Genomic DNA, 72,089 nt, shown 5'->3' on the forward strand with positions numbered 1-72,089 from the left:
GGAGATAAGACCACTATAAAGTGTGTGAGTATAACTATCCTTAAGCCTACACTTCCGTTGTTTAACATAAAGGAGTGAAGCCTCTGTTCCCTGTTGGTTCAACATCCGAAAAGATTTGACCAAAATGTCACATCAAATCACCAAAAATCATGTCTCATCACCAAAAAGATGTGACTCTGTACCAAAGGATTTTAACTGAGCCTACCTGAGTTGCCTGCCCTACTTATAAAAGAAGACATAGAAGGAAAAGGAGAAGAAGAAGAAGAAAAAGAGGTAGAGGAAGAGGAAGAAGAGGAAAAAGAATAAAAAAAAATCATAGAAGCATCATTTAGTGAAAGAGGCTCACTTTTTTCTTTTTTTTGAGCCTGATAGAATGGAATCTGGATTTTAACTCTTTCTAGTGTGATGACTTTAGACAATCCCTCTCAATCATCCTCATCTGTATAATGAGGAGAAGGAGACTCACCTCATTGAGTTGTGCACAGACTGAGATGAGGCACAAACAATGCCTAGCACATAGTAGGTATTCAAGGTAATTAGTCCCATCTCTTTTCTCTTTATTTCTTGTAATTTCCTTGTTTTTATTCAAGACCGTGGACTTCTTTTGAGATGGAATTTGTTTTCTATGTTTGAATGTGGAAGATAAAGATATTAAAACAAAAACAGTACCATCTGGTGTACCTCAACTCCCTTCTCTTGCGTGACAGCCTCTTGAAAATCATTCTAAGCCATCCATAAAATCCAGATTGACTGGTAAAATTGAATTCCTACACTATAACTAGTATATTTACCCCTTTACAATCTCTAAGGTGATTCTAAAGGAAAGATGCTTTAATATTCAAGAAAGTATTTCCAAATTAGTTGAAAGCTAATGATACATTATGATCATGGGGCATGGTGGTTTTTGCCCTTGTGAATGACAGTTGATGGAATATCAGCAAGTAGAACTGAGCAAATTTGATGCTGGTGATAAAACACAATTGTACCAACAACAGCTGTGTCATCTTTCAAGAGAGTAGCGGTTGAAAATGAGAAAAGAATTGTGCAAACTGGAAGGCTCAGAAGTACTCAAAAGGTTTGGTAAGTTAGTTTTTGAGCCAATAAGACCTGTAAAATACTATCAACTATGCTTGTGTTCAAGGTAATAAGATGTGTATATATTTTTCGAGGAAAAGGTAATAGCTTAAGCTAATCCAGGGAAAACTCTATAAGGGCCCTAAGAACAGAACCCCTTATTGAAGAACTCAGGGCTGATTAAGACCCTAATGTGTCTCATCCAAGGGTTTATCATTAGAAGTACCAGAATATCTAGAGGCATTTATACCTTTATTACAGTCTTCACAAAACAAAAACTTGGAGCACATTGCTTAAAAGAATGTTGGTAGTAGATTTCACAATTAGTCGATACTCTTAAGGTGAGGTTCATATGATTTCTAACTACTGATTATTGCCTTGCTTCTTAGAGTAAGTGGGAAAAACATGGTAAAAACTGTTTTAAAAATTCCACCCAAGAACAAACATGTGATGTATGAAAATAGTTCTTTGTTATACTGACAATATAACTTCACATAACAAGTATGTCAAGGTAAAGCCAAGAGGAGAATACACTGAACAGGTCACAGAGGGTTCTTTTGAGCAAAAACATTTGAATTTCTTCAGCTGGTACACCCAAAGAGAAACCTATACAAAACATAACTCATCTTTTTCTGAACAGAGTTGACAATTTTGGTGGAAACTGTTTTTGAATAAAAGGAGATTCATTAGACCGGCAGAAAACCTTTTGACGTTTTTTCACTTACACAAAGAATTGCATAGGGCATCCAGCACATTGAGTTTGGTCAGCAACTCAATTAGTCCTCTGGCAACTAATTTGTGTTGTATCCCCCACATGGCGATGCTTTGAAAAGAATTATCTTATTTTCTAGTCATTTTTTCATCTCATCTGCAATATCAATTATTTACATAAAATATCTTAAATATGATACAAATGTTCAAACCTATTTCCCCTTCCAGTTCTTAGTTATTGCTCTGTTTTTGTATAATTAATTGGGAATTAAAGTTTTAATAGGAAAACAGAACTAAGGACACCAAGTTTCACTGTCAACTCAATTGCACAGATTTCTTTCTTTCTTTCTTTCTTTTTAAAATATTAACAAGCATGTAGCATGATTATTCTCCAGACACCCAACCTCAATCAAAACATTTATGTGTTTTTTTTTTTTTTTTTTAAGAGTGTCATGGAGCAATTTTGTTTAGGCTGGTGGTTCCATCTCTGGAGATCCTGGTTCCAGAGATCTGATCTAATCTAATATAATCCTGATTCTAATTCTAATCCTGATTCTCTTACTAACTGGCCTGGGATTTTTAGATAGGTAATGTGTCTGCTGGACATCAAATTTCTACCAAATGAATGCAAAGGTTATCAGGATTTCTAAGATATCTTTCAGTATGACAAAGTTTTGGCATACCTAAAATTAGGTACTCAATTTGGATCAAAGTAATATTGGAATTTTCCCCAAATTTATCAGTGTTATCTTTAGGTCTACATCTAGGCATTTATTCTTTTCTCCCCCACAGAGGTGCAAGATTCCCTTCCTTATTTTGGCTAAATCTAGGACATTTTTCTCTTAACTCTCTTCTTCACTGTGGTTATCATTCTCTTCCCCTTTCTTTACGTCTCCTTCACTTTATTTCTACCTTGAAATCTTGTAAAGCCTATTTTAGCATACTTCATCTGTGTGAATGCTACTGAATACAAACTAGTATTTTCACATAAGAGAACTTTAATATTTTTCAGTGCTCTATTTCTGCTTTATTCATTTTAACTCCTCTTATTTGGTTCTGTATTAGAGTAGGTTCAATGATGAAATTTATTTTCAGTTACTACTGTGTGAAGTGATGCAGTCTGTATTTCTTTGCATTTTTTTTTTCTTGTTTAATATCCACATAAATCTAGAAGCTACTTGTATGGCCATTTTTTAAAGTGTAGTTTAAAAGCACAAAATGAATGGAAACATCCATATCTAGAATTGAATAAGCATTTGACTTCCTCACTTAGAAATTTTCCACTGACTCAGAGTAGGAAAAACATTATACAGTCATCTAGATCAAAACCCTGCCATCAAGGAGTATTATATTAATATTATTTCTAACATTAGGTAAACAAGCATGTGGTTGGGAGAGATTTCACCAAGGTGAAAGCTGTGTGTTTCTGAGGTCTTTTAGTCTAGGAACTCAAGTAATTTTCTTTCTTTCTTTCTTTCCTTCTATGTCTTTTATTTTTGATGAAAACCTGGCAATTAAAGGACCAGGTTCTCAATAATTATACCTACTTGTGGGTCAAAAGAGCTGGTTATGATCAGCCATCATTGAATATCATTGTGCTTCTCCAAGTTCTTCCGTCTTCATTTCTGGTTACCTGTTAGATGGTATGGGACAAATAGCAGACTTTGTTCCAGCAGAGTGGAAAGCAGACAATTCAAAAGGCTACCTAGTGCTGAAGAAGGACTCCAATCCAATGCTGGATTGTCTCCCTGAGTTAAATTTTGGTATCTCAAATATTGTGATTTAAAAAAAAATCTTCCATTTAAATGTTATTAATTTTGAAAATTTTAAACTAGTATGGGGAAATGTAGTCACCAAGTTCACTGTCAAATTCACAGTGTCTAGTGGGTTTACTAGATAAAAATATCAGTTCCTCTTCAGTCTTCATAATAGTTTTCAAATTTCCACTTTTGATATGGCTTTGCTGGGTCACAAGGAGCAACTTTCAGGGTCTTCTGAGTAATATTTCCTTCCAAGCATAACAACTGATGATAGTTTCCAAAAACAATGTGGTTCATCTGGAGAGAAAGGGGATCTGGTAATTAGCCACAGGCTGAATTTAACAACTGTGATGTAAAGAAATTAAAACCAATTTTAAAAAAAGATGATTTCATTTTTTATTTTTTAGGAATTCCCCCAAAATAAATTAATAACATAAACCAGACTTTAGACAGTATTAAATTTGTCTTTATCTTAAACTAAATTCTCACACTCTCCAAGCTATAACTTTTAGTTCTTCATGAAGCAAAAGATGAATTTTCTGATGATATGGTTGATAACTGTATTATTTAAAGGAAATAACTCCAGATGGTATTTACTGTATATGGTGACTGGCTCCCTCACTGATGGTAGTAAAGAAAAAAAAAAACACCGTCACAAAAAATAAGTTAATTAATTTCTTAAGTTCATGCTTTAGAAAGCAAATTTAGAATAAAATGTGTTAGAAATGATGTATTTTATTTATGAGTCCCTTACCATGTTTTCTAATAGAACATAATGCCCAATATCTAGAAAGTCCAGGTATAACTAGAAGTCACAGGTATTTCAGAGGGTTCTATTATTAATACTTATTAAACATCCTAGAAATTGTCAATAACCTACTTACAACTTGCTCATGAGTTTATAACTTTTTCACCTATCAATCCTCTCAAATATCCATAACTGTGACAAAGGTCATTTTAATCATTCTTGCCTGGAGAATTCTATAGATAGAGGAGCCTGGTAGGCTACAGTCCATGGGGTTGCAGAGAGTTGAATACAGCTGAACCACTAACACACACACACACAGGTTTTGAAATGCTCTGCAATTTTATCAAATGGAGGTGACTTTATAATAATTTATTTTAAAGATACTCTTACAAAACTATTGTCACCCTTGGACTTCCCTGGTGGTGCAGTGGCTGAGAATCTGCCTGCCACTGCAAGAGACACAGGTTCGATCCTTGATCTGGGAAGATTCAACATGCCGTGGGGCAACTAGGCCGAGGTGCCACAGCTGCTGAAGCCTGTATTCTCTAGAGCCTGTGCTCCCCAACGAGAGAAGCCACCTCAAAGAGAAGCCCAGGCACAGCAACTAGAGAGTGGCCCCTGCTTGCTGCAACTAGACAGAGCCCCTGTAGCAGAGAAGACCCAGCACAGCCAAAAAAAACCCCAAACAAACCAGAATATTGCCACCCTTTTAGAATTTTAGAAATATGATACTTGAGTAACCTCAAGGATTTGTAAAAAAGATGACACTGAGAAGATCTGGATTAGCTATAATTATCTGCTGGTGGGTTGTAAAGAGATCCCTCAAATATAATAGAGATGAGGTATGGAAAGGAAGATTGGAGAGTGTGATGCTTAGGTCCTAGTTTTATCCTGAGCAGGAAAAAAAAAAATGTCATGAAGAGATCAATCACTGGCTGTGACATCAGAAAGAATGGAGACACTCCAAGGAAAAAAGTGTGCATACTTTGGGGTCACCCTTGAGCAAAATGATGGTCTCCACATACTCATTACTCATTCAGTGGGCTTGGTGGCTACCAGCTAGTGAGACAGAAGAAATTTTGAGAAGGCAGGCCTGAAATTATTCCTGCCATTCCAAGATCCTACAGAAAACGTGTGACTTTGTATTACTAAAATATGATTGGGGAAAGCAGAGTACTTGGACACTGAATAGGATAGGGCATGGTTGTTCTGGTTAATATCCACAACTTGACCTCTGGAAAACCATCCCTTGATCTCTAGCAGGGGGTTTTGTAAATACTCCTGTCATGGTTGGTTTCAAATCACCAATGTGACATCACTGAATGTGAAGTTGGCAAGAACTGCACACGGTCAGCACCTGCAAGCTGGTTGGAAATGACTCCAGCACCCAGAGACTCCAGCACCCTTAGACTCTCCAGAGCCTAAGTCTTCAGGAACCAGAGGACATGAGAAAATCTTTCTAAGGAAAGGAGGCAGGAAGTGGAGACAGATTTGTACTAAGCACAGGGCTTGGGGAAGCACACTGCTTCTTGCTTTCCCCATCTACTCTCCCTATAAACTTTTCTGGTAATCAATGAGAACCAGTTCTAAGCCTGACTTTTGGCATTGTTAACTGACTTTCAGAGGCAAATGACTTTCGAAACAAAGATGATAACAGCAATATAACCAAAAGAACTGATTTGAAGTAAATTTTGTTAAAAGAATGAAAAAGGACTCAACAATTTATGAAAAAAAAAATCTGTTTATCTCTGTGTAAGAACTTTTACACTGCCTCTATTGTCCCTTACACATTTAAAGCCTTTGATTGAGGAAGCTGACAAGGAGGGTTTATGTCGCATTTAATGGAAAGTTGGATTTGTGGTAAGGAAGAGGTACAAATATTTTGCTTACCAGTTCTGGACGGAAGTCTGATGTTGATTTATGCAGCCATCTTAGCCCTTTGTTTCTGTTATCACAAAGGTGCAGCCTCAGGGCCCCGTTATCAGGCGCAGGAGCTAAGCACCACGCTCCGTGTTTAATAAGCCTTAACCAGGTGTAATTAAATTGTTGAAGCTGTGGGGAAAATGTATAAGGAGAAGGTGACTTTTGGCAGCAAACTCTTTGCTAAACATTTTTATTAGTAATGCTAAAGAATATAGGCACTCTAGTCAGATGTTTTATGTTCAAAATCCTGGTATTGCCACTTTCAATTCTGACAGTATGGACGTATTATTTACCCTGTCTAATCTCGTTTTTATAATTTTTAAGTTGGATAGCAATGGAGTAATGTCTGACAAGTGTTGAGCACACAGTAAGCATCAATAAATGTTAGCTGCAATATTAAAACAATCATTTAGTATAATTAGTACATGTCTGTGAATGGGTGCCTTTTTAGGTGTTCTGAGTGCTGGGCTAACCTGGTACTTGAAGTATTGGAGCATTCAAACCACCACATGATTCAGGCCCCTAGCCACTGGGGCTAGAGCGAGAGCCAAGTCCCAGTCCTAAATGATTTCGATGGGAATTACTATGCTTATTTTTTTAATACTAGAAAATTGGACTCCTAGAGGCTGTGTTCTATTATAGGAAAGGTTAAAAAACTTTCTTCACTGATAGCACAAAAAATCACCAGGTTGCATTGTGTTAATATCTCCCAGTTCACAGCAACTCCTCTTGGAGAAGTCCAGTTTGGGGGAGTTGCCAGTGTCTAAAATAAATACTGTTTTAGGTAATGGGCCTGTGTTTTTAGTTTTTATAAATTTCTTTAAACTTAGTTCTATCTGCCTGGTCAATATACTCTAAAGCACTGGGTCTGTAGGAAATTTGTTGTTTTCAGTTCAGTTCAGTTCAGTTCAGTTCAGTCTCTCAGTCATGTCTGATTCTTTGCGACCCCATGAACCACAGCACTCCAGGCCTCCCTGTCCATCACCAACTCCCGGAGTTGACCCAAACTCATGTCACTGATGCCATCTAACCATCTCATCCTCTGTCGTCCTCTTCTCCTCCTGCCCTCAATCTTTCCAAGCATCAGGGTCTTTTCAAATGGGTCAGCTCTTTGCATCAGGTGGCCAAAGTATTGGAGTTTCAGCTTCAACATCAGTCATTCCAGTGAACACCCAGGATTGATCTCCTTTAGGATGGACTGGTTGGATCTCCTTGCAGTTCAAGGGACTCTCAAGAGTCTTCTCCAACATCACAGTTCAAAAGCATCAATTCTTCTGTGCTCAGCTTTCTTTATAGTCCAACTCTCACATCCATACATGACTACTGGAAAAAACCATAGCCTTGACTAGATGGACCTTTGTTGGCAAACTAATGTCTCTGATTTTTAATATGCTGTCTAGATTGGTCATAACTTTCCTTCCAAGGAGTAAGCGTCTTCTAATTTCATGGCTGCAATCACCATCTGCAGTGATTTTGGAGCCCCCCAAAATAAAGTCAGCCACTGTTTCCACTGTTTCCCCATCTATTTCCCATGAAGTGATGGGACCGGATGCCATTATCTTAGTTTTCTGAATGTTGAGCTTTACATCAAATTTTTCACTCTCTTCTTTCACTTTCATCAAGAGTCTCTTTAGTCTTCTTCACTTTCTGCCATAAGGGTGGTGTCATCTGCATATCTGAGGTTGTTTTACACCAATGTAAATATATTTAAAAAAAAAGCTGCTGCTAAAATCTACTTAAATACTTTTATCTAATGCATCATTAGGTAAAAAATAAAAAATCACATCATTGTAATGTGATTGGAATTTAACTTAGATTATCAAGTATGTTGTTGTGTTAGAACTTTCCATTCAAACAGTAGTCCCTGGATTAACATTAGCATCTCCTGGGAGCTATTAAGAAATGCTGAATTTCAGTCCCCACTATGGATGTACTGAATCAGAATCTGCATTGTAACAAACTCCCCAGATGACCTGAATGCACATTGAATTAGAGAAGCACGGATATGTGTCATAATACAAGGATTTATTGAAAAGGGACACTTTAACTGATTGAAAAGGGACATTTTAACTGATTGAAAAGTTAGTAACTAAGGAGACATCTTAAGTAAGGTGAAGCTAGGGCTTGATGGTTCAGCCCTAGGGTTTTATTCCTTTTGAGACTTTACGGATGAATCCTACAGTCACCAGCTTAATATTAAGCCTCGTTAATTCTGTCAAAAATAAGTCAACTTCCTCCATGTTCCTTTACGTTTAATTACTCAAACCAACCTAAAGAAGCAGAAGCTAAAAATGAGTGACAAGACAAAAAATGAAGATGGACGTTTGTGGAACACAGGGGCTACATGTTTCATACTTTTTGTCTCCTAGCATCCCTTTGAGAGATTCAATGGTTATTGAGAGTTTGGGTTTTCAGGTAAAATACTGATTAATCAGACACAGAAAGTCACTATAATGATGAGTCTTGAAGGATTGCATATTATTTAATATTTTACTTTCATATAATTTGGACTATTTATGGTTTTGTCTTATACTGTATGACTTGATTTCCTCTTTGAATTGTTAATGCATGAAAATTATTTCTTTCAATTAATTTTTGACACTTTTCTCTTCCCTTCTGTCTCCTCTTTCCTAATTAAGAAAGAATTCCATTAACTTCAAGTTTACAACCCATGGCTGAATTATATCAACAGAGATGACAAAAATATCTTTTTATTTTCCTAGCAGCAGCTTTGAATTAAGAAATAAACATGGGATGTGCTTGAAAATAAAGTAATATCTCTAACACAAAGCAAAGCAAGCCTAGAATCCCATCACAAAATAATCTCCCTGGCAGAGAGTTATCTGCAGTTTTAGGGGGCTGAGTTCGACTCCTGAATCCATGTTCCTGTGAGTCCAATATAGCAGCCAAGCTGATAACTGTCCGAACAGAATGAGAGTGGGTAGGAGCATATGTTGGAGAGGGAGGTGCCATCACTCAGAGCTCTACAGAGTCATGGCTTTGTTTTCTCAGGCCCTACTCCCTCCCCTAAATACTGTGCTCAGATTTTTGAAGTTTGGCTGTAGAGTTTTCCACCATGGATCATGAATTGTGCTATCTGCATTACTCCCTTAGGAGTACCTGGGTGGGGGAGGGGGAAGGACGGGTGGAATCAGAGAATAAAACTGCTCCCTTAGATTAATTATTTAAGAATTTGTATGACTTCATTTTTATCATTTTGTCTTTATATGTAATGTGTTACTTTTCTCATTTTTGCCTTTATTACTATAGCAGTGAATATTTATAGAGCACCAAATATTCGATATTACTTTTTAGGCTTCCTATGCAGTATCTAATTCCATCCTCACAACCGCTTTGGGGCCAGCACTATTATCATTGCCATTCACCTAAGGGTTAAGGAATTTGCAGTGAAAGCATTTTTAGAAATGGTGGAACCTGAACTGGGTCCATGGTGGGTTGGCTACAGTATTCACCTTTATTCCCTCTGTCACTGTCTTTTACACTTAGAGGTGGACCCTAAATGTCACTAACCTTATGATGATACAAAAATGTGAAAATTATGAACATCTCAAGTGAGTGATGAATGTGTCATACCCTTCACCTATCAACCGCCCTAGCACCATCAGCTATACTGACTATGAGAGAGAAAATCCCAGCTCAGGTACCTTGCTGCTCCCATCACAGTCTTCCAGAATGGCTGTGGTGTTTCTGATGGAAATGCATTTACCCAAGGCCACATTAATAAGCTAGGAAGCAAAACATAAAATACGCATTAAGAACAAAATATTTTAAAGTAGAACAAGACATTCAGAAAACACAGAATATAAAACAATAATAAGGTTAAAGATAGTTAAGTTAATAGCTTAGCATTACTTAGCACTATACGATTTTATTGGTTGCTATCTCTAACAGGGACATAATGTAATCTTGCTGAAGTACAGCTTCAATCTGTCAATTTAGGCCTGTGATTCAGCCACAGAGCCAACACACAGAAGCTTTTAATTAACCCTTTCCTGGAATGCCGAACAGGAAAAGAGCAAAAGGTGGCATGAGAAGCAGTTATTTTCTTGTCTCAAGTTTGTCTGATGCATATATTAAAAGTCAGTGCACATACTTGCAATTTAATCAAAGCAGTGGTTATGGGCTCTGTTCCCTGGCTGACCCCTCCAAGCTATCTGACTGCTTAGGCACTGAATCATAGATAAATTGAGTCTTTCAAAAACAGCAGATTCCAGCTGACTCCTGGTCAGAATCTTCCTAATGACTCAGGCAAGCTACAATTCATTACAGGGAAGTCACGAACGCTAGTATGGAGCCAAGCTTAAAGACACTTTCTGGCAGGCCCCCAGGTTATTAATGGATTTGCAGGGTCCAACATGGAGGCAGCTGTCTATAAGTCACCATTTAATGCAGAGAAATGTTGATTCCCTTGCTCCCTCTGACATTGTGGGCAGGTCTAAAGAGAAGGTGGGTTAATAGTATAACACAATTTGAACGTTTCAGACTTCTGGAAGAGCTGTGTAGAGCTCAGTCTACACTCAGGGAAGTGCCCTGTGCTGGCAAGTGGGGTGGTCTCTGTGGCCAGGGACACTATTTATGTCCCCTCCTGTTCCAGGGTAACTAACCAAGAGCTCTAGCTAGGGAGCACTGTAGGACGCAAGTTGGGGTGCTCAGAGAGTTGTCAGATTTCATAACAGTGCTCAGTGGGTTGGTTTGCACTTTTAAATGCTTAATTTTTCCTACAGGAAAGTAGGGGGCATCTTTAGGGTCCAGAAAGTGAAAAACAAAACCTAGAAATAAGAGGTAAAAGGGGAAATACTGGTAAGCAGGGGACTGATACTGAATATGAAAAAACCTGGCGTTGAGGTCTTCCACACATGATGGAAAGCTAAAACGTTAGGCTCTCGGTGGAATGGAGTACGAGGAAAACAATTTATCCATTAGCACTGGGAGACAAAGGGGAAGCTTTTCCCAAAGGAATTGAAACCTTACATCAACCTTCATTTGAGTTTGAGATGCATACACCACTTGCATTGACTAGGAACCCTGATAGAACCCTCAAAGCACTGAGAAAAAAAACACATTAAAATCTACCAGTTTTGTTGTTTCTGGGGTGACCCGCATGCAAAACAATTCTAGAACAGACTCTCCAACAGAAATCTTCAGAGGAAACTCTATTCACAATTTAAAGTGACAGATTTGGGAGGAGACACCAGGTGGCACAGTGGTAAAGAATCAGCCTGCCAATGCAGGAGGCGCGAGAGGTGCAAGTTCAATTCCTGGGTTGGGAAAATACCCTGGAAAAGGAAATGGCAACCCACTCTAGTAGGCTTGCCTGGAAAAGTCCATGGAGAGAGGAACCTGGTGGGCTACAGTCCACGGGGTTGCAAAGGATCGGACGACTGAGTGACTGAGCGTGTGCACACATGTGCATGCACACACACACACACACACACACTCCATCATTAATGGGAACAGTCAGAACACAGGAGGAATCCACCACCATGAACTTCAGGGAAGAGAGTTAACAGTCATGTGTGGAGGTAGAATAATCCTGGAGTTGAAAGAAAGGAAATGGTGTCCCAGTTGATCTTAACAGAAAAAAACAAACAAAAACTCCTGTACCTGTAGCTTATGCAGAAAATATCTTCAAGTGAGTTTGGAAAACTCTGGCTTCAGGATAGCTGACTAGGATGCCCTACTCCAGAACCTCTCAGAACCTCCGGTACTGAGTGCAGAGGGAATGTGGTATAAGAGTCTGCCAGATACATGTGACTACAGAATCCTCTTTGACAGCATAACTTTGCCCAGAACAGTGTTTGGGAACCCCTGGTCTAATTAATTGCTTTGTATTTATTTCTCACAATCCTTTCTTCCAAGCACTAAAGGGCACGAGAAGGAGAGAAACCTTTTCTATTCCTTGCCTCCCTCTCCCCTACTTCATTTGAAGATATGTTTCTCTTTCCTCCTTTTGGAAATTAGTGGGGAAACTGCTTTCCTTCATTCATATAGAAATGGTCTATGAAGTGCTAAGGAATTGATATTCTTTCTCTCATTATGAATAGTTCTGAAAACTGGGCTCTCACTTAAAAAACACATCTATGCTTTTATTGTAAACCATATCAATCCTATTTTAAGATCAGGAAGTATGTATAAATTTTAATTTATCCATTTTGAGCTATTTCATTTTCCAATTTAGGAGGTTTGAGTTCTCTACGGTTTATCCCAGAATTGGTAAACACTAGACTAGAAGCTGTTTGCTGAGTTAAATCCAATGTAAGTTCAAATTATTGATGAGGTTCTTTTATTATTTTCAAATATTTTTGGTTCAGTGAGAAAAAAATTATTCTTATTTTTAAAAAGTCAAACTTTCCTAGGTGTGTAGGTTGAAAGAAGGAATGATATGGAGCAAGTAACAAAAAGTTGTGGGTTTTAGTTTCTTGGAACTTTACAAGATTATCTATCCAAAATAATGATTTAGTTAACCTTCCTCTGAATTTCCTGGCGAAAGGTCCTTTTTTTAATGGTAATAATGCTCCTTACTTGTTGCTTCGGAGGGAACCAATATCATCTTTATTAAAACTTGTTTAAGGAAGGCAACAAATAAGGAGGAAAACAGAAAGAAAGAATTTATTAAAATCATTTCTGCATTTTGTTGTATTGTAGCTCAGGCATCAAGAGAAAGCTCTTTCATTAGAAGAGCTCTTCAAAATTCGAATGGAAACTATTAGACAAGCTAACCTCAAAGAGGAGGCAAAAGATAGTTTTTTAGTGCCCTCTGGTGGTTAAAGTCCAGTAATGCGCTTACTGAGATTCTGTGTTTTTAGGACAGGAAAAAATTACTATCATGAGAATTTCTTTTTCTTTCATCCTGCTTAAGAAATAGAGTTTAAAAAAATGTAAATTTATTTTACAGGCATATTACTTGAACAGTGTATAAACTCAGGGTATTCTTCCTAAAGAATTATCTAAGATAAAATAATCAAGTTGAACCTCTGAAGTAGCAGTTATGGCATTTTGACCTACAAAGACAGGCAATTATGTTATATACAAATTGGTTACATATACTTATGTGTCAGTTGAATTTAATGAAGGCAGAACAAATTCTTAGACTGGTTTTCTTTCTTTCCCACTTTTCCAGAATCTCCCTTATACCATTAAAATGGCCTAAGTGTTCTTATCATCAGGAAATTTGGTAGACAGAGAAAGATTGGTTTGTACAATCATCTTTCTAGGGAGAACTGAAAAAATAAAATGATGTGGAAAGAGCAGGCTTACTGAGGGCCAAGTCTGAACATTTTGCAAGAAGAAAAAGAAAACAGCACTGGGAATGTTTGTAAGTAAAAATTAAATGAGAAATAAAATAGTAAAAGAGATTAAAAATTTACATGACCAGGGAAGACCTCTAGATCAAGGCTTGACTAATCATCTCTAAACTTATTATATGGTAAAGATCCTCATCTCTTGCCATCCTCTTCAAATTAAGCCCCACTCCTAGAATGGGTTTGAAATGGCTTTTTAAGAGCATTTTTCTCCTTCCTTAATTTTTTCTTAGCTTTGTACTCTATCCAACCTATCAAGTTTGACTTCTTTCCTTTTGGTATGTTATTTTGTGCCCTGGAATTTTCTCTGCTGTTGTCTGACAATTTCTGTTATTTTCAATCCCTCTTTGAAATCTATAGAACTCTAAATAAACCATGTCATCCCATTGCTTAACCCTACTCAGTAACTTCCAGTCACATTCGGAAAAAGAAAGAGACAGAAAAAGATGAGGGAGAGAAAAGCCTTACTCTGCCCACAAGGACCTGTGGGGTCCATCTCCTTCTCCTTCTTGACCTTCACCTGGAGCCGTTCCTCCTACCGCCTCACACCTTGATAACAACATCCACCTTCTTTCCAGTTCCCGAATGCCTCAAACTGTCACATGTCAGAGATTTTGCACAAGTGACATCCTTTGCCCGGGGCTCTCTTCTTTACAGCATGGTGGACTCCTGGTCTTTCAGACCTGGCCTTCAATGTCTTCATAGAGTTGACCACTCTTAAGAAAAATTCATCACCTGTGGCCAGTTCCCTGATTAAAAGCTACTTTATTTTTTTATTTACACTTTACTTGCTTATTTCTTTATTATCTTTCTATCCTACTCAGCTTTAAGTTCCACAGAGAAGGGATTAATCTACTTTATTCTTTACCCTATAGTCCAGTTCTTAAATAATGCCTGGTTTCTTGACACTTGGTGTTTGCTGAATTAATCATTAAACATGGCTTCCTGGAAGCCTACCTCAAGTTTACCTAATATGTGCAGTCAAGACAAACCACACTTTGTCTCCTCCGCACTCATACTTGGTGCTTATTTATAAGGTAACAATTCATCCTTTCCCACACATTTTCAAAAAGGTTTTTACCTTGTATTTTCACAAAGTCAGATCTGAAGTTGCTGCTTGAACTTACCACACCACTCGCCCTCACAATGGGAGCCTTCAAGTCTGGAAAAACATTCTCCAAGTACCACTTGAAGCTTTTGCATTTTAGCTTCTTTCGAAGTTCCCGCTGTTGGGTAAGGTTTCCGACGTCTAACCCTTGGTCTATGAGGTGATCCCCGTGGCCGTAGAAGAGCTCCTTGTATTCATCGAGCCAGACCTCGGCCACCCGCACCAAGTTCCGCTCCACCGTCTTCATCCGGTCTTTGGGGAAGGAGTAGGGATTGTCATTTCGGAATATGTGTCCCACTCGGGAACAGGGAATGATCTCAATTTCGCCACCACACATCCACACCTGCAACAGTTTAAAAATAGGTACCAGTTATCAAATGATTGTCCACAAATCATCGGCAATTAACAATAACAAAAAAACCACCTGGGGACTTTTTCCCCCTGTTGGAGTAATACTTTTCTAATATCCTTTTCAACAGAAAATTAAACTCAACAGGTTTATTTAATTTTATTCTATTGCTGTGAACCATTTTAGGATTATTAAATGATATATTTTCTCTTTTCCTCTCCTGAATTGTAAATCTTTTTTTCCCCCCAAAGAAATCCTCACAGAATCCCAAAGTATGAAATGTGTAACACGAGTTCTTGCTTTAGTAGGATCAAGGTAAAGAGTATATGTTTCAATATTCTCAATATCCCCTTCTCACATTTGGGATGATCTACCTGACTTGTGGAACACAACTTGAAGACCTCCTTTGTTGATCAAGAGCTCAGAGTCACACCCCTATTACTATATACACCCAACTCCATAGGAAAGCAGGTAATGTGAATACTCTGCATTATGGCTATCGCCACTGATTTCTCAGATATTAAATGGTTATATAAATACCCAGCATTATCTGAGCTTCCCTAAGTTGCTGCAGTATGGCCTTTTGGTGGCCTGCTCTAGTGGCTCTTTTTATTCTTCTGTCTCGTACTCTCCAAGATGGCCTATTACTAAATAATTTCATTACTTCTAATATATTAGAAAAATATATGAGTTATTTGTATCAAATATTCATCCCACAGCATTTACACTAAATGGCAGACAATTATTTCCCTCACATTCAGATGCAGAAACTGTGTTGTGAAATATGAAGGAATGCTAATAAATTTCATGAGAGTTATTGATTCTTCCAAATTCAATCTGGGGTATGAAGACATTAATCCAGAGGCCCTAATATTTCTGTGAAGTTTCCTCCCAGAGGCAGTCACATATCTGATTGTATTAGTAAAATGAAACCATTTAAAAGTGCTAGACTCTTAATTGTAAAGATAATTTGAGAAACACTCAGTGGTACCTTGAAAGAGAGCTCCATATTTTCTCCACCCCAAACATCGAGCCCAGGATCATATGTTCCAAGTTCAAAAAAGTAATTTTTATCAATAGAAAATAATCCACCTGCCATGACGGGACATCTACAAAAAGAAAAGTTGGTTTTTAAATCTTGCATGTCAGGGGAACTCAACTTTTAGGGAGTGTTCCTTAATAAGAGGCATTTTAGAATAGTTACCGCATGTAGGGAGGTCTTGGATAAAGTCATAAAGAGCACCTAAGTGACAAGTTCCCTGGTTCTTGTGGCAGAACTTGATTAGAGTCAGCAAAGACAGGGTCTGGAACTAGGATTCTTACTTGGCCTTGACTCTTCAACACAAACTCTCCAGAGATGTTATTTTTAATAAGGTATTTAGTGCTATTTAAGAAAGAAGAGTCAGGCACTGTTTTAACTGTTATAGATGTATTAACTCAGGCCTTACAAAAATCCTGTGAGTATGTATCCCTAAGAAACTACAGCCCCAAAAGGCAAGAAAATTTCCAAAGTTCACAGACCAACCAGTCTGTGGGCTGTACATCTGGGGTTCAAATTTAGGGAGTCTGCCTTGACTCTAAGATCTCTTCTCCACTATACTGCCTCAACAATACAGAAACATTACAACAGCTTGTTATGTGGCCAACACTTATGTGTATATATATATATATGTATATATATATATATATATATATTTTTTTTTTTCCCCCTTGGCTGAGCTGCAGGGCTGTGGCATAGTTCCCTGACCAGGGATAGAATCCTGCACTGGGAGCTTGGAGGCTTAACCACTGGACCATCAGGGAAGTTCTTGGCAAATACTTTTTAAAACATTTTATATATAGTATTATCTGATTTAATTCTCAAAACAATCCAAGAGGTAGCTACTTCTGTTAGTGTTAATATAAAAATGAAGAAACCGAGATAGAAAGAGGTTAAGTAACTTTTTAAAGCTCACACCACTAGTACATAGTAGAGTTGAGATTTAAACCCAAGGGGTCTGACTCTAGAGTCTTCACTGCTGTTATTGATCATGGGGAAGAGAAACTACACTTGAGTCAGCAGTTAGAAAAGGCAGTAATCACGTCCCATGGTGGTTGCCATGGGGCCAGCTGAAAGAGGTTTGCATGGAAGCTCTGTAGCAATCTCAACGGTACCGTAAACCTTGCCCCGTACCTAGCTCTCTTCCCCCATGATTTATGTGTATTTTTTTATCTGTGTCCCAAATGTCGTTTCCAGACTATCCAGAATGCATTCTCTTTCTAACATTGTGTTGAATAAATCTGAGCTCAGTCACTACATTGACTCTCAGAATTGGATTCTGAAAAAGACAAAGAGGTTCTTCAGGTGTAGGATCAGAGCAAGTATATTATATGCAGGCAGATTTGGGTTTGAATCCCAATTTCTTCCTTTGCAAGCTGTATATCACTTGGACTGCAGGGAGATCAATCAACCCTGCACATTCACTGGAAGGACTGATGCTGAAGCTGAAGCTGCAATACTTTGGCCACTTGTAGAGCCAAACACATTGGAAAGAGCCCCAATGCTGGGAAAGATTGAAGGCAAAAGGAGAAGAAGGTGGCAGAGGATGAGATGGTTGGACGACATCACCAACTAAACTGAGGTGAATTTGAGCAAACTCCGGGAGACAGTGATGAATAGGGAAGCCTGGTGTGCTGCAGTCCACGGGGTTGCAAAGAGTTGGATATAACTTAGTGACTGAACAACAGCAACAAATATCCCCAGGAAAATTACTTAACTCTCTTAGGTCTCTATTTCCTTATCTCTATAATGGAAAAAACCACAATCTCTCTCCTAGAGTTATAGAGAGGTTGCACAGTGCTTAATAAATGATCGTACTCTTCCTTCACTTGTTAGGAGTATCAATTGTGAAACATCACATTTGGAAGAATATAAGGCACTGCTTGGAGGGGTGAGTTCAGGGAACGGATGCTGCATTGTATACAGGCTGGGCTCGGACTTTCTTTTGGGACTTTCTGGCTGAAGTCTGCTCAAGATCTTTTTCTGACAAGGAAAGCTCCAGGGTTCCTGCTGCTCTGCCTGAGTCTGGCAGAGTGCTTGTCCTACATGTCTAGACTTTGGGGGAGGCGTTAGGAAGCCCCCACTTTAGCTTGAGGTCTAAAATCTGTTCTTTAATCCAGTTTCTCCAGCAATAAAGCCACAACTTTAATTCGCATCTAGCTTCTGTGTCTGTTTCTCACTTTATTCACAGAACTTGGCACTCCTCCCAGGGAAAGTATAGGATTAGACTCAAAAAGAATTAGAATGATATTTCTACTACTATTATTTATTCTTAATTTTCACTCATGTTTACTTCAGTGTTATATGTGTTTATATAGAATTTATGCAGCACGTTTTAGTGGCTTATGTTTCTTTGTTTGCAAATCTCAGAGAACAGAAATAGTGTCAGTGAATTTCTTGGGTTGAGGGGCTGAATAAGATATAACTAAAAGGTGAGTTTGGGCTGTGGGAAAGTAATTTCCTAGGAAAAGTTTTTGCTTTTGGTCATCTGTTGGCTAGAACTGTAATTCTTGGTGTTCTGTAAATGATGGCTTATGCCTCTTTTGTGGAATTGCTTCCTATGCCTTTGTAAGAAGATACATGACTCCTTCCTAGTCTTAAGTTTCACATACTTACCTTATTATATCAGTTTCTTTAATTTTGTTTTTTGCAACAACGTCTGGAGGAATTGTTCTCCAACCAAAGTTCATTGGCCACACAAATATGCCTCTTTGAAAGTTGTCCACTGTCATGTAACTAGTCAAGGAAAAAAAAAATGCTACCTGAGATCATTCACATAATCAACCTGACATCATGTGTTGCGCAAGTGAATGAAACAAGCACTTATGAAGATGATTTTAGATCACCACAAAGCTTTGAATAACATTTCAATGAAAGATATGAATATAATTAGCATTAGTGCTGGATTGCTTGCTTTTAACATACTTTTCTTTTAATAATATTCTGGCCATTTTGAGGGAAAAAAACCCTACTTAAGAATATACATGTGTATGTATACATACACAAAAAGAAGAACTAATCTTAAAAATAAATATTTGGGTATTCAGCTGAATAGAAAGAGGAAAGTCCTGGACACTGAATATTAGTATTTGTTGACATTTAGGGTTAAGAATTTGTGATGATCAAATAAACAATTGGATAGATCTGCTTTGATATCATGATATTTATCAAGTATTTCAATTTATTTAAACAGGTAAACTGTGTATTACTTAGATTTGCAAAGCTGTACATTTTAGGAGTATGACCATTACCTTCTGCTGCTGGTTAAAAAGCCACTTAGAAGCATCCTGTGCAATATGACAATTATTACCTCATATCCTTATCATTGATGACTTCAATTACTGGACAGGCTACTTTCTTTCTACTTAAGTAAACTCTTTCCAGGAGAGGTTCCAACCAGCCAACGTTACATTCCACGTGAGAATCTAAGAATGTCAACACATCACCTAGAGAGCCAGAAAAAAACAATTTGAAAATGCATTATACTTAATGTGTGTACTTCGTGTTCATAGGTCCTGAAGATTGCTCCATAAATGTGGTTGTAAGCATAGTAGTCTTTTCTTCTTACTGAATTTCTTCTTTGTCTCTCAATTTCATTCTATAGTGAAATGAAAAAAAAGTTGGTTTCTAGTAGTCTTTTGGGGCAAGTATCGTTTATGGTTGAAAAAAAATTGATAAGCCACTTAGAATGAGGAGTCAAGGCTCTGAAGGGAATATTTAGTATTAAAGGTAGTTGCTTTTGTCCTTCAAAGAAGGGTAAATCCCATTAACTCTTGGGGGTAGAGGTCTGAAACTTTGTTTTGCGGAAGACTAGGAAGAATCTGAGATTCCAACTTAAGCCTTAGAAATGATGAAGAGGAAAATTCGTTCCACATTATAACAGAGAAAAGAAATTAAAGTGGGGGAACTAGTAAGACTAGGAGGTAGTTTTAAAAGTGTCACAGAGGGGGAACAAGGAATTGTTTAATGGGTATACAGTTTAGTTTCACAAGATGAAAGGAGTGCTGGAGATTGGTTGCTCAACAATGTGAAAGTACTTCGCAGTGAACTGTACACTTGAAAAATGGCTCAGATAGTAAATTTTATATATGTATTTTATCATAATTAAAAAAAAAGAGTTACAGGAAAAGAGAAGAGAAAAGAAACTTGGAGGACAGGAATAATTTTGAATTCTTTTTGTTCTATTAGTTGTGTGAAGTAACACTCTCCAATGAAAATTTTAGCAGTGGTCTACATTGTTCTAAATGATTCTGTACAAGTGGATTGTATGTGTGTGAATAATAACCAGAGGAATCTGGGTCCTGGCCAGAATCCTATGTGTAATCTCAGACCCAGTTGTGCATGCATGCATGCTAAGTTGCTTCAGTTGTGTCCAACTCTGTGCAACCCTATGGACTGTAGCCCACCAGGCTCCTCTGTCCATGGATTCTTCAGGCAAGAATACTGGAGTGGGTTGCTATGCCCTTCTCCAGGGAATCTTCCTGACCCAGGGACTGAACTCACTTCTCTTGTTGTCTCCTGCATTGGCAGGCAGGTTCTTTACCACTAGCGCCACCTGGGAAGCTGAGGCCCAAAGCTATTACAAAAGCTTTACCTGGCAGGCCTCTTGATGCAAAGCTGCCATTTCCACACCAGGCTTGGTTCATAGCTTGTGCCCTAGAGTCTCTGAAGGAAGATACAGTCAAGGACTCAGGTCCTCCAGCCCCCTTAGCTGGACATGCACTTATAAAGAACTGCATTCCTGACCCAGGTTCACCCAGTTGGAGACTGTCTCAGGCCAAGACTTCTTTCTCACCTTGTGGGTGATGGGTAGATCTTCAGGACATTTTTTTTCTTACTACTAGCCCTTCCCCCTTTCTCTCATCCTGGCCCCCAGGCTCTAAAACAGGAGGAATCTTATTTCAGGCTATTTGGTCAGTAAGATGATCTACACATCTGCTCTGATCCACCAGCCCATTCTTCCTTGGGAAAATACTGAACACTGGGGGAGTCAGTGCTGTCTTCTGTCTGGCTTCCTACCTATACTTTTTAGTTATGTGATTGCAGGAAATGCTTGAAGACTTGACTGTTACTTTTATTTTGGTTTGTTGTTTTAATTGACCACTCTGACTCTTAGCTACACCCCTCAGCATCTGAAAAACCTACAATAACATCACTGATTTTTGATTTGATGCTTACTCTGTGCTAGATACTGTTCTGAACATTCTGAATGATTTTCTTATTTAAGGTTTATCCTTGTGACAAACCTGAAGTATAGGTCTAAGTTTTATCCGCATTTAAGAGGAATGAAATACTTAGGCAACTTTGCCAAGTTTGCAAAGCTATGTGGTAGCCTGGTACTAGAAAATATCTGCGTACACCCTCTTGCCTCTCCCCTCCCACTCCCAGCAAATGAGAAAGAGACAGAGCTATGAGTATGGGGAAGCTTAAAGTAAAAGCAGAAGATAGCAACAGGCAAACAGAAAGATGCAAATAAATACCTGGATGATAGATTATTATCTACTGAAATCTCTAAACTACTTCTTAATGAATAGATCTTACTAATTACCTGATTAACAATGGAATTTTTGCATAAAGGTGAAGGGACTAACCTTAGCCAAAGTCTTGATGGGAAGGGGCCTTGAGATGTCTCTTTAGATAGGAACAGGCTGTGCTAGCCAGAAGCCCCCTCCCCATCTCATCCACTACTCTTGGAGGTGCATACATCTCCTGATCATGCTGGGATTGGGGTGGGGGAGGGTCCTATTTTCCAGGAGTTATGGATTGCTTGATAATGGAAGCTATAGTTTCCTAAGGGTGCCCTCTTGCATAACCTCTCCTTATCCTGGGAAGGCTTTTAGGGTTCATGTAGGTGTATAGGGTATACAAGTATGTTTGCTTAGTCCTACTGGGCTTCCCTGGTGGCTCAGATGGTAAAGAATCTGCCTACAATGCAGGAGACCTGGGTTTGATCCCTGGGTTGAGGAGACCCCTGGAAGAGGGCATGACAACCCACTCTAGTATTCTTGCCTGGAGAATTCCCATGGACAGAGGAGCCTGGCAGGGGCTACAGTCCATGGGGTTGCAAAGAGTCAGACATGATTGAGCAACTAAGCACAAATGGTCTAGCAGCATAGAATCTATGAAAGTCTGTCTTCTTTCTCTCACCACTCCTACTCCTGGTCCATTCAGTCCGGGGGTTTAAAGAGTCTAGTCTCTACTAGATTGCCTTTCCCTATCTCCATGGCAGGTTTACTGGGTCAAAGGTCTGGATCTACTTCTTCAGTCTTCAGTGGCAGCAAGATGGATCCTCAAACCTGCATTTATTCCCCCACTTTGGGCATGGTGAAATGACATAGGACTGAATTTCTCCAGAACTCCCTTCATCGTAGCTTGGCTTTTCTTGGCCTCATTGGATCAATTACTTAATCTCTTTGAGCTTTGCCTTATGGAGATATTTCTAAAGTGTACCTAATACCTAGATTCCTAATAGATAGCTATTATGATGACTGGTTTTCAATGATTGTTCAGGATACAGCTCAAAATAACTAACTCCATATTGATAACTACCTGGAAGGTTGTTCTGAGAGTAGATTCCAGAGATACTGGATTGTGTGCAGATGGTTTGGTGGTAACTTGCTTAGTTTTCAATTTTTTTTGTGCCAACTCAGACATGCTCAATGTGCCAAATAGCTTTGGCTCCTTGTTGAGAACTGATCCCCCTTAGATTTAGCTGACCAGCTTAGGATACTGCTTTAGCACCAGTTGGTGACAGTGTTGTGTTTAGAGTTCCTTAATGAATGTGGACCTGCTGCCCAGTTAATTTTAAAGAATGATTTATAAGTGATGCTAAGGAAGCTACCTGTTTGACCTGCAGAAGAAGCAAGTTGTAGAAATTTATAAAAGGACTGTTGCTCTTCAGAGAATGTCAGCATTGGCCAGAAGTTAGATGTCACTTGATGTCCATACATTTAAAATTAGCCAACTGATTCTTTGGAATGCTCATAGCATTACAGCTATTTTGCTAACTGCCATGTTATATAGGAAATGAGAATCTGATCTCTACTCTGACCCTCCAGAATCAGAGCACTATTAAACCTGCCCACCTGCAGGCTGCTCTCGTCAGGATTATAATTGGCTTGGTGTGTTCAACACTATCATGATATCTGGCTTGTTCTTTGTATCCAAATTACCTCGTTTATTTTTACTTCTGTTGCCTTTATGTAAAAGACTTTCCCTTCAGACCCACTGACCAAGGCCTGTCTTTTAATTTTTGAAATCCTGCTTGACCTAACTTCTCATTCAGAGTAAACAACTGATAACTGAATCAGATCAAGAGAATCTATCATGCCCTGGAGCCTGAATGTGGACACTGCTTGAAGTTATAGAGTTATAGATTTGCCCTTATTTCTTTGTGGAAGACTAAAAGACTCTCCGAGAGATAGTACTCTGAGACCAAAACAGGGCCAACTCTACTTCTGCTTCTGCATGGCCTTGACTAGCTGATCTCAACCTCCCTGTGGTTCCTCTTCTCTTTTCCCTGAATCCTAAAGGATAAACCAGTAGCTCAAGGCCTATCAGATTCTGGATTCAGATTTTTATCTTTGATCTCTTTGCTTGGTTATGCATTCCAGAAAAATTCTGCAGTGGCATCAATGCAGATCTTTGATTACAGAGACTCTTCAGATCCAGAGCCACCTGCTGCCTGTACTCGACCTGTGAGGGCTGGGGAGTGCCCAGGGGAGCTTGGGAGGACTCACTAGGCTGGTCAGCCTGCTCAGTGTGGGCCCTGAATGGTCCCTGAATTACAGCCTTCGCTAACATTGTACAGGAGACATGGATCAAGACCATCCCCAAGAAAAAGAAATGCAAAAAGGCAAAATGGCTGAGGAGGCCTTACAAATAGCAGAGAAAAGAAGAGAAATGAAAAGCAAAGGAGAAAAGGAAAGATATAAGCATCTGAATTCAGAGTTCCAAAGAATAGCAAGGAGAGATAAGAAAGCCTTCCTCAGCAATCAGTGCAAAGAAATAGAGGAAGACAATAGAATGGGAAAGACTAGAGATCTCTTCAAGAAAATCAGAGACACCAAGGGAAGACTTCATGTAAAGATGGGCTCAATAAAGGACAGAAATGGTATGGACCTAACAGAAGCAGAAGATATTAAGAAGAGGTGGCAAGAATACACAGAAGAACTATACAAAAAAGATCTTCATGAACCAGATAACCATGATGGTGTGATCACTCACCTACAGCCAGACATCCTGGAATGCAAAGTCAAGTGGGCCTTAGGAAGCATCACTATTAACAAAGCTAGTGGAGGTGATGGAATTCCAGTTGAGCTATTTCAGATTTTAAAAGATGATGCTATGAAAGTGCTGCACTCAATATGTCAGCAAATTTGGAAGACTCGGCAGTGGCCATAGGTCTGGAAAAGGTCAGTTTTCATTCCAATCCCAAAGAAAGGCAATGCCAAAGAATGCTCAAACTACCACACAATTGCACTCATCTCACATGCTAGTAAAGTAATGCTCAAAATTCTCCAAGCCAGACTTCAGCAATATGTGAACCATGAACTTGCAGATGTTCAAGCTGGTTTTAGAAAAGACAGAGGAACCACAGATCAAATTGTCAACATTCACTGGATCATCGAAAAAGCAAGAGAGTTCCAGAAAAACATCTATTTCTGCTTTATTGACTATGCCAAAGCCTTTCACTGTGTAGATCACAATAAACTGTGGAAAATTCTGAAAGAGATGGGCATACCAGACCACCTGACCTGCCTCTTGAGAAACTTATATGCAGATCAGGCAGCAACAGTTAGAACTGACATGGAACAACAGACTGGTTCCAAATAGGAAAAGGAGTACGTCAAGGCTGTATATTGTCACCCGGCTTATTTAACTTACATGCAGAGTACATCATGAGAAATGCTGGGCTGGAGGAAGCACAAGCTGGAATCAAGATTGCTGGGAGAAATATCAATAACCTCAGATATACAGATGACACCACCCTTATGGCAGAAAGTGAAGAAGAACTAAAGAGCCTCTTGATGAAAGTGAAAGAGGAGAGTGAAAAAGTTGGCTTAAAGCTCAACATTCAAAAAACTAAGATCATGGAGTTTGGTCCCATCACTTCATGGCAAATAGATGGGGAAAGAATGTCAGACTTTATTTTTCTGTGCTCCACAATCACTGCAGATGGTAACTGCAGCCATGAAATTAAAAGATGTTTACTCCTTGGAAGAAAAGTTATGACCAACCTAGATAGCATATTAAAAAGCAGAGACATTACTTTGCCAACAAAGGTCTGTCTAGTCAAGGCTATGGTTTTTCCAGTAGTCATGTATGGATGTGACAGTTGGATTATAAAGAAAGCTGAGTGCTGAAAAATTGATGCTTTTGAACTGTGGTGTTGGAGAAGACTCTTGAGTCCCTTAACTGCAAGGAGGTCCAACCAGTCCATCCTAAAGGAGATCAGTCCTGGGTGTCCATTGGAAAGACAGATGTTGAAGCTGAAACTCTAATACTCTGGCCACCTGATGCGAAGAGCTGACTCATTTGAAAAGACCCTGATGCTGGGAAAGATTGAGGGCAGGAGGAGAAGGGGACGACAGAGTATGAGATGGTTGGATGGCATCACTGACTCAATGGACATGAGTTTGGGTGAACTCCGGGAGTTAGTGATGGACAGGGAGGCCTGGTGTGCTGTGGTTCATGGGATTGCAAAGATCGGACAGGACTGAGTGACTGGACTGAATGGAACTAAAGCTGGTGCAGGACCCTGAATTTCCTTAAACTCCCCACAGGGTTCAGGTGAACTTTAGGGCCACTGGATTTATCCTTAGATGAGTCTATTACTAACCCAATTCAAATAGATCTTTCTGCTTCTTTCCAAACTCAGAAATTAGCCCTCCATTATTGCTGCTCTACCTGTGGGTCATAGACACTGCCATCCATAGGGAGACAGGGACAGAAATTGAGAACACATGCCTTGAAACTTCACAGCAGCTTGCCAGAGTAATATGTTAATTTGTTGTCTACTTCATATATATGAGTGTTAAAACAGACACATACCCACATATATGTAATTATGTTCATATCTAGATATATGTATATATAATTGTATGTATAGCTATATATTTTTCCCATTTCTTTTTTAGGTAATTCATTTTTATTATCATTTATAAAGGGGTCCACAACAATGTTAATTAGGAAAAAGAAAGTCCTTCTATGATAGTTTGGGAATATGCCCTCTACTGAATAGTGGCAAGTAATTAAAATGCACCTAGCTGGTGTTTTTCAGAGTTGTGACCCCTCAGTGAGTCATTAAAACAATTTAGTGGGATACATATTGCAAAAAGTTAGAAACTGGTGGAATAAAATGATGGACATAGGAGTGCTCATTGTCCTATTATTTCAAATTTGATGTGTATTTGGAAAAGATTAAACTAAAATAAAGATGTAGCCGGAATAAAAAAATTAGCAGCTTCTTACCTGTTGCCTTTTGTGCCCCTGCCAGCCTGGCTCTTATTAAGCCATGTCTCTCTTTGAGGCGAAGAATTCGAACTTTTGGAAACTGAGACATGTATTTATCCAAGTTATCTTTTAGGTAGTCTATATCAGGGAGAAAATAGACAAGGCAATACTTTTAAAATAAGATCTGGATAAGACCAGATCAAATTCCCAAAACTATGACATTTACTATATAAAAGCAAAAGTCACTATATTTTATTCTTTGAGCCATGATGTCATTTTCTCAGATGGATTTTTGTCTGGGTTCAATACTCCAAGTTTCTGTTTTTCTAAAACTCAAATCCACCTTTCAGTGTAGGTGAGTTACCAAGAAGAGGGCTTACTTTTTCTGAGAATTTGTCAGGACAGGTACAAATTTACCTTGAAATAAATGAAGCTCAGTTTCTGCACAAACTTTTCCCCTTGTAAAGTCCTCTTCTAAGACCTAAGAGAGAGACTATGCATTGTATGCAAATTGAAAAATTTGCAAAAGAAAGATATTGCAGCTGCAATTGGCTAAGACCATTGTCGCTTCCTACTATGACACCCTCTCCATCACACCTCTGCTCTCTTGCTCTTTTGGGGGGTGTATATTTCTGTAGCTTACAGTTAAACTTCTGTGTATGATTAAGCTATTGACATATCCCAGATAGGAATGACTTCTGTGAATACTTCTGCTGCTCACTTTTCTACTAATTGCATCATCTTTCTCTTAAAGAGGACCTCATAGATCCTTCAGGGCCACAAAATCTGAATAGGCCATTCCTAAAGGGACTGTTACCTGCTTGGTAACTAGATTCTATTTCTGTTGATGCTGTCAAGACCACTTCTCAAAGTTTTCAGCCAGTTTTCCTTATGTATCTCCCTGCTCCTGAAGCTCAGTGTGACCCTTGTAGGCACTCTAAGAGACAGAACTGAGAACTGACTCGTGTCCTTGATGTCATGACCAAGGCTAAAGTGTTCTATTAAGGTTGCTGTCTCTTTGCTACTTTTTAAATTTTTCTGAAGTGGGTTGCATTTGGGGATTTTTGTTATGTGGTCTAGGACCTTTGGCAGTCATGGAACCTCTTACATACCCAGTTTTTAACAGTCCAAAGAGAGAGACTCTTCACTGTAATAAGCAAAACAAAAGTAAAGACAGTGGTGAATCCTGCCTTTGAACTCTGTTGGAACCTCATTTTTCTGGTCCCATTGGCAACTTGTCTTCTCAACTCTTTGCTGAACATATAATAAAGTAGAAGCCGTAGGGCTTACATGTCATTGTCTTCTATAACTAACTCTGTTAATTGTGGCATCTTTGCTTGTTAGATTTCATAAAAAGGTATCTATGCAATTGTGGAGAACATCTTCTGGTCTTCAGGACCTCAAACTACCCATCTCCAAAGACCTGTAATTAGAAAATCACTCCTACACAGCAGAGAAGTCATAGCTGAAGGAGAGTCTGCGGTGACTAGCTGGACAAGGCCATGGATGGTTGAGCTGACTTTCTGTAATCCACAGATGTTTGGACTTAGGCCTCTGAGCCACAATATCAAATAATGATTGGGCATTTATAAAACATTCATTCCTTATCAAATTATCCTGTAAGTTTTGTATCCAAACTGTTATCAGCTCACATCAAACTTTGATTTTCCAGGGGGGTAATTTTCTTACCTTTGGTGCTGAAGTCATCCACCAGTAGAATCTCCTTGATGAGGTGGGGAGGAGAGCGGTTGAGGACGCTATGTACAGACCTCAGGAGAGTGGACCACACCTCATCCACAAAGCACATGATGACACTGGTGGTTGGGAGGTTGTTGTGAACAAGTTGCTCTGCACACCTGGGCCAGAATACAAGCAAAGCACAAAAGGTGTGCCAACAAGATCCACAAGGTGTAAGAGGAGGAGAGCAGAAATGGAGCTCTCTCTCTCTCTCTCTGAGGACACAGAGAGAGGTGACTGTCTATAAGTTGAGGAAAGAGGCCTCACAGAAATCCAAGCCACTGGTGCCCTCCTAGGCTCTAGAACTATGAGAAAATAAATGTTTCTTGTTGTAAGTCCTCTAAAAATAGTCCACAAGGTGCAATTGTGCGTAAATACACATACACTCAAGTTTATCTATCTATCAATCATCTATCTACCTACCTATCCATCCATCTATCCATCTATCATCTATCTATTTCTTTATGTTTCTCTATCATCTACCTTGGAGAAGGGCATGGCAACCCACTCCAGTATTCTTGCCTGGAGAATTCCATGGACATAGGAGCATGGCTGGCCACTGTCCATAGGATTGCAAAAAGTTCGACATGCCTGAAGTGACTGAGCATGCACACATCATCTCTCTATGTATCCATCTATATGATAATTTTCTTGTGCACTTTTGTTGGAGAGAGTTATAAATAAAATAAAGAGCAGAGGAAGGATTTTTGTTTTTGTTTAGTTGCTAAGTTATTTCTGTCTTTTTGGCAACCCCATGGACTGTAGCCCGCCAGGCTCCTATGTCCATGGGATTTCTCAGGCAAGAATACTGAAGTGAGTAGCCATTTCCTTCTCCAGGGGATCTTCCCGACTAAGGATCAAACCTGTTGTTTCCTGCATTGGCCCAATGACAACTGTTGCTAAGAGGCCTAACCATGCAAGACATGAGAACTTCCTGTGAAGGCATCACCCTGTAGTGGAAAGGACACCGGCATTATAGGTGGTGAAGACACTATTTTGAAGCTCACCACCAAAATTTTTCAAATTATCATCTAGATTCTTTACTCAATCTTTCTATGCCTCAGTTTCCTCACCTGTAAAATGAGGTTACGTGTCTTATTGAAAAGAGATTTACAGCTTAGTTAGAATGCATGTGAAATAGCACAGTTTCTGGGCCCAGGAAATCACCAAATGGTAGCTATTGCTTTCCTAATTAGGTTATAGACCACAAGAGAACATTCCTATTCTCTTATTTAATGTTACTTAATTAACATTAATTCACTTAATGCTACAAAGCAGTTTATGATTGCCTTCTCAACTGGCCTTCTGCCAAGTGCCAAAGAAAATATTCTTTCCCACTGCATGTGAATGTATTTATGGATATATATGATATGTATTATATACTGCTTAAACTCTTAAATAGATAGCTTCCATATCTATGTAAGGGGTCCTTGCTGAGACTCTTTGTGCTCCAGGGTAGCCACATTGAAATAATTTTGCTGGCATGGAAATGAGAACATGGCTATAGTGGGAGTTGGTATTCAGGTGGGTTGTAATTGGTCTTGGGTTTCCTCCATACCCTGAAGTGCATCAAGCCTCACTGCTGGCAGTTTTCCATCTCCTGCCTGGGTAACTCTTCACATGATGGTACCCAGTGGACACGCACAAAGAGTATTTGTCATTTTTCTAACTCACATACTCTCTGTAATGTAATAATTAAATTATGATGATCATAAATAAATATTATTAGCCTTCTGCATTATTTCATTTTAAACCTCAAACCAACAGCATCTCTTCTTCCCTCTTTATAGAAGAATAATTGAAATCATGGGGAGACTATGCCATGATTATACTGCCAGTAAATGGTGGAGTTGGGACTCGAGGTCTGGTCCAGTTTGGCTCCAGTAATAGCTATTCAGGAAGTCATAAATCCACAAGAATAAATAGATGTGGCATTTTGTGGAAGCAGGCATTTCTGCGAGACAACATAATGGCACTGTGCTTAGTCCACAAATAAAAAAATATATGAGTAAAAACCATAGAAGAAAACACATTTGCATGGCACTTTACAGTTGGTAAAATACTGTTATGTATGTAAATTCAATCTCTTTAACAACTACTTGAAATGCATACTATTATATTGTTCTTCAAACAGAGCAGACTGAAGCTTGAGAAGTTAAATGACCTATCCAGCACCATTCATTAGGGAGGCTGTGTATGGAAATGTGAACAGATGGTTTAATCCAGATCTGGGGACCATCAGAGAAAATGAGGTAGAAACAAAAGCGGTAGAAGATTTTGAAGGTAGTAGTGTAGTATGGTTAAAGAGTCCACCTTCAGCTCTAAGTTGGGCAAGAGGAAGTAAAGTGAAAAGGAGTTGATTAGCCTAAGTGAAAGAAGAGTATAGAAAACATCAGTGACCTCCTGTGACTCCCTCATCTCTAATTTTATAGTATAAATGAATGGGAAATACACATTTCACACCTAAATGTTCTTTACGACATTTGTCCCTGAAAAAAATAAATCAGTTCTAAAAAGGAAGGGTCAGCTGCATAAATTCTGCCTGAGCTATGTGAATCAACAAGCCTTAGTTGTGAAATCCCAAAGTTGCTATATCATTAAAATGTTGTTGACTTTAGAAACATCTAGTTACAAATGAAAATACATTGGGGAGAATTAAGCAAACAGGCTAAAGTCGATGGATCTTTTCACAGTATAATTCAGTAGAGTTTTGGTCTCTTCTAGAAGAAAGTTCTAGGAGGTAATGTGAGCCACTCTGAAATTAGAGGTCGACAGAACCCTCAGAAATTTGAGAGGTTTGGGAAAGGCAGCAGTCTTCACCAAATATATGCCCCTCCTCAATTCTCAACCTTAGGTGATGCTTTAATTTCCCCATCAGGACTCAATACATCATGAAGAATTTCACTAGATGAATATGTAGATTTCTATCCCAGGAGATGGCACCTCTGCCAGTAATGAACAAGTATATATTTTAGATGCATTTGGGGAATTACATTGAGGGTGATCCTGTGGAAGATTATGTTTACAGGTCATACAGTGCCTGGAAAAGAGAGTGACTTTAAAGATGGGGAAGAGGGACACAAAAAGAGATGTGGGGGCTTCAAATACAAAGCTTTGTCGTGTGTCTTGGTTCAGGTGGCTGAGATGCTTGGCCACTCTGCATATAAAGCTACCTGGTTTTCTGCATCACTAAACAGGTTAAACATGTTTCCAGGTGTCTAGAAAATCCAGCATACTTTGTTTTGTTGAAAGGTACAGTGTGTTAAACTGGAAAGTCTTTTGGTCTTATTAACTCTTACATCATTCTTACACACTGACTATCATCGACTTCCCATAGGTGGTGAAACTATTTAAATGTTATCCTACACTGACCCAACTGAAGCAAATTTCTTTTCCTCCAATTTGCCCATTGGAAACCTTTCTGCTATATTGGAAGGAGGAGTTGCAGCTCAGGTAAAATCTAAGTTAATGTGAGATACTTCTGAGTTTAAAATCTTTTTTGGGGTTAAGAAATCATATATGTATCGTATATGGCCATGCATGGCACAAGTGAGGTATTTAGAGTCTGCAGACCTTGTGCTATACCTACAGCTTAACCCAAAGATTACTATAGTCAATCCAAGTACTAAAAACAAATGGAGACTAATGTGGGGACTCCCCTGTCCTGCCCACTGTGGATACACTACTGTGGTGAGACAGACACATCCTGAACTTGACAAGGATGACAAGGAACTCAGGATTTAGACCTTTCTGATACTTACTGACCACATGACTATGGGCAAGTCAGAACTTTTCAGAACCTCAGTTTCCTCATTTTCAGGATGAAATTACAGTGCCTTCATCACAGACTGTCTGTAAAAATTTGATGAGAAAATGGAGATAAAAGTACTTTGTAAACTCCATGGTAAAAAGAAAAAACCTAAAACAGGCAAGGTCATATGATTATTCACAAAACACATGCACACATTTTGACTGAGCACACTGCCCTTTGCCCAGGCAGTCCTTTAATCCAAAACCATTGAGGACTCATCATTTACCAAGAGACTCAGAAAGTGATGTGTTTTGCCTTTTTGCCTCGCGTGTGCTGAAGGCTCAGCCACTAACCTGCTTTGAATGTATCCTATCGAATAAAGAAGGTTTTAAATCAGATTGAGAGGACGATAATATTCCCTCATGTCTATGAATTTTTCATTTTTATTCCAAAACAGTCAAAATGGACTATGTGGGTCAAGTCTCAGGGTTCGCAGGTTTGAACAGAAGGTTGAAGAGAATATTCTCTCAGCTTCTATTTGCAATTCAACTACTGCCTCAGTGTGAGTGTTCTGGGGCCTTCCCTCCCCAACCTCTGGTATCTTCGGGAGGATCAGAAAGAGAATAGAGCATCTAGCTGAGGAGCTCAGTCCAGAATTATATTCTTTTCTGTAAGACCTTAGAATTATTTGGGTTTCTTCTATTCTTCTCACTGATAAGGGGGTATAGTTGTTCTACAAAACTTTTACTTTTATGCTTTGTTCTTTCAAGGGTAGACTGTGCTGTGCTTAGTCACTTAGTTGTATCCGACTCTTTGTGACCCCATGATCTGTAGCCCACCAGGCTCCTCTGTCTGTGGGTTTCTGCAGGAAAGAATACTGGAGTGGGTTGCCATGCCCTCTTCCAGGGGATCGTCACAACCCAGGGATAGAAGCCAGGTCTCCCACATTGCAGGCAGTTTCTTTACCATCTGAACCACCAGGGAAGTCCAGCCTTGACATTTAATCAGAATCGCCTGTGACTACTAAGTGAGAAGATTTTAGTCACACTCCAAAGGCTGAATCTGTAGTCCTGAGGCAGCCGTCTACCTGTCAAAGCTGCTGGACTCAGGCTTAGAAATAGAAGCCCCCAGCCACAGCATTCACCACTTTGACAACAGTCTGTTGAGCAGGCAGCTGTCAGAGTGGGGATAGATGGGAGAGGGGAGAGCAGGAGGTGGCGTGATGTGACCGAAATAGTTCTAGGTTGAGGTTAGGGCAACTTGAGGGTAGTTCTGTCTCTCCTGGAGGGTCCTGGGACCTCGGGCAAGTCACTTCCCTCCTCAGCCTTCTCTGTAATGTAAGGAGTGGGATTAGAAATCTTTTGAGGGAAGTTTTATCTAATGTTAATATTCTGTGATGTTCTGTGCAATTTTAGCCTCATTTTCACCCATTAGTGCTTCCGTCTGGGTCAGAAGACATCTGAGAAAAGGTAAATTAAATTGTTGTTTTGGATTTTAGGTCTTTGGGTATTTTCCCATTGGCCCTTGAAGCACTTTAACAAGGTCCTACTTGATCTGGACTCATGCTTATTTCTGTGGTCTCATTTCCACCCTCTCTGCTCTCCCCAGTCTCAGGTCAGATTTTTCTGTTTCTCAATGGATCACTCTTTTTTACCCTTCTCCCCATGTCTTTATCTCCCTTCGGTTTGCCGCTCAAACACTTGTGCCCACTTTCAGGCCAGGCTCAGCTTTTCTCGTCCTTGCCGGAGTAGTTCACTCTACCTCTGAGGAACATTTTGTGCTATTTGCCTTGAAGACAGGATCTATACTCAGATGTGAGACTGCAGAGTAGAAAGGAGCTCAGAGATATTTGTTCACTGCTAAGCTGTGATTGTTGGGCAGTTTTAAAGAATCATTTTGCTTAATGCTGAATAGAAGATGATTTCCTACAAATTTTCTCCCTGACAAGACAACTGATGTGCAAAACTAATTCTCCTCAAATACCTTTGACTCTATTCCCCACTCCCTCCTAAGTATAAGGAAGACAGCTGTTTTAATTTCTGCTAAAGTCATATGATTATAGAGAAACAAAGGAGAGAGGAGCTGTATCCAATGGAAAGAGCATTAGAATTAGACAGAAAACTTTCTTTTGAACTGCGAATCTGTTATTAGTTTGCTGGGGCAGCAGATCTATCATTTATTCTTTCAGAGTCTCACTTTTCTGACCTGTAAATCACATACGAAAGTATGTCTTTCATAGTGTTGCTGGGAGGATTGGTTAGAATAAACGCACACATATAAAACACACAAATGCACACACACGCGCACGCACACACACACAATCACTACCTGGAACATAAATAGGCACCATTTTGGTGAGGCTCAGCAAGGGAGAGATTCCCTTATTGAGAGAGACCTGGACAACCTCAGGAGAGGTGGAGATAGGATGGTCACTCTGAGGGCAGAGCAGGTGTCGATGTGAGAGGCAGCCTGGGCTATAGGATTATTGCTGAGTGAGGAGAACGGGAAGACTAGGGGGTGGGTCCCAACCTCGCCACGCACGAGCTGTGAGTCCCTGGGCAGGTTATCTTTCCCTGTGTTTTGTTCGCTCATCTGTATCACTTTATCAATCTGGCATGGCTGTTTTAAGGATCAGATGAGATGATGCCCGTGGAAGATGAAAGGTCCCAGCTGCCCAGGTTATGACAAGCAGGGAGCAAACAGACGTGGAATAGAATGAATGGCCCCCAGCCACCTTACCTACCGCTATCTGAGACCTCAGCCTCCTCTCTAAGTCTCAGCTTCTCTTTCGGTGAACCTGGGATGGTAGCAGTACCTGTCTTGAGGAATGGTTTTAAGTAACAAATGACAAGGCAAGTAGTAAAGCCCTTTATGAATACTCTGCTTCTCTCTCTATAGCTCCTTCTCACACATATCCATACACTAATGTTTTAGAAGTGGGACCAATTTAAAAGGTATTTTAATATAGAATAATATAGATTGTTTTTTTAACAAAGAGGGAATTCTCAAAAGCTCCCTTCCTTCTGAAAGCAAACAACAAAACAGAGCTTCTAAACATTGTTATTTTCCCCAATTTTCTGAGCCTTGACTGTTCTCTTCTTAGGAATCTCTGCTCTGAATGGTTCACCCAGAACAGCCCAGAAGAAAGCTGTTTTATGGGACAAGAGTACTCACTACAATATCACTGTAAGAATTCGATAAATTATTTTATGATGGTTAAATTGGGCCTTGGATGAGGTCTGTACAAAGAAGTGTACACAGGTTCAAATTTCTGCATTTACTAATTCCTTTCTCCCATAAATATTTCTGGGTCTTTGGCTATATTTAGGAAACAAAGTCATTGATTTGCTTTACTATTTCTCAGTTTTACATTAATTAGTCATTTCTTACCTGTTTTCTTCTCTTGAAGTCAGTAGCAGAGTGTGTTTTATACCTTCTGATCATTTCTCTCTCTTCACCCCCCTAATTGTGAGGAGAGTGTGATAACTAAAAACACAAAAAACTCTATAGTCATCTTTTGGCCACATCTAACCTTTGTTTCGTTATGGTCTATCTTGCACCTTTTAAACAAATTCTGCTGTGTATTTCCAGCTTTCAGATACAACTTTTTAGTGAAATGGCACACTGCCCTCTAACACAAACAAACACACAAACGTGCATGAACATGTACACACACATACAATTCAAAAGCAACATGCAACATTGCTTTGTGTACATTTATAGAAGAAAAAGCAGGAAATGACCTATTAAAATCCATCTTCTGAGATTTTTTTTCCCCCCTGACCTTGTTTGGTTTCTTGGGGAGATCTCATAGCTTTTCCAGTCAGTTTTAGATAATGTTCTCCTATCACTGAAATCACAAAAGCTATCTCATTTCACCAACTGAAATATTAATCCAATGTAAAACTAAAGATATTGAGCTTCATTTCACTGTTAAGTTTCTTTTTCTTTCAGCCTGATACACACATTTAGAAGCCTGAAGTGTGGAAAGCTATGTGATCAGTCTATTTTCCCTCTTCGAGCTCCTCCTCCAGTAATTCATTAGTTGTGGTTTTTGACCTCACTAGGATTGGAAGAACAGGGGAGACAGAAATCAAAGATCTGGAAAGATCTAGAAAGGTTTTTCTTTTCCCTCAGTAAATTAGACTGGTTTGTGGCAAATGCATGGTGCTATCTTTTGCTTTTCATATGTGCCAAAAGAAAACTCTCTTTAGCTGTGTAGGAAGGAATCAAATTATTGGTTGACAGTCCCAGCTCTGGGCTAAGAGAATAGGCCCGTTTTAATTGCTTTATTGAGGGACTTGCCAGAATACTGTAGGAAAAGCAAAGCATTAAATTAAACAATCGACTAACATCATGACGACGCAGCAGCGCTAGAGGAGCATGCTGTAATTCTTACTGTCCTCTAAAAACCTAAATGCTGGCAGCAAACATGTCCTTGAGTCACTTTTCTCTAAATGCAGATTCAGGAAGTGCACTCTTAAAATAGGTTTCTTTTTGGAGTTTCATCTTCCCTCTAGCTGCAGGCCACAGGACAGACCTCTCTAAGGAGAATTGGCTTGCATTTCCAGTAGGCAGGACTCTGTCTTAGTAAATCCTGTGTGGGTGTATTGATTACTGCTGGCTAAACCAAGCTTCAATATGAGTAGGAACTGCAAGGATTATCTTTTTATAAAGAAAGGGTTAAATATGGAATGTGAAATGACTGTCAAAAAACTATTTTATTTGAAGAATATTTTATAGGCAAAAATTCTAGGCAAAAATGAAATTACATTTTACTTATGGGCAGAAAACTTTCTGATGAATGAAGCAAGGAGATTTTCATCTATTGAAAATCAAAACACTAAAATGCAAGACAAACAACAATAGGAATATGAATTAGTGGATAAACATGACTTAATGAATAGATCATAGTGTTAGAAGAGGACATATTTACCTTAAACAAGACACTAACATAGTCTATATATCCAAAATGAAAAATTAGGAAGTTAGTATTAAGTCATTATTACTAATTTGTAAAATGACTTCTCACAAACCTCATTTAAATTAGGTATCTATCATTCGTTTTTTTTTAAAAATAGTAGTATCAATTTTCAAAAATCATTTAAGAGAAACTTGTCTTTAAAACCATATTGCATAAACTCGAATCTTTTCAGGGCCCAGCCCTGTGCTCAGTTCTGTCGTTGTTTAGTCACTAAGTCATGTCTGACTCTTTTGGAATCCCATGAATGGAGGCCTCCAGGTTCTTTCTGTCCATGGCATTTCCCAGGCAAGAATCCTGGAGTGCATTGCCATTTCCTCCTCCAGGGGATCTTCCCTGGAGGGATTTCCCAACATAGGGATCAAACCCCCATCTCCTGCACTGACAGGTGGGTTTTTCACCATGGGTGCTCTGTGCTAATGGGATACAAAATGAAGTAAATGACAGAGTTTCTTCCTGAAGCTTTGAATGTCACTGACAAGGTGAAACAGATTCTTAAGGCTCTGGTTAGTGAAGAGCACATAGTAAGGAGTGTTTCAATGTATAACAAAAACTACTGTAATGATGTAAAGTAATTAGCCTCCAACTAATAAAAATAAATGGGAAAAAAAAAAAAAAAGAAACAACAAGAGCATGAAGGGTCATTGAAACACAGAGGTTACAGTCAAATCACGGTACAGGTGGAGGTGAGATACAGTTAGATGTCAAACAGTGTCAGGTTAACATTTGGGGAAAAATGGTGAAGACTGCAAGGTGAGGATAGTAGGAAGCTGTGGGAAGGGACCAGTAAAGAAAAACATCAGTGGGTAGTAATGAACTTGATGTGTAGAAAAAGATCATGAGACTAACTATCCTTATGCTGAAGGCCCACATTGGAGAGACTGGCATACACGATAAGTGACAGCCACAGGGCAAGGGGTAGAAATCTGGGTGGCACTAAAAAGGACAGTAAAATAATGCTGATGACAGAAAGGGGTTTGTGCTTTTGAAAAAGGCCATTACTGCATCTCAACACCTTAGAATGGTTCTTTGGGACTCAGGAGAAAAGGAGGGAAGAGCAGGTTTTAAAAAGAGTCTGATTTTAGAACAAGAGCAGGAGAAGTTGTCCTAGAAATCCTGCTTCTCTCTTCTCTATGTTACCTTCATCCTAGGGTATCGCTTAAATCATCATTCTTAAGAACTAGTAACTACTTATTATCTTTACCAGGGGGGAACTAAATTGAAACAAACATACTAACAAACCTATGGTTTTTAATCCTTGTTTTGATTCAATGTATATTCAATCGCCAGTTATGATACAAATTTGGGGGAAATGAAAGAAGTAGTAAGGGAGATAGTTCCCAGATCTCTTAAAGTTTAAAGGTTTCAGTGGGTTGTTACTGCAACTAATTTTAAGCCCAGTTCTTCTGCATTCTTATAGATTTCTTTCTTTTTCTTTCTTTTCTCTTCTCCCCCCTTCTCTTTCACATACACACACATATATATATATTCTTACTATATTCTATAGCAATTTCCCCCACGCAGACTTTTAAAAATTATTATCTCAAAAAATCTTGTAAGTGTGTACTTACAAGCATCTCATATACCTTTTGAGCAAAGCTGGAAAAAAATAAAATCAAAATAAGAGAACTTTAAATCATGCCAACCTGAAGAATCAAATGTTTTTCACTTGTATTTTCTTCCAACCTTTATCCATTTGAATACATAATTTGCACATACTTGTAGTCAGTGTTTGGATAAAAGCAAAGAAAAATAATCTATTCTCTTTCCTGTAAGAATGGCACAAAAGGGGCTCTGTATATAGGATCCCTGTTGGTTAAACTGTCACCTCCATCCTGTTGGAAGAATAGAGCATCAGATAGGCAGCTTGCTAGGGGCACCTATATTTAGCCAAGGTGGGTTGTGTGATAAGAGGGAGGGGCCCTGGCCACACGCTGTCTGACTCATGCTCTCAAGCACACGTGTCACTTTCTCCTACAGTTGGGACAGCCTCCTTCAGAAAAGAGAGCCTGACTGTGACTTTCCTGGGCAGCAACCCTTAGCTTCCACAGATCAAATTTTAGAAAATAACAAGCACTGGAAGCCATTGAGCCTCCAATAAATCACACAGACGATAACATCATTATTGCTTGCTTTGGCTCTCATACAATTGCCCTTTCTCTGGTTTGGAACTGAAGCCTGGACTTCTGTGCAGTGTCTGATTTTTTCCCCCAAGCTCCATAGCAGTCTGCCAGACCACAGAAGGGATATTAAAATAAAGCTACTTTACTACTTCAGTCCCTGGCATTTTGTATTCAAAGTTGCCATGGATAGTATATGGCCATATAGTATATGCTACATAGGGTATGTAAAGTAATATGCCATTCATAGTGGCATATATAGTATATGCTGTATACTGGCATATTTGAATATGCCATATGTAGCGTATATATATAGTAATATAGTGATAAGTGTGTGTGTGTTCAGTTGCTCAGTTGTGTCTGACTCCTTGGGGCCCCATGGACTGTAGCCCTTCAAGCTCCTCTGTCCATGAGATTTCCCAGGCAGGAATCCTGGAGTTGGTATACATTTCCTGCTACAGGGGACTTCCTGACCTAGGGATCAAACCCGCCTTTTCTGTGTCTCCTGCATTGGCAGGCAGATTCTTTACCACTGTGCTGCATGGGAAGCCCCAATATAGTGATATAGTATATCATAAATATATGTGATATATTTGAAATGTGATATATGGGATTTCAGATCAGAGCTGGTCCAACATAATTTGGGGGACTTTCTGTTGTAGTAATTAGCAAGAGATGGGCAATCAATAGCATAACATAATTTTGAGCATGGGTTTTAATCATTTCTCTACAATTACTAGTTCTATGAATACAGACAATACAGTCTACCAGGGCCTCAGTTTCTTCATTTTTATTTTGGGATTTTAGGTATATTTGTGTTCTCCTCAAGGTTGTGAGTTTCACCAGGGAGAGGAACATGAATGGCAGAGTGATTGTTCTAAACAGGTGATTAATGCATGGCCGATAGACATCTGCCAATGGCTAAGAGCTGCAAATGATTAACATCACAATGAAGAGGCCCTTCTTACCAGTATGAATACAGGCACATCTCTATCTGCCTTCTTCCTAGTAATACTGATACCCAGATCACAAAGAAGTGTTGTTTACTTTTACAGAGGCCAAACAAGGGCATTATTTACATACCACATGTTGTAAGTCTGAATTGACACTCCCTAATTTCAACTTCTTGGCGAACATTGTTTGGCTCAGGAATCGAATATCAAGGCATATATGGAACTGTATTAACAATTAATGGGTACTGAACATGTGGCTACAACATATGGCTCATAACTTCACTTATGAGTGGACTATAAAGAGCCAGGAACCAACTATGTTTGAATCAGATCAGGTTCTGTGATCTACCTTTTAGTTACAGGAATTTAATTCTTTAAAACCTGGTTCACGAAGACTCATTGGGCAGCAGTAGAGCTTGGTTACCTTGGGAAAGTGACATAGTTTCTGAGTGTCCTCACTTGTTCATTTGACCCCATAATATCTGCCACCTCCTTTGCAGGGCTCTTATGAAGTTCATGTGATTTTTATGCAGTTGCTTCATAAATGGTGAAACTCTAGAAATATAAAATATATTCTTGTGTGTCCTGCAGGTGTTTGCTACTTATTAGCTGATTGACTTTTTCCAACATTATTATTCCTGCATTGCTGAGCTCCTGAGCTATCTACCATCCTCATCTCTAAAGGCTATTAAATTCTAGGGAGTAGCGTCACGTCTTCACTTGCTATTATGATAATCATTACTCACAATTAGGCAGAATTCTGCTGCTCAAAATATGATTCCAGAGAGGCCTAGAAGGCTCCTTCTCCATGCTCCTTTTCCAAATAGACTTCTGACAAACTTGCTAGTAATAAAAAGTTCCAAAATTGAGAATTCACTTCATTGCCACTGTTTTAATGAAATTACATTTTAAGCTCTACCATTCATATACACCTTATTAGGAATTGAGCTCCTCTTATCATTTTAGTGGGTTTTCGATATGGAAAAGGGAATAGAACCATGAGCTAACAGGGATGAGGGCCAAAGTCTCAGAGAAGTAAAGGAGTAAAGAGAGTTCATTGGGTCTACAGATGGCAGAACTTTTCTCTGGGAGGATGGTAGACTATCTGAACTCTGCCTAGTGATTACTGTTTCTCTAATTCTCTAGGCAACCAAAAATCACACAGAATTATCTAGAAATAAATCTTTTCTATATAAGACCCAAAATACCTGGGGCTGAGGAAGGAGAAGAGAAATGGGTCTTACCCAGCAGGTCTTGTGTCTTCAATGGCTCTGTCCACTGGGATCAAATCACTGAGGTAGACATTGAAATTTCCTTCTTTCCATCTTCTTTCCACCTCCTTCTCCTTTCCGTGGGGAACAACTACTGGACGTCCAAACTGACCTGGAGCTTTGGGATCCCTTGGAGCAAGTGTCACATCAATTCTTAACACACGGTGCATTCTGCCATCTTCAGATGAAAGGGCTCTTGTCTGACTTTGGTTGAGTCGTGCAGGCTGGGTCTTGGCAGTTAAGTTGATCCTTACTAACTCCCGTCCCCCAGTTAAGGCTTGATTGGTTTGATACACTACTGCTCTCTGAAGAGCAAGTGAAGAGAAAGATGCCTCATTGCTCTTCCTGCCAGTGAGTTTCTCTTGGCTTTTGCCCAACATTATAGGAGATATAGTTTTGGTGTTGGAACTGGGGACCTCTTGGGTGTCTGTCTCTAGCTCCTCCTCTTTGGTTATAATTACAACATGGCTTTCAGATAAATTGAGTTTCTTCCCATCAGCCACCTTGGCTCCGTCATCCTTCAGCAAGCCTCCCCACTGTATCACATTAATAGATTGCTTCTTTAAGTGATCTGAATTGGCAATGAACTTGGAAAAGGTAAGGTTCTTATTGGCTTTGTGATTATTTGCATTCAGTTCTTTGCTCTGAGTCTCAGTTTCATTTAAGGCAATGGTTTCCCTGGGTCTTGGCACTGGCGGGCTGGCAGGGTAGGTCCTTTCATTTCCTCCTGCGTGGTACTGCTGCTTTGATCTGTCATTACCAAGACCGATGGTCACATCTGGGTACCTCTCAGCTGCTTGCTTTGATGTGTCACTGTTGAGACCATGACTCTTTGGGCCCTGCTTGTTTAGGGCGACAGGTCCTGTGTGCACAGATATTTTGGCCAGTGGAGTTCCCCTAGCTACAATGAATGGAGTTTTCTCAAGCCCCTGAGCTGTCGTTTGCTTTGGTGTCATGGGGCGAGAGGAGACGGCAGGTCGGATGTCTCGCCCCTCTGTCTTCCACTTGGTAAACGTCACTGGGTGAGTCTGCCTAGATGCAGGATGCCACAAAGGCGCCACCTTGCCTCTTCCCGGGGCGCCCTGTACTTTTCTTTCCTTCTGGGCTTGGTCCAAATCATCCTCGACCTTGAGCTCACTCGCCTCAGTCTTCCTCAAGTTCTCTTTGCCCCACACGCCCTTCCCGTGTCCCTTCGGTGGGGCCTTCATCGCTCTCCTGCTGCTGGCCAGGCCCTTCACCTGGTCTGACTGAGCTCTGAACCCTGCCCGCTCCCTCCGAACCACGTCTTCCTTCAGGATCTGAGTGTTGATCTCAGTGAATGAGAGGCGGAGAGCTGCCATGTCAAAGAGCAGCCAGATGACAGAAGCTGCAAATATAAATGCCAGGACTCGCCCACTTCCTCGGAAAAACTTTCGGATCTTGTTCATGGTACAAAGGCTTCCCTTGCAGCCTGCCCTCCCTCTGCGCCTGCTTACCTTGAGTGGAGAGGGAGCTGAAGCAGCAGCTACGGCAGCCAAGTTGCCAGAAAGCGCCCCCCTCCCGTGAACACCGCAGGAAGCAGCCGTCCAAGGGGAGAGCTCAGCTCCTACCGCTTGTCAGTCTCTGCCTGCGTGGCGTTCCACAGCGGAGCATCCGTGCCTGCTCAGCTGGCCCCGGAGAAGCCCTGCTCGATACTGCCCTTTGGCCACTCTGGGGGCAGTCGATTCCAGCCACCAGACAGTGCAACGGGTCACTCATCTCATCTCCACGAGCCCATGTCCACCTTTCTACAAGCCCCAGGAAAGGTGGGGGCCCAGCTGGGGCTGCGGCTTCTCTCCTCCCAGTTCTCCGTCTGCATACTGTAACTCAACACCACTTCTCATAAGGAAAACATTTCAAGCCATTACCCAGAAAACTTCATTCAGCTCTCACCTTCCGCGTTATGTGAGAGTGTGTTTGTTTTCAGAGCAATTAAAGAAAGCTATCTAACTTGGAGGGCATGTGTTCCTGGTTTGTAACCCCACCTACCACAGTCCTGTTTATTAACCCTGTTGTGCCCATGTCTCCAAGTAATTTGCCCCAGCTATTATTGGCCTCCATGTTTCAGCTTTGAGAGGTAACAGCTTAGAGAAGGGTCCGCGCAATCCTCCATACCAGAGATGGCTGTATGATTATTCACAATGCCTCTTTGAGGCAGGGTAATCAAAATGTTTCCTTGCAAGTCAGCTTTTTGTTTTAAACGATTTCATTTTTTAAATTTTTATTAAACGATTTCATATTTTATTGCTAGATTCAGTAAGCATAAACTTAATTTGTCACATTGCTGTAAAAGTTTCTAAACTCTTACTTGGTTTGGGTACTTATCTTGTCACAGATGCAACATTAATCAGAAATTTGGATCAGCCCCTTGAGTGGTGCTGGTGGACTGGTAGGTAGAACCCTGGTTCCTACAGCTTTGTAATGGAATCTCATGGAAGAAACCTTCCCAAATTCTGATCAATTGATGGGGGGAAGGAGTAAAGATGACCACTGGTCTGCATTATGTTTTGAGAAGCTTCCCACATCTTTCTAATGTGCAGCCAAAGTTGAGAAACACTGTGCTGTGCTGTGATTAGTCACTCAGTCATGTCCAACCCTTTGCGATTCCATGGACGGTAGCCTGACCGGTTCCCCTGTGTATGGGGATTCTCCAGACAAAAATACTGGAGCTGGTTGCCATGCCCTAGAATAAAATGCCTCACTGTAGTTTTTTGGGTTTTTGAACTCTCCCCACAATTTTTGTGAAATTTTCTCCCAGACAGAGTAAAACCTAATAAAAGCTATATATTCCCAGAACCAGTCAATCAGAATCTGCCTTTTTATAAGTTTAACTTACATTTTATATTAGAGTATAGGTGATTTATATTGGAGTATAGGTGATTTACAATGCTGGGTTAGTTTCAGGCATACAGCAAAGTGATTCAGTTCTACATATACATATGTCTGTTCTTTTTCAAGAGTGCATTTTAACCTCACCTGCAATAAATACTGTCCCTAAAATTTGAGAGGCACTGCCCAGGAGCACTGTTCTCTAAGGGCCTCTGGGTGATCTACAGATAGTGATGCCACATATTACTGCAGTGTTAGGGGCAGTATGGCGTCCTTGCTTTGAGATATACTTAGGCTCCCATAGACTTGGGATTATAGAAAGGAAAGATTTTGAAATTTTTTATACTTACACATTGTCTTTCATAGACAAAATTAGTTGGTATTTTACCCCATGGGAAGGAACCCAGATAAATGCACACATGGTAATGTGTTTCTTGAATCTCCGATTTTTCTCTTCACTCAGTGCCTACCCTCCAGTTTGGAGTGCATCCATGGCAGTGTTGATGGCTTAGTCATTTCCTCCATGCATCCATGCCTCCATTTACCCATCCTTCCAACATTTTGTTGAGTCTGTCCCATCACTCAGGCCCTGTTTTGGCTGTTGAAAGATATTGAGGAAGAACGACCTAGTTCTTATCTTTGAGCTCTCACAGTCTAGTGGGGGACATAGACAGATAGGTAATAAGTACCATGAAACACAGAATAAGTAGCATGAGAGAACTATATCTTGGATTCTTTGGGGATGATTTTTGGTAAAGTTATCCTTAGACTTGAAGGATAAATACAAACATAATTATCTCTGTTCATACTGTGTTCCAGAAAAAGAAATATTAACTGGATGGTGAAAAACAGATAAATTAGCAAAAACATAGAAGTGAAGAGAGAGTACTTATGGTCATAGTACTTATGGGAAGCATGCATTTCTAAGAACCAGCATGACTGGGCTTGCCTGGTGGTTTAGTGGTAAAGAATCTGCCTGTAATGCAGGAGACGTGGGTTTGATCCCTAGGTAGGGAAGATCCCCTGAAGAAGGGAATGGCAACCCGCTCTAGTGTTCCTGTCAGGATAATCCCATGGACAGAGAAGCCTGGCGGGCTACAGTCCATGGGGTCGCAAAGAGTTGGACATGTCTTAGTGACTAAACAACAACAACAACATGATTGGAAAATCAGGATTTTGTGTATGTGTGTAGCCCATATGCCCCAAACTCTTTGCTAAGCTCTTTCCATTGAGTATCTTATTCAATATTCACAACAATCCAATGGGAAAGATATGATTCTAGTCATCACTTTGTAGTAAAAACAAAAACTTAGAGAGGTGAAAAAGTAACGGCAGTAGTTGGATTTGGAGTGAATGGGTATATGATGCTACAGTCCCTGTGCTTAAATACTACACAGTACTGCTTCTCTAGCTGCACGACCTTGCAAGGTAGCTCATTTTATGTGTTTACCTAGCCATACAAAAGGAAATTATTTCTGTTTTGCAGATGAATGCAAAGACTAGAGAAAAAAAGTTCTTGTCATTTGAATGTACTCTCTAAATGATAGTCACTCCCATTAATACTGTTGCTGACACTTTGTTGTGATGGGAATGTGGGGTGCATGTGGGAGAAAGCATACCCGTTCTTCACAAAAACCGAATAGGGGACTGATGACTAACATGCCTTTGGCAATAGGACAAGAAGTACATCTGAGCATTTTAATTTTTTTTTCTTGCTGTTCTTATTTTCCTTTTATTATGGATTAAATCAATAAACAATTGTTCACTAACTCCCTACATGCTCAAAGCATGAAGGAGGTGACATTGTTTCTGTCCCCAGGGACCTTAAAACTACCATGAATAGAACCTTTGCAACATAACACAGCTATTTAGGATCCACTTTCCCAAATAAAGTAGGAAATTTTTTTTACAGTGTCATGGATAAGTGGCTTGCATTACATATTTAAAAACTATGAATATAGAATGCTTTGAAAATACTTTCCAAGATTCAAGTATTATCTAACCATATCCCCACCCCAAACGAAAGCTGGAATTGCTCAAACTCCTATTTGAAAAGTCAACACTTGTTACATCCTTACTATGTCTGACAGCTTTAAAACACGACTTTAAAAATGTCCTATGTCTTCTGTATTCATTTGATCTAAGAACAATGATTTATTCCTCTTTCTCTCTCCAGTCTGTCCATATTAATTGAAACATAAATTACTTGCAGTAGGAGAGAAAAATGTTAAGAAAATTAAAGGAAATTCTTGGCTTATCTACCCTAAGTAAAGCTCCTTATTAACTGTGGCTTAGTCTTCCTCTCCTCCTGACATAGAATTCAGGATAAGACATGAAGAGTATACAAGAGAGGAAAGAAACGTTGCCAAAATTCCTAGAAAAGAAGGAGTGGAATGATAGACCTGTCTCCAGTACTGATTTGACCATTAATATACATGAGCACCGATATGTCACGCTTGAAAGAGCTTCTCTAAAGGTTTATTCCCAGCATTTTCCACATCTTTTGTCCAGTGAGTCTGTGAGAATCTGTAAGGATGACAGAAGTTGATTATAAGCCCTCTATAGACTCAATACTAAGTATTTTCAGAAACTCAGTAAAAAATCTCTGCTGGTGGTCCCCACCACCTATACATTTCTCCTCTTTTTCTTCCCCTTTTAGCTGGACTCCCATGATGTTCACAGCAATGACAAAGTAATAATAAAAAGGAATGGAAAACAAAGAAATTAACAACTTTTACCTTTAAGAGTAGTCAAAATACAGTTTATCCAACAGATGGACTTTTATATAAATAAAAGATTCTTTTTTGGCTTAGTTGTATAATTTCCATATTACCAGAAGAGAACTAAATATATAGGTGAGTTAGGTACTCCTGGTTGTCGTCCCCAATGGTAGACTTACCTGTTCAAATTTCACAAGGATCTGCACACACTTAGTTCAAGTGGGTATCATTCTAAAACCCTAGGGCTATGAAGTGGTCCTTGGGAAGCTTTTGAAGGGGGTTCCCTAATTCTAATTTTGAGTCCATCTATGTAGTAAAAAATTAAAAATACGTAGTTTAGTTTCTTTTTCTGTAAAATGAGTATATCAGTAGAAGGATCTGTCCTCAAACTCTATTTGTTTGCTATAGGAATTATCATGTTGATAGCTATCACTTATTGAGAATTTACTGAGTGCCTGACACTGGATTCTCCTAGACCAAATTGCGAACTGTTTAGCAGGACAGTTCTACACATAGAGTAGAATCTGTGTACCTTTCTTCTGCTTCCATGGTGAATATCTCTGAATCATTTTTATTGATAATCAGTAGGAGTTCAATAAACATTTTAAAAAATTTCTCTTCTCAAATTTCCCCAGTTGGAATGCAGAATATTAGAAGTGCTGGTTTCAGTTCCCTGGATTTGTATCTAAAGTAACTCTCTCAGAATATTTGAATGTTTTTTGACTATGTAAAGTATATTCTGAATAACCAATAGCTATTGACTTGTATAATATTTACTCAATTGCTTAGCCTTAATTATAAAAGATATAAAAGGAAATATATTTAAATGTGTATTCTTTACAGAATAATGAGAATCTACAGATGCATCACTGAATTTGAATTTAGATTTAAATCCAGAGATTCCAGTTAAAGACATGGGATGAAGAAATTATTCACTTGGGAAATTTGAATGGGAAACCTAAGTAAATATTAAATATCATTTTGCTTTTTCATTTTAATATGATCATTTTTTTCCTGCAGAATTCTTTTTTTTTGGTAAAAAGAGAAATTGTATTCAAAAATAACATGGTCTTGTGAACAAAATTTATGAAAAAAAGAAAGATGAAAATAATAATTTAAAACCTGAAGTTTTATAAAATCCACGGGTAGCATAAATATAAAAATGATAATTTTATTACAATTTAACTGATTCTTCCAGTAAAGATGGATGAATACAACTGGCAGCCACAGAAGCACTGGTGTATGTATCCTTTTTTATAAGATTTGGAAGCTGGTTAACAAACAGCCTCACCGTCTAAAGCCCACAGAATGAAGACTACTGTGATCTTCCCTCCAACATATGTCCTTGAAAAATTTTCCCATGTTAGTGATGGTAAATCATAATCCATTTAGCCCAAGTTTGAAGAAAACAAGCCCTCTACCATCGAAAGATAATACACTGTGCTTAGACCTCAGATTTCATTAATATTTGAAGAGTGGAGTCTAGCCAACCTTTGTGCTTTATAGGTCCGTCACCAACTTTATATTTTATTTTGATTAAGAAACATTTAATAAATTAAGAATAAGACATCTATTGAGTATCCACCTTAGGTAAAGAACTGTACTAGTTATCAGAAGGGGGAAAAATTGCTCTAAGAAACAGGTTGTGAATGAACCCAAGATTTTAACTCAAATACTAAGTTAACAGAGCCATTGGTATTGGTTAACTATAAATTTGGAGGAAAAAGGAAAATAGCTCAGGATGACTCTGATAAAGGCTGTACTAATGCAGACAGAAAAAGTATGGAGAACAATGATAGTTTGAAAAAAAAGAAGTTCAGATAGTAACACGCTGGGATTGAAATACATGTGGAATATATAACCACGTATATAGTGAGAAAGTATTTATTGAGTACCAACCATGCACTAGGCTCTAGGAAAACTAAGAAGCTGAAACTCACAGTTTAATGCAGTTATTTTAAATTTTTTTCACATCAAAAAATCTCATGGTCAAGGATATAGATTCTCATCTACTCTCAACAATTGTGAGGTTGGATAGAGGGCACAGGAATCTAAATGCTTAACTAGAGTATCTTTTCAATTTTTTTCACATCAAAAAATCTCATGGTCAAGGATATAGATTCTCATCTACTCTCAACAATTGTGAGGTTGGATAGAGGGCACAGGAATCTAAATGCTTAACTAGAGTATCAAATGAGTTTGATATGAATGGATCAAAACCTACACTTGGTTCAGTGGCAGAGGCAAAATATTTATATTAAAATGGGAAAGGTGAAACAAGCAACTATTAATCATTTATCAGGGTGGTTAGGAAGGCTTTCTGGTGATAATGATTGACTGTGAATTCACCTTACAGATAGGGAAGGGGAAACTTAGGAAGAATATTCCAGCAGAGGGAAAAGCAGCCTCACAGCACTGAGGGAGAAATATTTGAGAATGACATGGATGAACAACTGTTTGAAATAACTGCATTCTATAGTGGATTGCCAAGCAACGAGGCACAGATTGTTGGCTGCACCTGGGTTGTGATATGCTCTTAGGTCAAGTTGGGGTTTAGAAATTTTCTCTTTCAGGGAATAGAAGCATTTGGAGCTTTTTTAAAGTTGGAGTGTGACACACTCATGTTTTTTAATAGAAAACTAGTGGCTATATGGAGAATTGGTAGTAGGTAAGCTGTGGGCTGAAAACCCAGTTAGAATGAATGCTCCCTATTCACTTTCACTGCCCTTCTTGCCATCAGTCTAATCAGACATGGAATAAAATCTAAACTTTAATTGTAGGTGTTTTGACTGTTTAAAAGATATTTTTCTAGATACGCAGGATCATTTCCTATTAAAAGAATGGGCCTTATTAAATACACGAACAATTAGAATACAGATAAAGCACACAATAAATGCCTCTGCATATGTGTGTAATCTCAGTCACTTGGTTGCTCAGTTGTATCCAATTCTTTGTGACCCCATGGACTGTAGCCCACTAGGCCACTCTGTCCATGGAATTTTCCAGGCAAGAATACTGGAGTGGGTTGCCATTTCCTACTCTAGGGGATCTTCCTGATCCAGGGATCAAATCTGTGTCATCTGTGTCTCCTGCATGTACGGGTGGATTCTTTACCACTGAGCCGACTGAATGCCTCTACCCTATCTTTAAAAGCCTAGGGTATGTTTAACTTTTAAGAAACTGCCAAAGTATTTTCCAAAAAAATTGTATCAGCAGTTTTATATTTCCATCAATACTGTATGAAAGGTCCAGTTGCTCCAAATTCAACATTTGGCTTTTTAATGTTTGTCTTTCTTTTAGGTATGCGGTTGCATCAATTTGTGGTTTTAAATTTATGTTTTCCTAGCCACTAAATAACAATAACAATAACTAATGATATCGAGCAAATCTTCATGTGCTTGTTGGTCATCTGCATAAACTATTTGATAAAGGACCTATTCATACCTTTTGCCCATTTCTAATGAATTAATTTTGCTATCTATTAGGGACACAAAGGCACTTTTAAAGATGATAGATTATTGCAATCCTGGTGATAGTTTCCTGTGTAACACAACATCAAAATTTTTCAAATCGTATACCTTAAAACATGCACTTCACTGTATGTCTATTATACCTCTATAAAGCATTAAGAAATGAAGAATAAAAATAATTCTTATCAAGAAGACAGGTTAAGCATTTTAGTTTCATAACACTTCAGATAGGACAAAAATGGGAGAAGCCATTAGCATAGCCTGAAGTTTTACAAGAAATCGGGTCCTAGTTCTCTGTCCTAAGAAGGATCTGCAGTCCTGCTAGAGGGTCTCATCTGGGCCACGCAGAATCTATGACTTGTACCCCGTGTTGCTTCGGACTATCTGGGAAAGCAGGCTTTTGTGTAATTGTGGTTATTTCTTAAGCATTAATGTACATTTTCTTGTTTAATGTCCGACACTCACTAGATTTTAGGTTCCATGAAAGCAAAGACTGAATTTCTTTTACTTACCACTCTATCTTTAGAGTCTACTACTCAATCAATACTACTTTTCACAGTGTTCTGGGCACAAAGAATACAAAAGTGACTAAACCAGAGAAGTTCCATCATCTTGCAGTTCACACACAACAAAGTAAACAGACATAAATATGTAATTTTAGGTACTCATGCATGCTAGAAAGAAAATGAAAGGAAATAAGGAAAGAAAAATGAGAATATAAATCAGGGAAACCTCTTTTAAGAGGTAACATCTGAGCAGTAACCTGAATAAAGTAAGAGAGTGAGTGAGCCATGAGAAAATCAGGGGGAAGAGATTCCAGATGGTAAAAACAAAAATCAAGATCTGAAACTGGAAGCACGCCTGGCATTTTGGAGACTGATAAGAATGTGAGTGTAGCTAGAGTAGAATGAGTGAGGAGGGTGGAAGGAGATGAAGAAGTAGGCAGGGTCCAGATTTCCTAGCTAATTTATTGTGTGTATGATTCAATTGGTTGAAAGAGTGGACTAACATTTATAGCACTATTTATATTACCTCATGTAGTCTATACTTAAAATCAACTTTATGATTTAGGTGCTGATATCTCCACTTTATAGGTAAGAAAACTGAGACACAGTGAGATTAAGGAACCTGTCAAAGGTCACACAGCCAGCCAAGTAGTAGTGGATTCAGGATGTGAACTCAGGATGTGGTCTGGATCCTCTACGTCAGTGTTTCTCAATCCCTTTCTCATTATCAGAGCCCACTCCTTGGGAGAAAAAGTAATTTAAAACTCTCCCCAAAGAGAATTTAAATAAGGAAATACTACTTTGTATTTCTAACCTAACCCTAACCCTAAGCTTTGGAGGGGCAGAACCCATTGCAATATTGTAGAACGTTTTTATCCCCCAAGAACTAATTTTTGGCCTCTTGAAGGTGATAACAGCTCATTGAGAAAACTGCATACACTGCCCTGTAATATCTCTTCTAAACACATAATTTTTGTAACAAATTTTTTTTATAAAGAAGAGAATACTTTTTAATAAATAAATTATATCTTTTATAAATGCATTTATAGTATAAATTTTTAATAAGTAGGGAAATAAAAGGGGTTTAATCAGTAGCTTGATGAGCTGCTTTTTATTTTTCAGATGAGCTAGACTTGAATGTTTTTGAAGACTAAGGCATAGGAGTGGGAAGGTTGAAGACAGAGTAGGTAAAGCCTTATCATATTAAAGTGAGGTCCCAGAGGAGACAGGAAATAGGGTTAAGAACACAGGTGGATTATTTAATTCATTTTAGAAATGACTAGGGGCATGTTTCATTTTGAAATTGTACCTGTTCCAGGGCAGATAAAAATGAGAGGAATTGAAGGAAATAAAATTCAGGGAATTCATACACGATGGGCTTCCAGTGATTTTACATAAGCACGGGACAGAGAGTAGAGTTGGGAGTCGGTGGGCAGGGGACAAGGCAGTTGGTGAAAGCTGGAATCAGTTGTTATGAAGAGAGAGAAGTGAGCTAAGTCACCACAGGAGCAAAGACAGTCAGAGAGCTTTGAGCATCCCACTGACTTTTAAACCAATGCCTCTAATCCAGGGGAAAACACACTGAGTGGGATGTAGACAGTCCCACAGTGTCCATGTACGGAGTGACAAAGGGTGATGGAGAAGCAGTGATGGAATGATGGTTTCTAACCAGCTTGGTGGCGAGGAGGATGTCATGGGATGCTTCCAATAGGAAGTGGAAGGGTTGGCTCTTGAGGCATTAGTAGTTTTTACAGATAGTAGGGTTTTGTTGGCTGTTTCTTTGTTTTCTTGGTGGAAGGAAATATTCTCTAATAACCACCAGCATGTTAGGGACTTTATCCTTCAAAAACTTGTTCAGTTCAGTCGCTCAGTCGTGTCCGACTCTTCGCAATCCCATGAATCGCAGCACGCCAGGCTGCCCTTTCCATCACAAACTTGTTACTAATGATCTAAAAATTTCCCCTGTCTCTTTTGGCAGAAATTGGATTCATCTTCAGTTGCTCTCCGATATCACCCACTTACGTTTCAGTGACTCGTAGGCAAGGCTTGAGTTGAAGAAACGAAGACCTGGGTGAGTCTCTGTAGGGCTTGGCCAGAGCAAAACTTTCAGGGGAAGTGACATGAGTGGATCCCTCCCTCCGCCCTGAGCCCCGAGGAGCCCTCTGTGCTCCGCTGGGACCATGTCTGCCCGATTCCAGGTGCTGTACCAAAGATGCTCTCAGGACATGTCCTGACTTTGTCTTCTCATCTGTGCCACCCTGGAACCATTCTGTTCTCTCTGTAGCCTCCATTTTAACAAGGAGTAGAGAAGGAAGTGTGGAGAAGGAGTAGAGATAGAAATCTTGTGGGAGGGAAGAAGGTAGGCGCTATGGAGGGCACTTGAGGGCACTTTTCGTGTGCTGTGAAGAAGTAGGATGAAATGAAATCCTTGAAAAAGAGCTAGAGGCTTCTTCATATCTCTCCCCACCACCTCCAACTCAATTTCTGCCCCCAGGAGCAAGATCAAAATAACTTTCTGTGGGATGAAAGGATGACAATGACTTTGGATCCAATTACATTATCATAACCTGGAAACAACCCTTGCATTGGAGGTTTGCTGAAGTACTGAACTGTAAAACTTAAATTACAATATGAGAAATGAAAGCGATTTGAACTCATGGCCCTTTGGACATTTTCCTCGATATCAAAGAAGGAGGATTTCATTTTTCTGCTTTCTGAAAATAGGATAGGAAATGGACAAGTGATGAACTAATCAGAAATGATGGGAAGAAATATTTAAGTGGAAATGAAACTAAGAGAGGAAAAAACAAGTGGGTTTAGATTAATGTCAGGCTTGCAATTATCACAGGACCTGAAATTTGCTTACATGATCACATCTTCAGAGTTACTCAGCTCCTCTGATACAGAATTCTAAGTGTTTTCCTTCCCCTTGGAAGCTGAAGATTAGCTAGCTACTCAAGGCTGGGCACGTAGGAGATAGGAACATGCAAGCATCTGCTCATGGTTGAACTAAGGAATGTAAATATAACCCTAAAGTCCCCACCTTATTTCCAGGAGGATGAAATAAGCCTGGAAATAGATGAACTCTTTCCATGAACTTGGACTGGATGGGAGCCATGCAAAGAAGAAATACTTGAGAGAAAAAGAAAGATGAGCAATGTGTATGTTTTACATGTGTGCACACATATGTGTCTATATATTTATGTGCAAACACACAAACTCCATGTGTGGTTTATGCTTGTGTGTACATATTCATATTTATACACATATGTATGTACAGAGTTCACAGAGCACTCCCAAACAAATACACACCAGATGTGCTGATTTTGAGTGCTCCAAAAAAGATTATTATTGAGAAGGAAATGAAACAGAGTTTTTGAGGACACTGGTCATACTACCAGGTATACTGATTTTTGGAGGGCAGATTCTATGTTGTGCATATGTTTATTTTGGGTAAAAGGAGACACAGGGCAACATAATAGCTGCTTCAAAATTTTGGAGAGATAGCATGTGGAAGAAGGATTTAACTTATTCCATATGGTTCCAGAGGATAGAAATGAGGCCGAGGCGTAGCAGATTTCTGTTCTAAATGAGAACAACTTTCTAACAATTAGTACTACACAAAAGAGACATGTATTCCTTCTAAAAGGAGATAATGATCTGCCTACTCTTGGAAATGACATGTGGCAGAGGCTGCGTGGCCATCTGTTACAGAAGTTGGAGGGGGCATATTTCCATTTGGTGAGGGGTTTGCACTGTAGCTATTGCTGGGCCAGCTCCATTCTGAAATTCAATGGTTCTAAGATATTCATACCTTTATGGGTACGAATAAACACCTTTTAAGGGGAGTTGGGTCTGATAATGGTTTTGGTTTTCTGACTGCTTTTATTTTATTCAGTGACTCATGAGCAGTGAACTCCAATCTCAATAGGTACTACACATACCAATTTCTTCTCTGTCTTCTATTTGATTTCTGTTTTCATCTACTTCTTTTTCTTGCTTTTAGGTTTTTTGTTTTCTGTTCTCTTTTCCTTATCTTTCCTTCATCCTACCTGTACCCTCTAGAAATTAGAGATGGAAGGAAGGCAGTGTTCATTAAGACAATAACATGAGTAAGAAAGTGTTTAACTTGGTTAACATTTTTTTTTTCCCTGAAGGGAGGATCCTAGCTGTGTATCAGTATGTGAACATACTGATGTATGTATGTATATATGTATGTATACTGTACCGTGTGTGTGTGTGTGTGTGTGTGTGTGCATGCAGACCCTCAGTGAGCTGTCATATTGCCTAGAGAATAAGGCTTATTGTATTTTTAACCTAGAGGAGTCCCCTTCCAAGTGGATGCCTGTAAGAGCTGGGGATGGGGAACCACTTTTGATTGTCACAAAGACTGGGGACTGTAACTGGCATTGAACAGGAGGAGGGAAGGAAAGCTGAATGTCCTGCACTGTATGGAACACTCTCAACTGATCCAGAATTATGCCATCCCCAATAAATCTACACAACTGAGGTAGATGAGGTGGAGATTTTGGAGACAGACAATCTGGGTTTGAATTCTGGTTCTGCCCTCTTTAGCTCTGTGATCTGGGACAGGCAGTTTAACCTCTCTGGATTTTTGTTTCCTCATCTGTATTATGAAGGGTAATAAAAGCACCTCCCACAGTGCCGCTGTGAAAATTTAATGAATTAACATTTCGAGTGCTTAGAGGTGCATAGGCAATAAAACACATTCAACAGGGTCAGCTATGATTTTGATTTCTCTGAAATGGCTGGGAATGGGCTTTTTGGCTTCATCTTACAGGTTGAATGTATGAGAGTTTCCATATACTTTAGCTCTTAGGAAACTAGAACATAGTGAACCAACACTTACAAAATTGTGACCTATGGACCCTTTGAGGTTGTGAGGCTTCTATGGTATCACCATGAATATATGTGCAGTGAGCACTGACATGACAACACCAGTTTGTCTTTCTTTCTCCTCTTCATATATATGTAAATACACACCCAACCATTTTCCTAATATAGCATTGTAATTAACAAAATAAAAAAAATTCCTTTAAAGTCATAGGAATTTTGTTCCAATGCATTTGCTCAATAAATGGATACAAAAAATATATTTACATTATATGAGAGGACTATGGAATTTTGAAAAAAATTTTCTTCAATTCCTCAAGCTTGGAAATGTTGTGATTCATACAACAGAGCATTCTTAATCCTGCACTGATACTAAAAATTATTTTATCTTTTTAAGACTGACTCAGAAGGTGTTTCAAGATTTGACTAATCCCAAGGTTATAATCATGGATTTTTATGATAATTTTGTTAAAAGTCAATTTAAGAAGGAACACTTGATTAAGCAGAATCTATTAAAACATTGTAGTGCCAAAAAATTGCTTTAAAAAAAATCCCAGGCATTAATTTGATTACTTTTCATTTTTAATCTGTATTATGAAGACAGAGTCAATCAAATTCTTCATGACAGTGTGTACTTTGGGATGATAAACATTTTCAATTGATTGTCTCCTATTTGCTTACAATGATTTTGTCCCATCTCTCTTCCACTGTGATTGACTCTTTGAAGGGAAATATAAGTACATATGATAATATGTGAAATGAATCATATTATTCCCTCATGATATGACTACTGTATTTTTCTATGAATATATACTGAGAAGTGTTCAACTTTTTCTTGCCTTTCATGTATGCATTTATGATCAACCTTGGTGTGTTCCCAGCATCAGGGTCTTTTCAAATGAGTCAGTTCTTCACATCAGGTGGCCAAAGTACTGGACTTTCAGCTTCAGCATCAGTCCTTTCAGTGAATATTCAGGACTGATTTCCTTTAGGATGGACTGGTTAGATCTCCTTGCGGTCCAAAGGATGCTCAAGAGTCTTCTCCAACACCACAGTTCAAAAGCATCAATTCTTGGGTGCTCAGTTTTCTTTACAGTCCAACTCTCACATCCATGTAAGACTGCTGGAAAAACCATAGCTTTGATTAGATAGACTTTTGTTGGCAAAGTAATGTCTCTGCTTTTTAATATGCTGTCTAGGTTGGTCATGACTTTTCTTCCACGGAGCAAGTGTCTTTTAATTTCATGGCTGCACTCACCATCTGCAGTGATTTTGGAGCCCCCAAAATAGAGTCTGTCACTGTTTCCACTATTTCCCCATCTATTTCCCATGAAGTGATAGGACCAGATGCCATGATCTTAGTTTTCTGAATGTTGAGTTTTAAGCCAACGTTTTCATTTTCACTTTCACTTTCATCAAGAGGAGATATCTTACAATTTGTTAAGTTAAGAGTACACCATGTACCACGCTGATGCAAGATCTTGATAGTGGGGGAACCTGTGCATGTGTGGGTCAGTGAATATGTGGGAACTCTCTGTACTTCCTCTTATTTTTTTGTGGAAATAAAATTTCCCTAAAAAGTAAAGTCTATTAAGTGCTTTCTGTGTGTGTTTATGTGATAGTTGCTCAGTCGTGTGTGACTCCTTGCATCACCATAGACTGTAGCCAGACAGGCTCCTCTGTCCATGGAATTCTCCCGGCAAGAATACTGGAGTGGGTAGCCATTCCCTTCTCCAGGGGATCTTCCAGACCCAGCTATCAAACCTAGGACCCTATATTGCAGGCAGATTCTTTACCATCTGAGCCACCAGTGAAGAACATTAAGTGCTTACAAAATATTTTTGGGATTAAGATTGGGTTCTAAAGGAGATCAGTCCTGGGTGTTCATCGGAAGGACTGATGTTGAAGCTGAAACTCCAATATTTTGGGCACCTGTTGCGAAGAGCTGACTCATTTGAAAAGACCCTGATGCTGGGAAAGATTAAGGGAAGGAGGAGAAGGGGACAACAGAGGATGAGATGGTTGGATGGCATCACTGACTCGATGGACACGGGTTTGGGTGGACTCCAGGAGTTGGTGATGGATAGGGAGGCCTGATGTGCTGCAGTCCACGGGGTCACAAAGAGTTGGACACGACTGAGCGACTGAACTGAACTGAACTGAATTCAGGGTCCGTAAAATCAAAAATTTACATTATTTCTTTTCTCTCATGTATATCTCAACACTTACTAGAATTTGATTTTATGAGGAATTTCATTCACTAAATTGTATCTTTCTGCCTCTGAGGGAGCCCAGCCTGGAAAGAAAAGCCAACAAGCAGTCATCTTCACAGTTGTATGACTGAGATCCTCAGGGTGCTGCTGGGGACCTTTGCTTTCAAAGGCCCTTTAATGTCAAAACCGAACATAGGCTACACAGGAGGAACGGTATATAATGGCTGACCTTGGTGACATGGTGTGTACCAGGCCTTTGGCCTCTCCTTAAATCATTCAGCCCAGTGAGGCTCCTGATTTGGTTACATCAAGGAGTTCCCTTACTCAAATTTTACGTTTCTCACTCTTCAATTTCAGGGCTTGCTCTGAACTTTTGGGCTTTACTTAAAAGAATTACAAGAGCCACAACTGCCCTGGAGAATCAGCAGCCCTTATTGCAGTCTTCCCATGTTCAAATATATCTACAGCAGCAACTGTGGTTACTAAAGTCTTTACTTTGTCACCATTCACTCTTTCTCCTGTCAGATGGAGCATTTACTGTCTTGACCATGATTCCATGTATCCTCACCAGGCCAAGTCCTTAGGGGAAATAAATTGCATGATTATGGAGCCACCAGTAATTTGTTCTTTGAGAATGGTGCCCTTGGAGCTGTGTAATACTGCAACTTTGCACTGAATGTGAGTACACTCTTGGCTTGACTATTACTCCATCTTCCTTAATCTGTGCGTTTCACTATCCCCTTATACACCTTGTTCAGCTCAGAGTTCTCTCTGACAAACCACAATAGTCTTCTCCATGTTAATTAGAATAAAATGAGAGCTTCTTGTTCTTGATCTAAGGCCAGTCTCAACGCTGGCTTCCAGGAGGTTGAGTTGGGTGGGTGGAGAGTGCTGTGACTATTTTTTGATGATTTTGTTCTGGTTACATGCTTCCACTCTGTGGCAAAAATAATTTTACATTTTGAATAGAAGTTACCTGTGCTACTCTTAAAGTCTTTCAAAGAGCCTCTTTGCAGTCAGACAAGTTGTACACAGACATTTGTAGTTTATTAACATAACCACCAAAGACCACAAGACTATCAAACAGATAAACCTGATCTCTCTTTCCTTGTTCTCTTTAGGTTCCCTAAAATATTGGGTTACCATTTTGATTTCCTCTCAATCATTAGCTGGAGAAGCTCCTTAGTCACAGAGAATGATTTGTCTTATTCTGCTATTGTTAACACTTTGAAGCACCTCTCAACACAAATCAAAACTCCTTACTTATGAGTTTGAAAATATAGCCCTTCATGCTATTTTAAATTTGGAGTGGTATGGAATTAACTAATTTGTTAATCTACATAGCAGTGACTATTTTCTCAAGGAAGGAGATGCTGTTCAAAAAGACAGGAACACATGTGTATTTATTCAGAAATTCAGTCTACAGTGCTTGCCATGGGAATGTTTAGTCATGTTAACAGAAATAATATTCAGGCTTCAGGCCGAAAACTGAAAATTTAAAAGTATAAAGTGTTGTCTTCGGGACTCCTTGTGAGAAAATATGAATGACCAGCTATCTAACAGAGCTTTGTCAAATAAATTTAGTTTTAAAAAAATTACCTTCCTTTACCTTTTTCAAAATGATAATTTTCTAATTAAAAAAAGTGACATATTAACTAATTGCTATTGAAAGTTTAACATAGAGATCTGTTTATAATTGGAAGAAATAAGAATTTTTTTCTTTTCTCTTCTTTTTAAAAAGAGTTTCTTATTTCATCTTAACATAGAATTATCTACTTTATTTTCATTCCAATCCCAATGAAGGTCAATGCCAAAGAATGTTCAAACTACTGTAGATTTCCACTCATTTCACAAGCTAGCAAGGTTATACTAAAAATCCTTCAAGCTAAGCTTTAGCAGTAAATTAACTGAGAACTTCCAGATGTACAATCTGGGTTTTGAAGAGGCAGAGGAACCAGAGATCAAATTGGCAACATTGGAATTCCAGAAAAACACATACTTCTGCTCCATTGACTACTCTAAAGCCTTTTTGTGGATCACAATAAACTGTGGAAAATTCTTAAACAGATGGGAGTAGCAGACCATCTTACCTGTCTCCTGAGAAACCTGTATGTTAGTAAAAAAGCAACAGTTAGAACTGGACATGAAACAAAATACTGCTTCAAAATTGGGAAAGGTCCCTGGTGGCTCAAAGGTAAAGAATCCACTGGCAATGCAGGAGCCACAGGGATGTGGGTTTGATCCCTGGGTCAGGAAGATTCCTTAGAGGGGAACATGGCAATCCACTCCCGTATTCTTGCCTGGAGAATCCCATGGACAGAGGAGCCTGGTGAGCTACAGTCCATAGGGTTGCACAGAGTCAGACATGACTGAAATGATGTCACATGCACACAAGCATGTATATACAATATACAAGGCTACATATCGTCACTCTGGTTATGTAGCTTCTATGAAGGGTACATTATTTGAAATGCCAGGATGGACGAATTGCAAGCTGGAATCTAGATTGCAGGTAAAAATAACAACCTCAGATATGTAGATGATACTACTCTAATGACAGAAAGTGAAGAGGAACTAAAGAGCCTCTTGATGAGGGTGAAAGAAGAGAGTGAAAAAGCTGGCTTAAAACTCAACATTCAAAAAACTAAGATCATAGCATCTGGTCCTATCACTTCAAGATGGCAAATAGAAGGGGAAAAAGTGGAAGCAGTGACAGTTTTACTTCCTTCAGTGCCAAAATCGTTGTGGATGGTGATTGCGGCCATGAAATTAAAAGATGCCTTATCCTTGGAAGGAAAACTATGACAAAGTTAGAAACAGTGTTAGAAAGCAAGAGCCACCACTTTGCCAACCAAGGTCCATATAGTCAAAGCTATGGTTTTTTCAGTAGTCATGTACAAATGTGAAATTTGGACCATAAAGACAGATGAGCACTGAAGAATTGATGCTTTTGAACTGTGGTGCTGGAGAAGACTCTTGAGAGTCCCGTGGACACCAATGAGACCAAACCAGTCAATCCTAAAGGAAATCAACTCTGAATATTCATTTGAAGGGCTGATGCTGAAGCAGAAGCTCTAATACTTTGGCTACCTGATATTAAGAGCTGACTCACTGGAAAAGACCCTGATGCGGGAAAGATTGAGGCAAGAGGAGAAGGGGGTGACAGAGGATGAGATGATAGGATAGCATTACTTGCTCAATGGACTTGAATTTGAGCAAATTCCTGATGATAGTGGAGGACAGAGGAGCCTGGAATGCTACAGTTCCGTAAGACTGCAAAGAGTCAGACACGACTTAACAACTGAACAACAATAGCAGCTACTTTATTTACTGTCAGGATATTCCAGATGTTATACTGCACACAGCTTAAAGCCTCTAGTCCAGGTGTATTGCATCACCCAAGAAGAAAAGAATTTCATAGCAGGAAACCCTTTTATGACCCTCAAGTATCTGGAGAAATGTCCTTCCTTTTTCCTTTTTTTGTATTTATTCATCTACAGTATCCATCTTCCTGGTATGGTGCTGAATGCTTGCAATATCAAAATGGAATAACTTTTTGTCCCAACTATCTGGAAGTTCTCTGAAAGAGGGGTGGTTTCCATTATTTTATTTTCTGGAATGCTTATGTGTTCTTCTGGATCATCTATTAATAATTTGCTGTAGATTCCCTCTAGTGTATTTTTCATTTGAGTTATTGTATTCTTCAGTTCTGATTCATTCATTTTATATTTTCTAACTCTACTGAAGTTCTTATTGTATTTCTCTTTTCTTCTGCCGACTTTGGTGAGCATTCTTATGATTATTACTTTAAATTCTTTTCTAGGTAAATGACTTCTCATTAGAGTTTTCCTCTGGAGTTATATTTTGTTCTTTCAGTTGGAATCAACTCCTTTGTCTTCTCATTTTGTTTGACTTTCTGTTAACTTCTGTGAATTAAAACAGTTATCTTTGTGTATCTTGGGAGCATGGCCTTATGTAGACTGCACTATATGCAGACTGCGTATGCTTGGTAGATTTGGTAGTAGGGCTAAAATTGCCATGGGCACAGACCAAGACTTTTCTTGGAATATCCTGGGGCCCAGGGACAGCTGTGATTTTTTGAGTGTATGTTGAGGGCTGCAGTTTTGCTGGGAGAGCTGAAGCTGAAGTTGGGTAAAGGCCAGAGTCATGCCTGGGCAGTCTTGGCAGATCAGATGCTCTTTCAATCTGCTACATAGAGGTTTGCTTCCCCCAACTTAGTAGAGCAATGTATAACACTCATCAGGCTGCATCTATTTATTTAACACAATTTAAGAGGTATTCTTGTGGTTGTGTTTGTGTTAGTTGCTCAGTCGTGTCCAACTCTTTGTGAACCCATGGACTGTAGCTGACCAGGCTCCTCTGTCTATGGGATTCACCAGGCAAGGATACTGGACTGGATTGCCTTTTCCTTCTCCAGGGCCTGACCCAGGGATTGAAGCCAGGTCTCTTGCATTGCAAATCTGGAAAATAGCTTGTTTCAACAGCAATTCTTGGGCTTCCCTGGTGGCTTGATGGTCAAGAATCTGCCTACAATGCAGGAAACCTGGGTCCATAGGGTTGCAAAGAGTCAGATAGGATTGAGCAACTAACACACACACACACACACACACACACACACACACACACACACACACACACACCAACTCTGTAATGGGTTTACCAGTGACCCAGGTTGTTTTTTGATTGGGTTACTGATTAGCAGTGGTCTCAGCCCAAGCCAATATGACCAGTATGAGGACAAAATGGCCCCACAATCGGCTTTTCTGGAAGCCGGCAGACACAAGGTTACTGCAGGCCAAGCCCTGCATGGGAGGACCTAGTGTTGCTTACTGTGAGAGGGCACCAGCTTTTCCTCATTGCTAAAGTCTCCTTTTCCATAAATCCTCCAGGTGACCAATCAACTTACTGTCTCTATACTGCTATAAAGTCTTGGGCCCCTTCACCAATATTAAGGCAGATACCATCCTCAGCTTGGTGACTGGTGGAAAGTTTGAACAATGATTTCACAAATCTCTGCTGTCTTCTCCTCTCTCTCTCAGGGATTGATGATGGGCCTGGCCAATAGCAGATGCTGAGTTGGCTTTTAGATGAATCCAACCCACTGTAATGGCTGATCATTGTGGCTGGTGGGAGACTGTGAGCGAGTCAACACAGGGGAGGTCAGGTAAGGGTCACTGATCCAGAGTCAGTGAGCTTTGTTTTGTGTTTAATTGGAAGATAATTACTTTACAATACTGTGTTGGTTTCTGCCATACAACGTGAACCTGCCATAAGTATGCATATATCCCCTCCATCTTGAACCTCCCTCCCACCCCCCAGCCCACCCCACCCCACCCCTCTAGGTTGTGACAGAGCCCTGGGTTGAGCTTTCCATGTTATACACCAAATGCCCACCAGCTATCCATTTTACATATGGTAATGTATATGCCCCAATGCTACTCTCTCCGTTTGTCCCACCCTCTCTTTCCCCTGTGTGTCCACAAGTCTGTTGTTCCCTGTCTGTGTCCCCATTCCTATCCTGCAAATATAGTCAATGGTACCATTTTTCGAGATTCCATATATGTATGTTAATACGTGATATTTGTTTTTCTCTTTCTGAGAGTCAGTGAATTTTTGCGTGAGTCTTTTAAAAGCAGAGTCTTGGCTACCTACACACCTCTGCCTCTCCGGGTGGTAAGTTTTGCTGATGCTCAAAGCCAGTTATGGGGCTCATCCTCCTGGTGCCAAACCCCAGCCCTGGGGGGTGCTTAGTATGGAGCTTGAATCGCTTGCTCCTTAGCGAGTACTGGGAGTTTGTGATATCCCTTTTGCTTGTGAGTCCTCTGTGGGGGGTGTGAATACTGACTATGTTGCATCTCTGCCCCTCCTCCTCATCTCAATGTGTTTTTTCCTTAATATTCTTAACTGTGGAAGGGCTGTTCTGCTGGTTCTTCATGTTGCTCTCAGAGAATTGTCCTGAGTATAGCGGTAGTTTTGCCCTATCTGTGGGAGATAGTGAGTTCAAGATCTTTTCATTCTGCCATCTTCACCCCACCCCTCCACAAGAGACACATTATTTTAGACTGCAAATCAAGTCTCAAATATTTTAAATGAATGAAAACAGAGTATCTTATTAGACAACAATGCAGTTGATCTAGAAACTAGTCAGCATGATAACCATAAAATTCTCATGTATTTGGAATTAAAGGAGCATACTTCCAAGTAACCAACGAGTCAAAGGAAAAATCAAAATAAAAAATGGAAAATGTATAAATAAATGATTACAAAAACACTACACATCCAAACTTGTGATATATATATATGTATATATGAGATATAATATATATATATATATGTATGAAAAGTGAAAGAACATGTTAGTCATTCAGTCGTGTCTGACTCTGTGACCCCCTGGACTGTAACCCTCCAGACTCCTCTATCCATGGGATTTCCCAGGCAAGAATACAAGAGAGGGTAGCTGTTCCCTTCTCAAGGGTATCTTCCCCACCCAGGGATTGAACTCAGATCTCCTGCATTACAGGCAGATTTTTTACCATCTGAGCCACCAAGGAAGCTGATATATATTTGTATGTCTATATGTTAAAAAGGAATGACTGAATATCAACAAAGCAAGCATCAGTTTCAACAACTTAGTTAAAGCAAGTTAAATCCACTGAAAGTAAATAATAAAGCATAAAATGATATAATAAAAATCAGTCATAATATAGGGATAAACAAAGCCAAAATTTGTTTTTTGCAAAGACTAAGACAGATAAACATTTGGTAAGAATGAAGAAAAAAGAGTTAAAAGGCTCATATAATCAATATAAAAATGGAAGAAATGACATTATAGATCTTTAAGCAATTAAAAATATTAAAAGAGGATATTACAAACTACATAGTAATAAATTTAAATATGGATAAAATCCCCAAAATATAAAACTGACCAAAAGTAACACAAAAAGAACATTAATTTGACTATTAAAAACACTGAATCCTGAATTTAAAAGATAAACTTAAGCCAACAGAAAAAAAAATCCAATTCTGCCACAAAAAATATTCCCAAGCCACTTGTCATCTTTGATGAATTTTATCAGTTTAAAGGAACTGCATCAATTTAGATCAATGCTGCCAGAGAATAAAGAAGGAACATTCATCAACTTGTTTTATGTGGCAAATATAACCTTGACACTAAAACCTCAGGAGGGCATTATACAAAAGAAAATATACAGACCAACCTTACTCATGAAAATAGATATAAAAACCCTAAACAAAGTATCAGCAATCCCAATATAGCAGTATCCAAAAAGGATACATCATGATTAAACTGGGTTTATTCAAGGAATGCAAAATTGGTTTTCCATTAAAAAAAAAAATCAGTGTATTTACAAATTAACAAAGAATAATCATGTGGCTATCTCAGTAGATGGAGAAAAAGCTTGTGATGGAATAAATTTCTTATTCATGATCAAAAGTCTTAGCAAACTATGAATAGAAAGGGATTGACTCTCCATTTGATAAAGAATATCTAGGAAAAAAATCCAGAAATACCATCCTTAACCAGGAATGCTGAAAGATTTACTTTTGATTTAAGGAATTGAAAAATCTAACTGAATATTCACTGTTTTTCAACATTTTCTTGAAGGGCTCTGCCAGTGTGGTGAGTCAAGAAAATGGAGCTATGAGAATTGGAAAGAAAGAAATAGAATTGTCATTGTATTTATATCAGGTAATAGGATTGCTTACATAAAAAATTATGAAGCATCTATAACTAAATCATTAGAATTTCTAAGTCAATTTAGCAACATTGCTGTGTAAGAGGTCAATAGAAAAAATATTGATTGCTTTCAGATATACTACACGCTATATACACTTTAAAAGCTAAAATAAACTTCAAAAATAAGTGATCGCTAACTCACCTAGCCAAACACAAAATTTTAGACAGAGTCAGAAGTGGAATTAGTTTCATTTATATTGAAATATAGCTGATTTACATTGTGTTATTTTCAGGTGTACAACAAAGTGATTCAATTATATACATACATGTGTGTATATATCTTTTTTAGATTCTTTTCCATTATAGGTTATTACGAGAGAAGTGAGCAGGACAGGGCTGGGGGATATGCAAATTCTCAGTAGGTTGGAGGATAAGAGGAATTAGTTTTAATCCAATTGAATCTGTGGGAGGATTTTTCACAAATGTCTTTAAAATTCTCTGATATTTGGTTTTTATAGTCTTTTTTTGCAGCATAATTCTACAGGTATATTTATTTGAAAATAACTGCATCTAAAAGAAGTTATTTGAAGAACGAACCTTTTATTTTTTTTAAGTTGAGCATATCAATATCTGTGACTTCTTCCAAGATAGTAATGATCAGCATACTCTCATGCTGGAGAAGTCATCCTCAGTAGCTAAATGGGATTTTGTTATGCTGCATTTCCTCCCTGCTTTCTTCCCAAGTGTCAGCATCTCCTCATGAGCAGCCTCTCTCTTTCCAAGCCCTCCCTGCAGTGAACCCAAATGTTGTTTATCAGATGGGTGTAATTCAACCCACTAAAGTACATCTTTGCCAATGGGATTCATGCTATGAACTCCAGCCCCCTCTCTAGTGACATACACATGTTGTTCTTGGTCTGCGTCATGAAGATATGTAGGCAGATGTAGGTGGTACCTAACAGATGCAAACTTTTTATTTTTTTGAGTTTTTTTCTTTGTCATTTGGACATGATGTTAGAAAAACAGTCATTCCTTAGTTACAAAGGATTCAGAGAGAGAATTCACTTATTCCCATCCCTGTCTTGCCTGGTGTGTCCTGCCTGGTCTCAGGAGAGGAAAGATATCAAAGGAGCCTTAAATTCTGAAGCTCAAGTTAGTCTGCACATGCCCTGATGTGTTTCTACAGCTGGGCCACCCTTACCTACCATATATATACTAAAAGTAGCAAAAAGGGCAGGGGGTAGAAAAGATGCCTGACTGAAATCTTGATCTATTAACATAGCATTTTCTTCTCCTCTCTTGTGCATGTGTGCTCAGTTGCTTCAGCTCTGTCTGACTCTTTCTGACCCTATGGACTGCAGCCTGCCAGCTCCTCTGTCCATGGGATTCCTCAGGCAAGAGTACTGGAATAGGTCACCATTTTCTTCTACTCCAAGGGATTTTCTCAACCCAGGGATCGAACCTGCATCTCTTTACTGCTGAGTCACTGTGGAAACCTGATTTCCCTCTTATATTAATTTAAAATGTGTTTGGCATTATTTACCTCTAAAACTGAAATATTGTGAAACTGACTTCTAGGACTCAGAAAGATATAAGGATATCTTAATTACCTAGCAATCCTCTATATATTTAATACACTTATAAAAAATATAAGGAAATGAGAATGATTATAAAAAGTTTCCTTAAAAAAAAACAACTCTACCAGGAAGAAGAGCAAAAAACTCCCCACATTTGGTGTTTGGAAAGCCCCTGAGTTGAGTTAAACAAAATAAAAAAACTCCAAGTTATTCCCTCTTAATTTTTCCAAATTGTTGAACCTAAGGTGAATTTCAAATTTAGAGATTTTTCCTGTTGGGTATTTCAGGTGTTGTTTTCAAAAGGTCATTTCTAGTAGTTTGAATAAACTTAAAAGACTTTGAAAACAATAGGATGTGACTTGGCATATCAAAACAAAAGCATTTTAGAAATCAAAATTGTGACATTTGAGGAGGATCTAAAATTGGCAGAATTGTGTCTAGAAAAGGAGCAATAGGTTTTTGAAGTATAGAAAGTATGTGGTTCGCAATGAAAGATTTCACCTCATGATCAAAATCACTTATTTAAATCCAAAATCTTCCCCCTCTCCTAAACATCATCTCTTCCTGTTTTTAGATTTGGAACTGAATCATACTTTAGCTTCAGAAGTATTGCCTTTAATTTTTGTTTAAAAGTGTTAGATTTGGACTGTCATTTCATTCATTAGGTTCACTGTAGGCCATCGGGGGGCTATTTTTAGAAAGGAGGGTAAAATTCACATTTAGTATTATGATTGACCCTGGCATAAATCCCAGGGTTTTCCCTGCTTGTCAGTGGATGAATGAGCATAGCCACTTGGGCTGGGACTTTGCCTTTTAGTTGTGCTAATCTACCACTTTGGGAGTATTGTCATACTATTTTTTAGAAGACCTCCTCAATATCTGTTTACAAAAGTCCAAGTTATCACCTGAAATATCCCTACTTAATGTTAAATCAACATCTTATTTCATTACGTTAACAACCACTTCAGGCTTTTGTTCTCGTAGTTCTGTCTTTCACTACCTAGCCTTTAGAGCCACATCAGGTGTAGAATATTGATAGTATAAGATGTGGTAGAATGCTCTAATGTGATTTTTGGTGCCATTTTAAGCACAGATCTGTTTGTGCAGCATAGTCCATCACAGATTTTTTTCAGGACATAGTTTAGAATTGGTCACAACCCATCATCTTTAGTTCATACTAATATTTGGAATTTTAAAACTCCTTTGGCAAATGGCCACTAGCCCCTTGTCCAAAACACATGATGATTTTGCAGGAGATTAGGTTCATAGTATAACAAATTCCTAGTTTGTTCAGAATCTGCTCCCATTCAGTGACATAGCAATGAGTTCTGTGTGACGTCCTTCCTGACTCTGGGGGAACACCCCACTCCATTGGAGATCCTTAATCCAGAAGGCAGCCATCTTGGACAAGATCCCATTGACTTGCCTTGAGTCCAGCTACTTTAAGTAACATAACATAAGGAGGCTTATGTTTTTTTAAGCACATCATCTGCTTAAAAGACTGGTTTATCTCGCAGCTGAATTGTCTCCTCTGACAATCTCTCCAGGTCCTTTGCCTTCAACATTTTCTAAGCAGGAAGCAGATGTCAATCTCTTCATTCAACTGTTGTTGCTGGTCTCCATGGGACACTTTACAAACTCTCCAATCACATCATTATCTCATTTACTTCTGGTTCTGCAAGATTTCCTTAGCTTAGCAAATATTTCACTGGGAAGTTCAATGCCTGTTTGAATTGTAGGCACTTCAAACTTTCTTCACTTGTGATTGGGAAGTAATTTCTTTCTCTTCTTTACAGGTTGGGAAAGGAAATGAATGACACAACGCTATTTGATGAACCATTTCAACTTCCTTTTCTAGTTTATTTTCTACTCTATAGAGGTAGGAAGTGGATCATTGTAATAGATAAAATCATTAGATTGTTTCTGCCATCTTTTAGTTAGGTCTAGCACAGTGTGTAGTATATTTTTCAGAAGATAAATGCACTTCTTGCCTACCATTTTCATTATTGGAGCTTCAGCAGAATTTCTAAGACAATAGGAAAAGTCCCCTCGAAATCCTTACAGAAAAGTCAGCAAGTTATTAGAAACTGTGGCTGGCAATTTTCATGTTTTTGAAAAGAGTTAAATATTCTTGCTCAATAATCACTATCTTTCACATGCACACTTAATCCTGTGAAGTGGTTAAATGCATACTATAAAGAAAAAAGTCATGAAATAATTTATCCTATTCCATGTGTTTTTCACTTTGTTGGTAGATAGAAAGTAACTTGCTTCCTATTATACAAAATATCAGCTGGAGTTGAACTTGCTCTAATTAACAACGACTTTGAAATTGGAAGTCTAAATACTCTGTCTATATAAAGTGTGAAGGATGAATGTCCAAGCTCCTGTGACTAGATATCTATTTGCTGCTTCTTTCTCCCTCCCTCCTTTTCTTTCCCTCTTTCTCTCCCTTTCTTCCTCCCTCCCTCTTCCTTCCTTTCCTGGAGCTATTATAGCAAGAGATTTCTGCCAGAGGTAATTCATAGTCAAAAGCCAGAAGGACATCCAAGTCAGGGTCACTGAAAAAACCTGAAGCTCAGACACCAGAAGAAGAAATAAAGTTAAGGGTCACAGATTCAGAAGACTGGGGTTCAGTAAAGTTGAAATAGAGGACTATATTAGGAGTAAGGAAGAGGAAGCTCATGAAGAAAGCTATAAACGTTGGTTCATATTTAAGATTTGCTTTAAGGTTTTATATATATAAATATAAATTTGAGTTAGCCTGATTTAAATAACCAGAGCTAGTCCTGAAGAAAATAGGTATATTTTTCTTATTTAAGTGACATTCTTTGGTGGAAACCCAAGACGCCTATGAGAACGAAACTTCAAGGTACCCTGAATTTCTCTAAAGCTATTAGGCTATATTTTAAAGTCTTGGCAAGTTCTTATGTCTTGTTTATGGTAACAGGAGACAATCTAGTTTAAACATATCATGCTCTCTGGGAAAACAACAATAACATATACAATACGGCGAACCTCAATGGCTCCAAAAGGCAGATTTTAGCCCATGATTTGAAATCAAATTGTGAACCAGGGAGTAAGTGAAACAGTCCTCTAAATGATAAATGACAGTCCAGAGTTTACTCCAGAGGAGAGGTTGGCACACTTTCAAAACCTTACCAGACAATCATATAGAGAGTAAGGGAGCAGATGAAAAGTGGTAACATATTGACAGTCATGAGAAATAATAGCAGGTTTCAAAGGAAAGACACAAGACTCTTCATGCAAAAGAACAGTGACTGGGGATCATTTATGCAGCTCTACCTGCCTTCCTAGGGTATTATTTTACTATACCCAATTCAGTAACTAATAATCAAAATGATAGCCCTGAAATTGTCATTACAGAAGGTTAAATGCTATTCTCAAAAAGATAGTTTTCAAAAATGTCATTGTTAAAAGTTTGCTTCACTTATATGGTTAAAAAAATAAAAGGCTAGACAGTTGCTTTTGCTGACATTGCTAGACATATTAGATTTTGCTCATTATAGAAAATGATTGGCATATTATTAATGAACAAAGCCATTAATTTGGAACTCCTCTGTCTCACCCTCACAATGAAATACGCTGCACAGTGGCTGTGCTTGGAGTGGTGGTCAAGGGAAGGGGTGGTCTCAGTGCTTACTCCTTCAAAGCCTGCAGAGTTAGATCCCTGATCTAGGAAACTTTTAGGACCAGCTTTCCCGCTGCCAGCCAGTGGGCTGCACTTGTCCAGTTTTGTGGTGTGTGTCTCCATCTTTATCCACCACATAGGTTATGGAGGTCATAACCTCCATATTAAGATGAAGAGGTTATTAATCTTAAGGTTATTAAACCTTAAGGTTATTAATCTTAAGGTTAATAAACTTAAGGTTATAAAATAACCTTATAAAATATATAAATATATAAACCTTATAAAATATATATATATGAATATAAAATAACCTTATAAAATATAAACCTTAATCTTAAGGTTATTAAATCTTAAGGTTATTAAACCTTAAGATTAAGAGGTTATTTTAGGAAAGGGGAACAGAGCCAGAATGAGATGACCAGAGGCATCTCTGCCTAGAAGACTAGCTGTTTTGGGGGCCCTCTGCTGTGGCTCCTGGTGCTGCTTGTATCCTGCTTCTCACCATGTGCTAAGTGCTCAGTCCCTTCTGTCATGTCTGACTCTTTGCGACCCTACGGACTATAGCCTGCCAGGCTCCTCTGTCCATGGGATTCTCCAGGCAAGAACACTAGAGTATGGCTGATTCATGTCAATGTATGGCAAAAACCACTATAATATTGTAAAGTAATTAGCCTCCAACTGATTAAAAAACAAAACAAAACACTAGAGTAGGTTGCCATGCTCTCCTCCGGGGGATCTTCCCCACCCAGGGATTGAACCTGTGTCTCTTATGTCTCCTGCTTTGTCAGGAGGGTTCTTTACCAGTAGGGACAGGAGGCGCCATTCTTAGGACTCTGAATAGCTAGTGGAATAGACACCAACATTTCAATCTTCTTTTGGCCTTGGCTTCAGTTTAAAGTGGTTTACAGATTAAATTTGGTGTTTAAATATTGCAGCTACAATTTACCACATTTGTTTTACTATAACTATTTCAGGTTCTGCCAAATTGTTTATTTTTTCTTTATTGTGATCTTAATGAATTAGTTCTTTGTCTTCTGATATGTATCTCCTATAGTAAAATTGATAAAAAATTAACTTGAACCACTCCTTAGGTTTCTTGGAATAGAAAGGAAAAAGGTCAGAAAATTATAAAATAAAATAGAAAGGGGTAGAATATTTCAGACAATGGAAAAATTGTGATTGTAAACAGTGTTAGAAAATGACAAGTGAAACTTAAAAGCTCTCATAGGTG

General features: G+C 39.0%; 1 protein-coding gene across 1 annotated transcript; it reads right to left on the minus strand.

Annotated features, from left to right (window-relative positions):
* Positions 1-1,309: 1,309 nt before the first annotated feature.
* Positions 1,310-43,204, minus strand: GALNT5 (polypeptide N-acetylgalactosaminyltransferase 5). Its single transcript, XM_020910475.2, has 10 exons — positions 41,276-43,204; positions 28,179-28,345; positions 26,508-26,627; positions 19,345-19,480; positions 18,651-18,770; positions 15,987-16,104; positions 14,666-14,989; positions 9,882-9,962; positions 6,184-6,345; positions 1,310-3,842 (listed from the first exon to the last, which is right to left on the minus strand). The coding sequence occupies exons 1-10, from the start codon at positions 42,727-42,729 to the stop codon at positions 3,702-3,704; spliced, it is 2,823 nt and encodes a 940-aa protein (XP_020766134.2). The 5' UTR covers positions 42,730-43,204; the 3' UTR covers positions 1,310-3,701.
* Positions 43,205-72,089: the final 28,885 nt, after the last annotated feature.

This window comes from Odocoileus virginianus, chromosome 13 (genome assembly GCF_023699985.2).
Source record: "Odocoileus virginianus isolate 20LAN1187 ecotype Illinois chromosome 13, Ovbor_1.2, whole genome shotgun sequence".
In the NCBI taxonomy this organism is placed as follows: Eukaryota; Metazoa; Chordata; class Mammalia; order Artiodactyla; family Cervidae; genus Odocoileus; species Odocoileus virginianus.

What these genes read in the sequence shown, in the direction of transcription:
- GALNT5 (XM_020910475.2), bottom strand. Translation starts at nt 42,729, where the DNA reads ATGAACAAGATCCGAAAGTTTTTCCGAGGAAGTGGGCGAGTCCTGGCA. An exon ending in AGGGGCACAAAAGGCAACAG is followed by an intron (nt 19,481 to 26,507) that starts GTAAGAAGCTGC and finishes CTGGCTCTCTAG; the next exon opens with GTGATGTGTTGACATTCTTA. An exon ending in ACTGTGATGGGAGCAGCAAG is followed by an intron (nt 6,346 to 9,881) that starts GTACCTGAGCTG and finishes TTTTCCCCACAG; the next exon opens with CTTCAACAATTTAATTACAC.